At 44.1% G+C, this 61,516-nt stretch overlaps 1 protein-coding gene and 1 long non-coding RNA gene across 5 annotated transcripts; one reads left to right on the top strand and one right to left on the bottom strand.

Annotated features, from left to right (window-relative positions):
- The first annotated feature begins 26,641 nt into the window (after window positions 1–26,641).
- On the top strand, window positions 26,642–37,371 carry MYL12B (myosin light chain 12B). 2 transcript variants are annotated; one of them, XM_034762698.1, is made up of 5 exons: window positions 26,642–26,785; window positions 27,429–27,616; window positions 34,517–34,715; window positions 34,961–35,122; window positions 36,866–37,371. In XM_034762698.1, exons 3-5 carry the CDS (start codon window positions 34,532–34,534, stop codon window positions 37,036–37,038), a joined length of 519 nt encoding a protein of 172 aa, XP_034618589.1. In that variant the 5' UTR covers window positions 26,642–26,785; window positions 27,429–27,616; window positions 34,517–34,531; the 3' UTR covers window positions 37,039–37,371. The 2 variants fall into 2 exon arrangements, with proteins under 2 accessions (XP_034618589.1, XP_034618590.1); XM_034762699.1 differs by lacking the exon at window positions 27,429–27,616 and having other exon boundaries at window positions 26,668–26,785; window positions 36,866–37,038.
- Window positions 31,555–40,164, bottom strand: LOC117873377. 3 transcript variants are annotated; one of them, XR_004644706.1, is made up of 3 exons: window positions 40,076–40,164; window positions 39,311–39,432; window positions 31,555–34,334 (listed from the first exon to the last, which is right to left on the bottom strand). It is a non-coding gene; the product is annotated as an uncharacterized LOC117873377 (long non-coding RNA). The 3 variants fall into 3 exon arrangements; XR_004644704.1 differs by lacking the exon at window positions 31,555–34,334 and adding an exon at window positions 35,117–36,527; XR_004644705.1 differs by lacking the exon at window positions 31,555–34,334 and adding an exon at window positions 37,511–38,116.
- Window positions 40,165–61,516: the final 21,352 nt, after the last annotated feature.

Here is a 61,516-nt window from a genome sequence, read left to right as displayed (position 1 = left end):
GAAGTGAGGTTCTTACCCACGAAAGCTTATGCTCCCAGTACTTCTGTTAGTCTCAAAGGTGTCACAGGACCCTCTGTTGCTTTTTATCAAATGAAGTATACTTTGAAACAGGATTCCAGAATTTGCACCGAATAGGGAGCTAGCACACTTTAAGGGTTAGTGTCATGGGTACACAGGTTTTTTCAATCCTCACTAATTTGTTAGTACAGACTTAAGCCCTGACATAGACAAGCCCTAGGGGATGTTCCACCAGCAAGTGATGACTAGAGCAGAAAGCACTCTGGCCACTCCTCCTGCCACTAGCAAGGGGTAGTATGGTACAGCATGTCCAGAATATTGCTGCAATCCCCAGCTTGTATAATGGCTCCTAGTGGGTTCATATTAGCTACTGTAACTTGGAGCAGTCCTGCATCATTTCCCAACTCTGTTATAACCTTTTTCTGTTTGGCTTCACATCATATCCCTCCTCTTCTCCTTTCAAAATGCATCTGCTAAGTTTATTTTCCTTCTCTGTCATTCTGACCTCAACAACCCATTCTTTGAATACTTCCACTGGTTCCTCCCTTTCCACCCTATAATATAATGCAACTTTCTTGTTCCCACCTGAAGACCCTTCACAGCTCTGCCCCCTTTCTCCTGATCTGTTACCACAAGCCCCACCCACTCCTTCCATTAAGCCTGTTAGCCTTGTCTGCCAAATGTCTGACTCCTCCCACAAACATATCTGTGCTCGGGGTGCTGGAACAATTTGTATAGTGGGGGTGCTGAGAGCCACTGAACCAAACTGTAAACCCTGTATATAATAGAAACCACTTCAAAGCAGGGGGTGGAGCAGCACCCCTAGTACATATGTCTGTGCTTTCTTCCATGCTTCCCCTTATATGTGGAATGTCCTCCCCAAAGCACTACCTTTTCCTCCTTCACATCCCTTCTCAAGATCCAGTGAACTACTATTCTGTACATACTACCTTATCAGTAAAATCAAAATTGTAATTTAGTGTTCTGTTGCCAAAATTTTAACAAGGGGCTTGTAGCGGGGTGGTCACCCCGCTCCTGCCCTAAAGGGCTTAAAACAGCCCTGGGAGAGGGCTGTGGCAGGGGAAAAGCTGGGCTGATTGGGAAAGCAGCCACAGCTGCAGCCAGTGCAATCAGGGCCCAGCTGGCCCTGATAAGAGGGTGGTGGGCGAGAAGGATGAAAAGACTCTCTCTCTCACCTCTTGAGAGACAAGGACCTGGCTGCCTGGAAAGCTAAGGAGGGTACCGAGGGTGGAGCAGTGCTGGGGAAGGGTAGAGGAAGCTGGGGAGCTCCAGCCTAGCTAAGCCCCAGGCTGCAGGCTGAGTTAAGGGCCCACAAAAGGGTACTAGGGCTGCAGAGGGGCAGCCCAGGAATAGGCGGTGGCAGCTGGTCCAACCCCCCTTGCCGATGATGAGTGGTTTGCAGACTGCAATCCGCCCCGGTGACCGGGGGCTAAATGGAGACTGGCAGTAGCCACTGAGGCAAGGTGGGGATAGGGGGTTGGGAGTTCCCCTGAGGGGTGGGATCCAGATTGTGGATTGCTGCGGTGGGCAGAACCCCTGGGCAAAGGGCACTGGGGTCCAGGAGGGACATGGGGGCCAGCAGCAGGTGAGACCTCAACTGGCAGAGGGCACTCCGGAGCTGGAAAAGAGCTAATTCCCTGGACAACCAGCAGGAGGCGCCGCATCGGTGAGGCATCGCCCCGCCACAGGGCTCACTGAAAATATATTCCCCCTCAAAGAAAAATCCACCAATACCATACGCCTTCCCCCCCAGTTCAAAAAAAGTCAGTAATCCACTCTCTCCCACCTCCAAAACTTATCAGCCCCTTCAACCTCCACCCTTCAGCCCAGAACCTAGTTGCCAGGTGCCCAGTTTTTGACTGGAAAGCCTGGTCAAAAAGAGGACCTGACAATGTCCAGTCAGATCTACTGACTGGACACCCAAGGTCCAGTTACTGCAAGCAGGGGAGGTGCCGGGTCATTACCCACTCCAGTCCCTACTCAGTCAGGGCTGCCTCCTACCTTTGTCAGGCAGCTGCAGCTCCCAGCCCCAACTCCACAGGCAAGTCAGTCCTGATCTGGGCGGGGTCGCAGTGGGAGGGGAAAGGTAGCGAGTGATGGGGGAGCGGAGAAGAGGAGTGGACAGGGGTAGAGACTCAGGGGAAAAGGTGGGGCTTTGGGGGAAGAGGTGGGGCAGAGGTGGGGCCTCAGGGGTGGGGAGAGGCAGGGTAGGGGAGGTTCCGGCACTCCTGTTGAAGTTTCCAGTTTTTAAATATTACCAATTTGGAAACCCTACCAGAACCTCTCAAGCTGCCAAGCTTCCCCTCTCCAGCACCTAATGGATATTTGGCAGCTTTTGGCAAGCTGTGGAAGTGTCCAGCTGCCTCAAACAGCAGTGATGGCAGCAGGTAAATGGTCCTGCAATCTCTGGCTGTGAGGTGGCTGATTGGGACCAATTCCCCTATCATGGTGGGCTGGGTGGTTAGTTGGAAAATGGTTCCTGTTCTGTTCCTGAGGCAGAGGATGCCCTGACTGCTGAGAGGCAGAAAGGCAAATCCTCTCAGGCTGGTGGGTTGTATCAGATGGGAGAACAAGTCTCCTCAGGGCAAATAGAAGTCCATCATTCTTCCCACTACCAGCACTGCAGACTCCAGCTGGGACTGGGCAAGCAGGCTCTGATGGAGATAACCAGATGGCAATGGTTACAGGACTCCCATACAGTAAAGCTTGGCTCCATCTCTTATTCTCTCACTCAAGATAGCTTGTTTAGGTGGAAGGAGGATGGGGACTACATGGTGCATCATCCATGTGCACCTTGAGGCACTGGTGTGGGGACACAAGATTGGAGTTTCCCTTGCAGTAGCTACCCCCAATAGTAACTGCACTGAGAGAAGGCTAACATTTTAACTTTAGCATTTTGGGGTAGTTGCAAAAAAAAGTCCACTTTCCCCAACAATTTGTAATCGATTTCTGTCTATCATTGTCATCCCACTATGCACAGCATTCTGTAGAGGGTTGGGGTACTGGTTCCTTGGGATACATCTCCCCCCAGCCTCCTACTCCAGAAGCTGAGTCAAGTTGCACATGCTTTTCAATCTTATCAATCTGTTTGCATTGGTTTCTGTTCTCAAGGCTGCTTCTGCAAGGAAAAGGGCCAGAGATTTACTTGTTGTTGTTGTTGTTGTTTAATGGATGGTAAGATTTTCTTTTAAAAGGCACAAAAGCCAGCTCTCTTAATAAGGGCTCTTGAAAACCCTTCCCCTCTAGCTCATCAGTGGAAAAATCATACTCACTTCAATATTTGGCAATGGGAATCAAGTACTACATTGAAAGGAGCTCACATTCAGATAGTGTTCAATGGGTTAGGTTTACAAATAAGCAGGTTTTCAAAGCATCGGTATTAAAAGCATTTATGTCTACTGTCCATTCTTCACTTGCTACCAATTTAAATACACACTCTTCTGGGGATGCCTGCCATCAAGGCCAGGCCATAAAATGGACAGAAGGCTCTGATGGAGTTCATGGGGAACACATCACAGTGAAAAGTTATTTTCCCACCTCCTCTTGGCCAGGCCCTTTTAGCACAGTGTGTCTGCAAACATAATGGTTGTGGAAGGAAGAAGGGTGGCTTAGTCACTTCAGTGAGATGCTACTACTCATCTTTACTGCAAAGTCCCAAACACAATTTCCACAGGCTTACTGTGACTAGACTCCCCTGATGCTACACAAGGGAGGGAATCATCTGCCGCTTATCAAAGACATGCAAGAATTCATGAAATCAGTTGTGAGGTGTTGATGTTGGGTGCTCAATCAGACAGTTTAGCTGGGGTGCCTGGCTGAAAAGAGGGTTTTGTGTGAAATTGAATTATTGGAGTTTGCAGTGGCTCATATGCAGCTTTTTTCAGTCTTCGTTCACATGGTTTCAAAACCCGTGAATTTTGCTTTTCATTTCAGTTCTGAATTCACCTCACCTCAAACCTCCATTTTTTCTCTGGTGTTTGGATTTAGAGACCAGTTAGTTTCATATAATTTCCAAGCAAATCCATAAATAGATGCATGTTTAATTCAACCCAGGTTCACTCAAAAGTTTAGCCTAGGCTTGTTCAAAACTCAACCCAGATTCACAAGAAGATTTGCAAACTTGACTTGAGTTAAGGTTACCATATCTGAACATTCAAAAAAGAGGAAACTCAATGGGGGGCATTTGCACCAGTATCTACCAGCTCATGTTGTATTAATGTGTTTTTATACTGTTATATATGCTGTGCGCTATAGGTCGTCTATATTGAGTATATACACCACTACCCCGACGATATAACACGAATTCGGGTATAACACGGTAAAGCAGTGCTCCGGGAGGGGCAGGGCTGCACGCTCCAGTGGATCAAAGCAAGTTCGATATAACGCGATTTCACCTATAAAGCGGTAAGATTTTTTGGCACCGAAGGACAGCATTATATCGGGGTAGAGGTGTATAAGAAAAAGTTATATGGTCTCAAAAGTGAAGTTTAATTATTTAAAGTTTACTGTACTTCTTTATATGTAGTGAGTCCTTTCCTTTCACCAGTTCTTCAGTTTTCTTTCTCCTCATGTGCCCACACATACTTCTCTGTAGCTCGCATTTTTCTCAGCAGTGGTTGATTGCTCTTTAAGAAGACACGAAAGTCTTTACAAGAAGTTTGTCTGAACTTGTACTGTACAAGTAGAATTCCTTTCAGCAACTCAACATTCAAGTTGTTCCTTTCCTTTATCCACTGGCTTTGCATCAGTGAAAAAATTCACTCTACATTTGCATTGTGAGAAGAAATAGCAAAGAAGAACTGTGCAATCTTTAACAGTTCTGAACGACACTCAATGTTTTTGGATTTCTGAAAATATTTGGTCCACTTCTGGTGTGCTAGCAAATAATTACTGAACTCGTCATCACTGTTGCAACTTTCCGTAAACTTCTTCAGGTTGCTGACCTGATCAAAACACTTCACGTCATCAATTTGCACCCCCTTATCGATCAGATACTTGATACAAGGTTCCACATCACTCCAATTCAGTATCTCACTCAGGGTAATCCACCTGAAACAAGAGAAATCTTCCAGGGGTCTAAGCCACTTCTCCAAATATTCTAAGCATCTGCTGTACATATTATCTACTTCAGCACAGAATTTGTCATACTCTTCATCAATTCCTTCCATGCGTTTTTGTGCCAGTAGTCCCTTAACTTTCAGGGACATAAAGTTGTGAGTCTTGCGTTCAAGAAGGATAGTTCCACGACAGAATTGCTTTCCCTTTTGATTTCTTGGATGTAAGTTTGGAATACACTCATGAGTGAATGCATGTGCCAGAGGTAAATCTCACTTAATTCATACTAAAAAAATGTCTTAAGCACTGTGGGTGGTTTGTCCAGTGACAGAAAGAATGACTTCAAGGCCGGAAACATCTGTATCAGCCTTGTAATGCCTGGAAATAATGACAGGCATCGTGTCTTGCTATGAGAAAGCAGCTTTCTGTATTCAACATCTACAAACTCACAGTACTTCTTCAGCCACTCAGTTCGGACAGTGTAGATATGAAAGTACTGGTAAATTTTAAAAATAATGTTCTCAATGTCGATGTTCATTCTTTCTGCTGCATGGTGAACACAGTTGTTCAAAATGTGTGCTGGGCAACCCACACTAATTAATGTTCTCTTCTGCAACAACTTCTTTAAGTTGGCAAACACATTCTTTCCATCTTCATCACGCCGGAGTCCTCCAAACATTATACTGCAGTTGTCACCTGTAAATGCAATACACTTCTTGAACAAACCATTTTTTTCAAGCGTTTCTTTTACGTAATGAGCAATCGTTGTCAGCAGTCTCATTAGGTGGGTTCTGGACCTCAATCAATTTTGACTGCAAACCGCCATTCTCCCAGTCGAAATACTGAATAATTACTGGAAATATTTTCACTGAACCATGATTGCTTCCATCTGTAGCAACTCCACAGTAAGCTATGTCATTTTCTTCAAACATTTTCAGAACATCAACAGAATGTGGTGCAAGCACAGAGATAGCAATTGCTTCTGTCTTAGTTCTAGCACTTGAAAATTTCTGTGCTACTTCAGAATCAGGGAATGTCTTCTTCAACAAGACAGATGTGCAATCCATTGACTTAAAGCTATTATGATGCTTAACGGTGTGAAATGCAGAAGCATCCTTTGCTGCAGTAACAGCATCCTCTGATTTGCTGCCTGATTTTACAAAATAATCTGTCAATTTTGTTGATGAGCTCTCTCCTCGAACTGCTTTTTTGTGCTTATCTGAGTCCACATGAGTTTGTAAATTATTAACACCTTTATTTTTCACAGAGATGTAAGTACCAGGTCTACATACCAAGCACTCAGCTTCCCATTCTTCTCTACCACTTCAAAAACACGGGAATTTTTTCTTTAGTTCTGCAGTGAATTTACACTTTCATTTTGGCATTGTGTTTGGGGGTAGTAAAATAAAATATCAAATAAAGCGCTCTGGAGGAAACACTACCGTGCACGATATGAACTCAGAAAAGACACTGAAATTGTCAATGTTGCACTATCGCCACTATGGAAAAATGATCATACCTGTCTAGAACCATAGGGTTAGGTGCCAACTTTCCCTGGCGCCCCCCGCTCCCCAGTCCCGCCCAAACTCCACCCCTTCCTCGCCCCCATTCCAACTCCTTCCCCAAAGTCCCCACCCCAACTCTGCCCCCTCCCTGCCCCATTGGACCCCTTCCCCAAATCCCCGCCCCGGCCCCGCCTCCTCCCCTGAGCATGCTGCGTTCCCCCTCCTCCCAGCCGCGCGAAACAGCTGTTTCACAGCGCAAGCACTGGGAGCTGCGGGGGGAAGCGGGCACTCTCTCGAGTGATCAACATTCACTCTCTTTCTTGAATGATCAACTCTTCTTTGGTGAAAAATAATAATAGCAAAATCCCAGACATTTTTCGATATTTAAAAATTCCTCCTGGATGGCGATTTAAGAACCAAAAAGCCGGACATGTCCGGGAAAATACGGACGTATGGTAACCCTAACTTGAGTATGGGCAGTCTTCTGAGCACAACTGACCTGCAGCAGGCAACTGGCCTGACTGGCTGCTGAGGCCATCAGGCTGGCGCTTAAGCCAGCAGCAGCAGCAACAGCAGCTTGCTGTCTTCTTAATGCTCATGCCCACCACTGTGCCTGCTCCTGTGTTACCTTGTTCCTGCCACTCCTGCCTTGTGCCTCTGTCCTGCCCCTGCTTTGAACCCCTCCTTGCCTTATACCCTGCTTGCTCCAGTTCATGACCTCTGGTTTTGACCCTTGGCTCTTTCTCCTAACTATAGACTGCAGCTCGACTTGGGTGACCACCTTTTCAAAAGGCAAAAGCAGGACACATGCAGGAGCCACGCCCCACTCAATGGCCATGCCTCCTGCTTCTCTGCTTCCTGTTGTTGTTGTTACTTCTTGGTACTTCCTACAATGCACATATGTTCTCTGTAATTTTATTCTTTCAACGTGCTGTTATTTTAGTTTTTTGACTGGCCTATGCATTTCATAATTTTATTTCTCTCTTATGCTTAAATTAATTCTTTGAGTAGTGAGCTCTAAATTGCCTAATCTGTCCTGGCTGGAGTAATTATCCCTATGGTAACTTTTTAAAAATATATATTATATCTAGGTTTTTTTCCTACTGCTGGCGCACATCCACACATTATCTCGATATTGGTGCACATAACAAAATTAATGGATGGGAAAAATTAGAGGGAACATTGGTGGTCACCCTAAGCTCGACCCTTGGCTCTGGTACCCAGTTTCTGCCTTCCGGTTTGAGCCTTGACTTTAGCTCCCGATGACTGATCATGGCTCTGACCCCAGCCACTAGACCTGCTGCCCTCTCTGGCCACTAAGCTAGACCACCATCATCAGCTGACAAAATCATGATCTCTTTATTCACCCGAGTACTCCCATTGAAGTCAATGGGACTAATTGTATTAAGAGAACATAATTATAACTATTATTCATAATAATAATTTATTATTTAGATTGTGGTGACATGTAATGTGTGCTGAATGCTTCCATACAGAGATGAAGACTTGAGCCCTGCCCCAATGAGCATACATTGGCTCTAGGTTTGTAATGAAACCAACCAAGTTGTTTCAGGTTTCAAGCTTTGTTAAGTATCACACAGCTGTAGTGATAACTAAGGCTGCTAGTTTGTCATGGAGGTCATGGAAGTCACGGATTCCGTGACTTTCTGGGACATCTGCAACTTCTGCAGCAGATGGTGCAGCTGGCTCGGGGGCTGCTTGAGCAGTTCGGCAACCCTGGGCCAGCTGCACTGGCCACTGCTGGGGCGCTCTTGGGCCACCACACCCCCTGTGTGGGAGGGGACTCAGGGCTGGGGATTGGGGCATGGGAGCAAGTGAGGGCTCTGAGTGGCTCTTACCTCGGGGGGCTCCCTGGAAGCGGTGACATGTCCCTTCCTTGGCTACTAGGCAGAGGCACAGCCAGATGGCTCTGTGCACTGCTTCTGCCCATAGACACCACCCCCGCAGCTCCCAATGGCCGTGGCTCCTGGCCAATGGGAGCTGCAGAGCTGGCAGTTGGGGCGGAGGCAATGCTCAGAGCTGCCTGGCTGTGCCGTCACCTAGAAGCTGAGGGAGGGCCATGTTGCCGCTTCCAGGGAGCCTGCCAGCCCCACCACCCCCCGCAGCACTGGTGAGGGTCCCAGGCTGCATGCTGCCACCCGTCCTCCCTCCCCAGCACCAGCATGGATCCTGGGCTGCTCCCCACAGAGCAACCATGGCACTTCCCCGGGCCAACCCCCCCAAGCACCCGCAGCATCCCCGGGCCACCCAAAGATTTAGTCAGGGTTATATAGTACAAGTCATGGACAGGTCATGGGCCGTGAATTTTTGTTTACTTTTACTAAAAATACCCATGACTAAAATGTAGGCTTAGTGATAACCATTGAAACAGAATTCTCAGACAACTATCTGCCGCAATTAGAGATAGTAAAGCTGCATGTCTAAAATTTCTGGGACCAGACTGTAGGGAACTATCATCATTGAAGAAGAGTGAAGGCGGCTATTATAGTAAGATAGACATTACACTGTCTGAAAATTGTCCAACAGTTACTATTTGATAGACATATAAACATAATGACAAATAACTGTTTTTATAGCAATAATGTACTTAATCTCCTGAAGAGTCCAGGTTTGTTCTATATCCAGGAGCGCCACCAGCTTTTCTGTCGCCCTAGGCGACGGAAGGTCCCACCCTGAAATGCCGCCCCACACAGAGGCGGCAGAAGGTCCCGCCGCCGAAATACCGCCATGGTCACCGGCCCCCAAATTGTAGCACCCTGGCGACCGCCTAGGTCGCCTAATGGGTTGCGCTGGCCCTGTCTATATCCCATCCCTCAAACCCATCTTCACCTGTCAGACTTCTATAGGACATATCCTTGTTATCCTTTCCTTTACAGACCGGAGTAGGATTTAGCCCAATATCAGTTTAGGTTTAATCAAACAATGTCAGTTCTGCCAATTCCTATACCTAGATACATATTCGCTCTCGTCTTTTTTAAACCAAAGTGAAGAGCTCCTCCTGCTGGTTATAACTGATATAAATTACATAGAACTACTGGGTAACTATTTGCTGACTGTTAACAATGGTAGGATAAATTATGTGTAGGGCTCTGTGTCTATCAGGGAGATCGTGGAAGTCATGGATTCCAAGACTTTCCGTGACCTCCATGACTTCTTCTGGGGCTAGTATGGCTAACCACAGGGCTGCCCAAGCAGCTGGCTCTGGGGCCATCTGCACAGGTAGCCCCCCAGGATAGCCACACCAGCCACTGTTGGAGTGGCCCTGGGGACAGCCACACCAGCTGCTGCTCTGGTGGCTCCAGGCAGCGGTCGCAGGGCGGCCTGAGCAGCCGCGGTCCGCCAGCCCCGGAAGTGGTCCCCGGGCAGCCAGCCATGATCCACTGGCCCCGGCAGTGGTCCCTGGGCAGCTGGCCAGAGCAGTCACAATCCACTGGCCCTGGGAGCGGTTCCTGGGAGGCCGGCTGGAGCAGTCACAGTCTGCTGGCCCTAGCAGTGGTCCCCAGCTGGGAAGCTGGAGCAGCCGCAGTCTGTAACCTGGGCAGTGGTCTGGCCAGCGCAGCCACGGTCCCTGGCCAGCCAGCTGGCTGGCCGGAGCAGCTGGGTCCACTGGCCCCAGCAGCAGTCCCCAGCCAGAGCAGCCATGGTCTGCTAGCCCCAGGCAGCGGTCATCGGCCAGCTGGAGCAGCCATAGTCCATTGGCTGGGGCAGTGGTCTCCAGCCAAAGCAGCCATGGTCTGCTGGCCCCAGCAATGGGCTCCGGCCAGAGCAGCTGCAGTCTGCGGCCCCCAGCAGCTGGTGCCACTGGCCCCAGGTGTCACCCCCAAGCAGCGCCCCCCCCAGGTTCCCCCGGCAGCGCCCCCCTCCCCTCAAGATTTAGTCACAGGTATTTTTAGTAAAAGTCATGGACAGGTTAGGGGCCATGAATTTTTGTTTATTGCCCCTGACCTGTCCATGACTTTTTCTAAAAATACCCGTGTCTAATTCGTAGTCTTAACTATGTGTGCAGAGCTCATTTCCTTTAGAACTTTTCACATTTTCTGTGCCTCTTAGAATGATCTGCATGAACCTCAACCAGATGAAAAAACATGCCTAACAAGAATTTAGGTCAATACTCAAGGCCTGGAACATGCTAAAATTAAAATTCTGCCCCATCCCTTCTAGATCTTCCAGCAACCCTGACAGTAGTAGAACTGGTGGGCTAAGGGAATGGGGAGTAAAATGTTAGGACTCTGCACGAGGGTTCCATACACCATGTGCATTATAGAGCACAGAAGGAATCTCTGTGTCCCAGCATGCATGAAATATTTAAAGGATGGATAGCAAAGGTCCAGATACACTGTTAGTATGTTTGCTACTATGTGGAAACAACATTCGTTCCCCAGAGAGAAGAGATGCAGGAACCACAAAGGCTACAATGCATCTTCAGGGCTTCAGTAGTGGCCACAAGGCAGCAAGGATGGAGGGAATATTCCTTTTACTGGCTTGGTTATTTGGGTTGTATGCTAGGACCTGGTTTTGCCCTTAAATGAAGTTGAAAATCTAACTTCAGTGAACTGTAACTGTGTGAAGCAACAGAAAACATACACACTCACAAAGTTAAAAAGAAATGATACAGTACTGTCCATACTAAAAAATGTGAGTTGATCATAATTAGAAAAACTACAACATAGCGGCCTGTGTATATATCAGTTTGGAAGAAAAAAGGAAGGTAAATATAGGAACTGGAATAATGCAACATAACATCACCAAGGGAGACAATATATTAAAATAATTATTGTTTTCAAGTTATTTGCAGTTCTGCAATGTCAGTCTCAGCAGGGTACAACCCTAATGTACACATGGTTTTCCAGCCAACATGACCAACCCACAAAAGTTCTCTGTTTTCAAGTTTCAGACACTTTGGTTGTAGTTCCTTCTTGCATATGCCATATACCACTGTGTTGTCCATAAAACTGGTATTGAACTGTTTTTTTTAACAAATGTATTGAAGTTACCATGCATTTTCAATATGCTTTTTTAATTCATACATTATCATTCAGAAGAGAGAACTAACTTGGGGCTCCATATTCCCCTCAGCTAGGAAGTGTATAGGGAAGCAAAAAGAAGGAAAGAGGCACTCTGGGAAGATGGGGAGCAGCAACTCTATGGACCTTGTCAGATTTCCATTAATCTGTGTGGGTGGAGTGCCTGTATATTCAATTTACTACTGGAATACCTTAGCAATGACAGGGCCAGATTGTGCCCTCAGTTAAATGAGTGCCAATTATTGATTTCAGTTGCACCATGTGAGTGATAGTAGAATTTGGACCAGTTAGTGTAATTTAGAAGAGATAAGTATGTTTACCACTGGGGTTTGTAACAGCTCGGAGCAAAATCCACCCTTCCTGTCTGTAAGCAGTTTCTACAACATAGCCAAAAATGCCACATGATGGGTTATTTCTTTTCAGAATTTGATGACTAGTGTAGCAATATCCTGATTAATTGTACATACTATTTAAATAACTAAATACCCTACAGGACTGTGTGTACCCAACTTTTTATATGCTGCTGTATTTTGCTGCAAATGTAATTAAATTCTTATTTTTAAAAACAGTTAAATAGTCTGGTAATTGTTTTTCTGTTTACTTATGAACCAAAAGAAGAGATAAAACTTTGAATGTATGGGTAAATGTGACCACAGAGATGCCAAGGGTTGGCTGTCCTTAAGTGTAAGATTTAGAGCCCCAAAGAGTGAGATTCAAGACCAAAGAGTGAGACTTTCCAGGGAGTGTGTTAGATCATTGCTTAAGACAGGGATTCTCATCTTTGGCGACATCCAATAATCCAGGTTTTTAATCCAACCAGCACTTAATCATTTGTTTTAAAATGTACACTGCTTAATATTGTATATGCAAACATTTAAATGTCCTAATTCATACTAAACTCTAGGCCACGTGAAAATTCCATATGCAATGTAAACCAGTGGATTTTAATAAAAACAATTATTTGCTGGTTGAAACAAAAACCTGGATGGTAGGAGATCCCTGAGAATCAGAGTTAATAACCCGTGGTTTAGGCACACAGTCAGTTAGGGTGACCAGACAGCAAGTGTGAAAAATCGGGACGAGGGTAGGGGGTAATAGGAGCCTATATAAGAAAAAAGCCCCAAATATCAGGACTGTCCCTATAAAATCAGGACATCTGGTCACCCTACAGTCAGTGGACAGAACAAGAGAAATATTCAAAAATAAACTTTCATATAAACCTAACAAAAACTGTTTTAATCAATACAACAATATGTTTATTTTGCATATCATCTTGTCATAGTGATCATCAATTTGAAAAACACTTTACAGTACAAATATAATTGGTTTGTATATTATTGCTCATGTTACATTTTCAGCAAACTAAAATAAAGTAATCAGATTCCAAAATAAAAGTTAAATAATTAAAAACACATCCTAGCAATACATGGAATGAATGCAAAAATAAAGTAATTAAATTGAATTCAATTAATTTGAAGTTAACAAACCATAGATAAAGGATTCAGATTCCATGTTTCTTTTAATATCTAATTTGGTTTCACATTTCATTCATATGCTTTGTTATATTGCCATGTGGCCCCCTTGTTGGTTTTATAACTTTTTTTGGTAGTTCAGGATTTGCCAGCTTCACTGGGATAATAGAGGACAGTGTCTCACCTAGTCCAAGGTTTGGTCTGAATGGGGTCTTATTCTTTCAAACAAACTGAACACTTTCTTCTCCTGCATTTGAGTGGAGTAAAACTAAGACAAGCCAGGAAACCCTGGACAGCAATGAGAAATTGAGAAGACCACATTTTAAAAAAAAGAAGTCTTGACTGCAACCAGGACAGTGAAGGGCCATGAATTTGTCCAGTGTGCTTTAAATTTTGAACTGTATTTTGCAGAACCTGCAAACTTTCCATCAAGTCATGCTCGTTTTTTGGGCAAACTTGTATTTTTTGACTGTCAAGTATTCTCTCTCGCTCTCTCACACACACACACCCTCCTCTCTCCTCTCCCAGAGTATTGAACAGGGACCTGTAATCTTCATGGTTACCACAGTATACAAGCTGGGAAAGTGACTTTCCAAGCTCTATGCCCCAGTTCTGAGGCCCCGGTTGTATTGTTGTCTCTTTCAGTGCCTGACTAAAAATATTTTAAATCTTTATATATTTACGCAAAATGAGTGAGATAAGTTTAGGAATGTGTGTGAGAGTGACATAGCATGCTAGTGAGTGAGTGTCACACCCAATAAATGAGACTTGACATGTATGGACCTATAGTAGCAGTTATAAGCTACAATCCTCTTAGAGAGGACATGTTCATGATAGGATGTGAAATGCTGGCCATTGTCTTGAATAGGGCCAGGATTTCACCCCAAAGACATATGCCAGCAACAGATTTTCTCTGTAAATTTGGATGATTAACTTAATGCTATTGTTGGGCCATACTGTAATAGCTTTGCTCATGCTGAGTAGCATCTTACTCTACATCAGTGGTTCTCAACATCAGCACACGGCTGCAGCCCATGTGAGATCCTCAGGCCATACAGGTAGTGAATATATTGTGTGGATGCAGCCTACATAACACAATGGTAAATAGGTTGAGAACCACTGCTCTACATAATGTGCCATTTACTTCAATGGAACTACTGATGAAGTAAGATAACACTCAATTTGAGAAAAGGTATTGCAGTGTGGCCCAAGACCATAAGGAAAGTAATGGTAACCTGGTGAAGATAACTTTATAATGGAGGATGCAGAAACCTGTTGAGAATATATTGCACAATAAGTACTCTTGATTGTGTAAGGCCAGGAAGCCAGATTGTTTCCCCGAACAGACCAATGCATAAGGGACTTCCATTCAAATTGCCCCCATCCTACACAAAGTGGTTGAGTCAGCTGCTTCAGCAATACTGTCTCTGCATCAATGGGGCTACTCAGATGTGTAAAGCTAAACACATGCAGAATTCTTTGCAGGATCAGGGTCTGCTGCAGGCTGTTATGTATTCAACAATGGTTTATAACGTCTTGAACAAACTTTTTCAGGTATCATGCTACTGTGGTCTACTTGATAGAAAATTAGCTCTCAAGACACCTGGCTCTGCCACTAGCCTGTTGGGTAGGGTGACCAGATGTTCTGTTTTTAAAGGGACAGTCACATTTTTGAGGACTTTTTCTTATATAGGCACCTATTACCCCCATCCCCGTCCCATTTTTTCCACGGTTGCTATCTGGTCACTCTACTGCTGGGTGATTTTGGCAAGTAATTTTGGGTTAGATTTTCAAAGGTGTTTAGGTGCAGATAGGTGCCAAATGGAATTTTCAAAAATGCCTAAGCAGGTTAAGCACATTAACTCCTATTGCTTTCAATGGGAGTTAGGCACCTAATTTGCTTATGTGCTTTTGCCTCAGTTTCCCCATCTGTAAAATGGGAACAATGATTCTTACCTACTTCGTAAAGTACCTGGAAATCTACTGATGAAAAATGGTATATAAGAACTAGGTATTATTATTTATTATGGAACAAAAGGGTAGGATTTGTGCATCTATCCTACTGCCTTCTGCATTTCCTAAGGAAACCTGGGATCAAATGGGTTTGTAGACTTCCTCCCCCCTTCTCAATATGTAAGGTTGCACACCTCTTCCTTTGAGGAATTTGATGCAAAAAAACCCAAACACAAACAACAACAACAACAAAACTGCAGGGAGAGACTCTTTTGTACCTTTTCTCTCCTTGGGAGATATATCTCTTTTTTTCCCCTTTCATGCATAAAGCCTTAATGTCCTTTTAAATGACACTATATAAAATAAATTTCCTTTTCTCCCCACAAAATATTTTTTAATGTCTGAAATCACATAGTTAATATGAATAATTTTTACCAAAAGGTAATTGGTAATGAGGCAAACTTCTCTGCACTAAAGTCAAGTATAGTTCAAGGAATGTAAGATGGGAAACTGAGTTGCGAGTCTACCCAATTTAGGCTCAATCACTTTTCACCTTTATTTAGAAATTTTCAAACAGAATTATTGTCACTTATGGTTTCTGAATATACACTTATGCCAGATAATAAACAAACAGGTAAGGGCTCAAATTACCGAGTTCTGGGGCACTCGGAAGCCCTCCTGCACTTCATGGTGTCAGTCTCTAGCCTTTCAGTCTCATTCCTTTAGTTTCAGGTTCAGTATTTATCTGACTTGAGCGCCTTTATCCACTAGATTTTATACCTTTCCATATTACACATTCATTAGCTTTCCACCAATCAACATTATTTAACATTGCAGATACCCAGTTATCCATGTACCAAACTTTCATAATTTTTTTCATTCTCCATTTGTTTTTATAAATCATTAACATAAATCAGCATTAAACTAACAATACTTATTCCTTATTTTCTACTACTCAGCAATTTCCCTCATATTTTAGTATATATGTACATTCAGATAATCCCAGATTAAACATTTATATAACCTTTACATTTTATTTAATAGGAACATTATGGGGGTTACCATGCCCTTAATCTTAGCATGTTATTATCCTTTTCAAACATAGTTTTTCAGGATAATTTTTTTCAAAGCTTACCATCACCCCATCAGGTTTGTAAATTATTAAAAGGCCTACTCCGTAATTTTACCCGTGGCATTTTTGATGGGTCCTTTTTATGCTAGAGCCTTAATAATAAATTGTTCCCTAACAGTAGCTAACATCCTCTGTAGTTGATTTAACTAGAATTACACATCATGTTAAAATAAAGGTGGACGTTTTGTACACATATTACAGCCTTACATGTCTTATATGTCTTTCCATATACACATTGTTACCATTTTATCTTTAAAGTGTTCCTCCTAATTATAAAATGTTAAAAAATATAATTTTGGAGATGCTAACAAATTAAAGATTTTAGAAATGGTCATAGAACTAGGGACATACTTAAAACACCACTGAATTCAGTTTGACAGAATATTTTTGTGAGGATAGCACTTAGAATATAGTTATTTATTTTTAATTATTTATTATTTTATTGATCGATAAAAGATACTGTGTTCCTCTAAATATTTAATTTCCAACATTCAATTTTTGTATGACACATAACCATTTCTCTCATGTAGTACAAAGAGAAAAGTGTCAATCCTGCTTCCAATAAAGTTAATAGTACTTTTGCAAGTGACTTTAATAGAAGTATTGGGCTCAAGAAATGAAAATGAAGAAAGACGTCTAAAACAAGCACAAATGTGTTGGATGGTGTCACTGTGCCTCAGTGGGTCATGGTTGAGGATGCTAGATTCAGGACAAACTGCTGAGAAATAGGGCAGACTCACCCCAAACTGGTGGTTATTCTATTGTTAGATATACCAAGCCAGAAACAAAAGTAAGCTTCTGTGTCATCACACTGGTTAACAAGAAGTCCAAAATACAGGCATCGCAGCCCTTGTCTCAACCACCCAGACACTAAACTATTATGATGAATGGCTATTGAAAACCAATTTAATCAAACAAAGGGTTCTTCTGATCTCAAAAGATCAGCCACATACCCAGGTCAATATATAATTCAGATCTTACCCAGTAATCATGCCGTTGCCAATCCTTTAGTATCTAATATCTAAAGGTTTATTTATAAGAGAAAAAAGAGTTAAAATGGTTAAGGAAATTATATGCACACACAGTCATTGCAAAGTTCTTGTATCAGGTTTGAAGCAATGATGAAATAAACTGCCAGTTTGAAAAAGTCTTCTCTGGAAATTACCCAAAGCGGCACCAGGGTTTTTGGTGCCATAGGCAGGGGTCCTTCCACGCTCCTGGTTGTTGGCGGCAATTCGCGGGGGGGAGGTCCTTCCGTGCTCCCGGTCTTCGGGGCACTTCGGCGGCGGGTCCCGAAGCGAGTGAAGGACCCGCCGCAGAATTGCCGCTGAAGACCCGGAGCGCAGAAGGACCCCCTGCCGCCAAATTGCTGCCAAGGGCGGCAAAATGCCGCCCCCAAAATCCTGGCGCCCTAGGTCACCGCCTAGGTCGCCTAAATGGAAGCGCCGGCCCTGGGGGTCATCAGTCCTTGTTTAGAGCTTCCTTCCTCATTAGAAGTCCAGTGAAATGAAGCAGGAAATGAAGATGTTTCCAGGGTCTTTTATACCCTCTTCCATGTGGATAGAATTTTACTGTCCCAAACAAAGCCCTCAGAAAAGTTTGTGGAAAAATACAGGCACAAGAGGCTAAGGCGTCTGCAGGAAGAGCCATTTGGCCAGAATGAGTTTTTTCTGTTGCCCATTGTGAGAGTTAATTGCCTTAGATAGGTTATCAACACAAAGCTGTCTGGCTTCTATGTAGATTTGACCAGGTGGGTGTTACCCCTGGATCAAACACATTTGAAATACTGGTTCATAGTCAGTATTCATAACTTTAGATACAAAAATGATACATGCATACAAATAGGATTATCATATTTGATAGATTGTAACTTTTTCATTGATACTTTACATGACATACATTGTATAAGATTTGTTGCAATTGTATAAGTGGTATATTTCAACCATACAACATCACAGACGGCATGGGGAAGGGGTGGGTTTCTAGGTTCACAACAAGGTGGGTGGTTACAAACTATGACAATTGGAATAGAGATTTCAAAATCAGAGAGAAATACCTTTCTCAAGTCTTATTGAAACATACAACAAAATGCTTCTTCATAGGACAGCTCCCTTTAAAAGTCTCCTTATAATTACTCCAGAATGGAGTATTTTTCCAATGTGTGAGACATGGCAAGTCTATAGAAATCCTCAAACACTCCCTCTGGTATACACAAAAAGGACTTGTGAGAGTTATTATCAGGTTTCACCACCAATACAATAAATAATCTTGTCAACAGCACTGGTAGTGACATGGTGTATGTAAGTTTTTATGTATAAATACAATCAGGTATTTAAAAACTATGGGGTCAGAACATTTAACAAACATTGAATAATTAAGCTTCTGAACAGTCCTTTGAGGTATAAAAATGTATTAGATAGATATGGGTCTGCTTCACTCACAACTGCAACCCAGCAGCTGTTTAATAATAAAATAGTTCAGGACAGAAAATGAAGAATATTGTATTAAAATCTAATTGTAAAGGTAAATGGACTTTTACATTGGACTGGAGGTTTCATGATAGCTGAGAAGGTATTTGTTGTTCCTTGACAGTTGGGAATGACAGTTGACATTCCGTGACACTTGCAAGACAGTTGCAGCTCTGTAACAGATGAAGATGATGTTTGGAAATAACAATTGTGGCTCTGTTGGCAGTTGGGAATAAGAGTTTCATGACAACTGTGGTTTTATGGGAGATGGAAAAGATAGTTGTGCTCTGTTGCAGCGGGGAATGACATTTAGGTGCTCATGAAATTTCACAAGCATGACAAATGTGAATTGTTAAGTAAACAGGAATCAACAAACCAAACTCAACAGCCAATGAATTCAGTCTCTTTCTGCAAGTGGAATATCTGTGAATCGATCAGACTTTCCTTGACTGTGTTTATGATTTTTTGGGTACAATTCCCAGCTCTACCACAAAGATTCTGCATGACCATGGGCAGGTCATATCCTCCGGCCGCAGTTCTCTGTTGCTAAAATGCAAATAATACTTCCTTCTTTCATCCTTTGTCTCAGGGCTTAAATTCCCAATATTTATTTCCCGGGACCTCCCCACCCCATTTGGAGTTTGGGGCTTTAGCCCACAAGGAGGGGAGGTGCCAGGGCTTGGGGCTTCAGTCCCCACGGTGCACACTGGGGCTGTAGCTCTAAGCCCTGATGCCTCCCTCAGGGCTGAAGCCACAGGGCCCAGGCACACGCCACAGTGCTGAAGCCCTGAGCCCTAGCTTCCTTCCATGGGCTTGAAAATATTTACTCTGTCTCTGGTTGAATTTAAACCCTGCTTTGTCTGTGTTGTCGGTTTAGACTGTAAGCTCTCCAAGGAAGGCACTAATAGGACTTGTCTAAATGAGAAGTTATACCAGTATATTTATATCTGTTTAGTTAAACTGCTATAGGTATAACCCTCCATATGGACACTCTTAGGGTATGTCTACACTATGAAATTAGGTTGAATTTATAGAAGCTGGTTTTATAGAAATCGGTTTTATACAGTTGATTGTGTGTGTTCCCACATAAAATGCTCTAAGTGCATTTGTCGGTCAAGTGCGTCCACAGTACCATGGCTAGCATCGACTTTCGGAGCGTTGCATTGTGGGTAGCTATCCCACAGTTCCCGCAGTCTCCGCCGCCCATTGGAATTCTGGGTTGAGATCCCAATGCCTGATGATGCAAAAACAGTGTCGCGGGGGGTTCTGGGTACATGTCGTCAGGCCCCTCCCCCTCCGTCAGAGCAACGGCAGACAATTGATTCATGCCTTTTTACCTGGGTTACCTGTGCAGACAACATACCACAGCAAGCATGGAGCTCACTCAGCTCAGCTCAGCTCACCATCACCATATGTCCTCTGGGTGCCGGCAGACGTGGTACTGCATTGCTACACAGCAGCAGCTAATTGCCTTTTGGCAGTAGATGGTGCAGTATGACTGGTAGCCGTCATCGGCTATCTGGGTACTGGCAGACGTGGGTCTGCATTGCTATACAGCAGCAGCTCCTTGCCTTTTGGCAGTAGATGGTATATTACGACTGGTATCCATTGTCATCATATTCCTCAGTGAGTTCGGTCAGAGGCACCTGGGCAGACATGTTTTGTCTCCTGGAGACTCAGTCCTGCCGGCAGTCCTATTGAACCGTCTTGATGATGATGGCTAGCAGTCGTAATATAGCATCTTCTGCCAAGCACCCAGAAGATGCCGATGGCTATCAGTCATGCTGCACCGTCTGCTGCCAGCCTAAGATGTAAAAGATAGATGGACCAGATTTGTTCTGTATTCATTTGCTTCCCCCTCCCTCTGTGAAATCAATGGCCTGCTAAACCCAGGGTTTTGAGTTCAATCTTTGGGGGGGCCATTCTGTGTGACAGTTGTTTGTGTTTCTCCCTGATGCACAGCCACCTTTGTTGATTTTAATTCCCTGTAAGCCATGTTGTTACTCGCCCCACCCTCCCTCCATCAGACAATAGTTTTGCGTCTTTTTTCAGCCCAGATGCCATAGCACTGGGATCATGGAACCCGCTCAGATCACCGCGGCAATTATGAGCACTATGAACACCACGCGCATTGTCCTGGAGTATATGCAGAGCCAGAACATGCCAAAGCAAAACCAGGCGAGGAGGCGATTGCAGCGATTGCAGAGTGGCGACGAGAGTGATGAGGAAATTGACATGAACATAGACCTCTCACAAAGTACAGGCCCAGCAATGTGCAAATCATGGTGTTACTGGGGGAGGTTCATGGCGTGGAACGCTGATTCTGGGCCCGGGAAACAAGCACAGACTGGTGGGACCACATTGTGTTGCAGGTGTGGGACGATTCCCAGTGGCTGCGAAACTTTCGCATGCTTAAGGGCACTTTCATGGAACTTTTGTGACTTGCTTTCCCCTGCCCTGAAACGCCAGAATACCAGGATGAGAGCAGCCCTCACAGTTGAGAAGCGAGTGGCGATAGCCCTGTGAAATCTTGCAATGCCAGACAGCTACCGGTCAGTCGGGAATCAATTTGGAGTGGGCAAATCTACTGTGGGGGCTGCTGTGATCCAAGAAGCCAATGCAATCAAAGACCTGCTGATATCAAGGGTAGTGACTCTGGGAAACGTGCAGGTCATAGTGGATGGCTTTCCTGCAATGGGATTCCCAAACTGTGGTGGGGCGATAGACGGAACCCATATCCCTATCTTGTCACCGAAGCACCAAGCCACCAAGTACATAAACCGCAAGGGGTACTTTTCAATGCTGCTGCAAGCCCTGGTGGGATTGCAGCCCAAGGGATGTTTCACTAACATCAACGTGGGATGGCCGGGAAAGGTACATGATGCTCGCGTCTTAGGAACTCTGGTCTGTTTCAAAAGCTGGAGGAAGGGACTTTCTTCCTGGACCAGAAAATAACCGTTGGGGATGTTGAAATGCCTATCGTGATCTTTGGGGACCCAACCTACCCCTTAATGCCATGGCTCATGAAGCCGTACACAGGCAGCCTGGACAGTAGTCAGGACTTGTACAACTATAGGCTGAGCAAGTGCCGAATGGCAGCAGAATGTGCATTTGGACGTTTAAAAGCGCGCTGGCGCAGTTTACTGACTCAGATTGACCTCAGCGAAACCAATATTCCAATTGTTATTGCTGTTTGCTGTGCGCTCCACAATATCTGTAAGAGTAAGGGGGAGACATTTATGGCGGGGTGGAAGGTTGAGGCAAATCGCCTGGCCGCTGATTACGCGCAGCCAGACACCAGGGCGGTTAGAAGAGTACAGCAGGGCATGGTGCGCATCAGAGAAGCTTTGAAAACCAGTTTTGTGATTGGCCAGGCTACAGTGTGAACCTTCTGTTTGTTTCTCCTTGATTAACGCCCCCCCCCCCCCAGTTCACTCTACTTCCCTGTAAACTAACCACCCTCCCCTCCCCCCTTTGAGCACTGCCTGCAGAGGCAATAAAGTCATTGTTACTTCACATTCATGCATTCTTTATTAATTCATCACACAACTAGGGGGATAACTGCCAAGGTAGCCCGGGAAGGGTGGGGGAGGAGGGAAGGAAAAGGACACACTGCAGTTTAAAACTTTAAAACTTTAACACTTAATGAAGGCCAGCCTTCTGATGCTTGGGCAATCATCTGGGGTGGAGTGGCTGGGTGGCCGGAGGCCCCCCCACCGCATTCTTGGGCATCTGGGTGAGGAGGCTATGGAACTTGGGGAGGAGGGCTGTTGGTTACACAGGGGCTGTAGCGGCGGTCTCTGCGCCTGCTTCCTTTCCTGCAGCTCAACCATATGCTGGAGCATATCAGTTTGATGCTCCAGCAGCTGGAGCATTGATTCTTGCCTTCTGTCAGCAAGCTGACACCACCTATCCTCTTCAGCCCGCCACTTGCTCTCTTCAGCCCACGATTCGGCCCACCACCTCTCCTCTCATTCATATTGTGCTTTTTTGCACTCTGACATTGATTGCCTCCACGCATTCTGCTGTGCTCTGTCAGCATGGGAGGACATCTGGAGCTCCGAGAACATATCATCCTGAGTCCGCCGTTTTCTCCTTCTAATCTTCACTAGCCTCTGCGAAGGAGAAACATTTGCAGCTGGTGGAGGAGAAGGGAGAAGTGGTTAAAAAAGACACATTTTAGAGAACAATGAGTACACTCTTTCACATTTAATTTTGCTGTTCACATTACACAACACATGTGCTTTCTTTACAAGGTCGCATTTTTCCTCTTATATTGAGGGCCTGCCGGTTTGGTGTGAGAAATCACTCACGCAGTGCCAGGCAACAGAATTTGGCCTGCAGGCAGCCATGGTAAGCCACAAAAGTCTTTTGGCTTTTTTAACCTTCATAACATGTGGGAATGGTTTCAAACAGCAACGCCCTTATTTCCCATACCAAGCACCTATTGGGTTGGCCATTTAAAATGGGATTGCAATGTAAAAGGAGGGGCTGCAGTTTCCGGGTTAACATGCAGCACAAACCCAACCGCCCCCCCCCCCCCCCAATTCTCTGGGATGATCCCCTCCCCCGCACCGCGTGGCTAACAGCGGGGAACATTTATGTTCAGTTGAGCAGGAACGGGCACCTCTGAATGGCCCCTTAATAAAATCACCCCATTTCAACCAGGTGACCATGAATATCAGTTTCCTGAGGATAACAAAGAGAGATAAGGAATGGACGTTGTCTGCATGCCAGCAAACACCGGGAACATACGCTGCCATGCTTTGTTATGCAATGATTCCAGACTACGTGCTACTGGCCTGTCGTGGTAAAGTGTCCTACCATGGCAGACGGGATAAGGCAGCCCTCCCCAGAAACCTTTTGCAAAGGCTTTGGGAGTACATGAAGGAGAGCTTTCTGGAGATGTCCCTGGAGGATTTCCGCTCCATCGCCATACACGTTAACAGACTTTTCCAGTAGCTGTACTGGCCACGATTGCCAGGGCAAATTAATCATTAATCATTAAACACGCTTGCTTTTAAACCATGTGTAATATTTACAAAGGTACACTCACCAGAGGTCCCTTGTGTGCCCTCAGGATCTGGGAGCACGCCTTGGGTGAGTTCGGGAGTTACTGGTTCCAGGTCCAGGGTGATAAACATATCCTGGCTGTTGGGGAAACCGGTTTCTCCGCTTCCTTGCTGTGAGCTATCTTCATTGTCTTCATCATCATCTTCCTCGTACCCCGAACCCGCTTCCCTGTTGCATGATTCTCCATTGATGGAATCAAACCACAAGGTTGGGGTAGTGGTGGCTGCACCCCCTAGCATGGCATGCAGCTCCGCGTAGAAGCGGCATGTTTGCGGCTCTGCCCCGGACCTTCCGTTTGCCTCTCTGGCTTTGTGGTAGGCTTGCCTTAGCTCCTTAATTTTCACGCGGCACTGCTGTGCGTCCCTGTTATGGCCTCTGTCCTTCATGGCCTTTGATCCTTTTTCTAATATTTTGCCATTTCGTTTACTGCTACGGAGTTCAGCTAGCACTGATTCGTCTCCCCATATGGCGAGCAGATCCCGTACCTTCCTTTCGGTCCATGCTGGAGCTCTTTTGCGATTCTGGGACTTCATCATGGTTACCTGTGCTGATGAGCTCTGCACGGTCACCTGTGCTCTCCACACTGGGCAAACAGGAAATGAAATTCAAAAGTTCGCGGGGCTTTTCCTGTCTACCTGGTCAGTGCATCTGAATTGAGAGTGCTGTCCAGAGTGGTCACAATGAAGCACTGTGGGATAGTTCCCAGAGGCCAATAACATTGAATTCCGTCCACACTACCCCAAATCCAATCCTCAAAGGCCGATTTCAGCGCTAATCCCCTCGTCAGAGGTGGAGTAAAGAAACCGGTTTAAAGGGCCCTTTAAGTCAAAAAAAAGGGCTTCGTCGTGTGGACGTGTCCAGGCTTAATTCGATTTAATGCTGCTAAATTTGACCTAAACTCTTAGTGTAGACCAGGCCTTAGTCTAGAACAGGGGTCGGCAACCTTTCAGAAGTGATGTACCAAGTCTTCATTTATTCACTCTAATTTAAGGTTTTGTGTGTCAGTAATACATTTTAACATTTTTAGGTCTCTTTCTATAAGTCTATAATATATAACTAAACTATTGTTGTATGTAAAGTAAATAAGGTTTTTAAAATGTTTAAGAAGCTTCATTTAAAATTAAATTAAAATGCAGAGCCCCCAGGACCAGTGGCCAGGACCCGGGCAGTGTGACTGCCACTGAAAATCAGCCCGTGTGCCGCCTTTGGCACCCGTGCCATAGGTTGCCTACCCCTGGTCTAGAATAAGTGGCTTTTTCTGATTTATCTTAACTTGTTTTCAAAGCCACCTAACCTAAATCAGTAAAAGGCACTCATATCAGAATAACATGCTCACACAGCTACACTAGCATAACTATTGGTTTAAATTCACACTTTACTGTCTGTATACTCCTATAACTTCCCATGTAGACAAGCCCTTTACTGCGTGCATGAACAATGCCTAATCCAATGGGGCCCCAAGCTGGTCTGGCGCATCCGGGCATTACTGTAATATAAGTAATCAGAAATGAAAAATTTCAACTTGGTGAAATGTTTTTCACTCTATGGATTGACACTCAATCACTATTGATTAGTTTGAGTGATCAGGCAAGTCATGTGGTGTTGGGTCTGCTCCACGCACTTCTGGCATGAATACTTTGTGCATGAAAATGTTAAATTGCATGGACACACACTTTGAAATTAATTTCTACCAGCGTATATGCCGTTAAAATTGCCTTGGTGACACATTCGCAGAAACAACCCCAGAATAAGGGGGAGAAGCAGCGTGAGTGAAACAAATTAATGAAACTATGAGCGAGGCTCCAAGAAAATACTGAGCTGTGCATGACAGTTGTGTCCCTCAGCCAGTTACCAACAGCAGATGGGAATCGGTGCAGTTTGGGGGTCTCAGGCAGCTGGGATCCTGGGACACTCTGCAGTTGGGTGACAGCTAAGGGAGTCCCTGGCACCTGGGATCCTGGGACACTCTGTGGTTGGGTGACAGGTATGTGGGGGAGGGGTTCCATGGTAGCTGGAATCCTGGGACACTCTGTGGTTGGGTTACAGGTGTGGGGGGGTTCCATGGTAGCTGGAATCCTGGGACACTCTGTGGTTGGGTGACAGGTGTGGGGGGGTTCCATGGTAACTGGGATTCTGGGACACTGTGGTTGGGTGACAGGTGTGTGTGCAGGTTCCATGCTAGCTGGAATCCTGGGACACTGTGGCTGGGTGACAGGTGGGGGGAGGGTCCATGGTAGCTTGAATCCTGGGACACTCTGTGGTTGGGTGACAGGTGCGGGGGGGGGTCCATGGTAGCTTGAATCCTGGGACACTCTGTGGTTGGTGATAGTAGGGGGAATGGTCCCTGGTAGCTAGGATCCGGGGACACTGCGGTTCGGTGCCAGTTGCGCCTCGGGCCCCTTAGAAATGGGAGTTGGGGGGTTCGGGCATTGCGTGGCCATGAGAATTGCTCCAGGAGTCCGCAAGAGGAGCCGCCTCCCTGGTGGGCCGCATATTGCGCAAGCGCCCCGGACTGTTGCTTGTTTCCCTAGCCGGCGGGACGGGTCTATGCCGCGGCCTGGGAGCCCTCAGCTCCTCCCTCCAGCTCGGGGTGCGGACGTTTCCGCTTCACCCGGGACTCGTACGAAGCCTGTGTCGTAACAGCGACAAACAGGAAACGCCCTGCGATTCCCTTACAAGGGCATCAGCATCTCCCTCTCCCCTGCCCCGCCCCACACGGTGGAATGCAGTGAGCGCACGGGACTGCACCATCACATCACCGGGGGGTGCTGTCCGAACCAACTCTCTCGGGCGGGGGGTCGTGAGCAGCAGGCTCACTGCGGAGCAATCGCACTCTCTTCCCTGGTGTATGCACTGCGGCGGCGCCCTGGGCCTGACTGATGCGTTCTCCCCGCCAATGGTGTAGCCCGGGTCCCCTCCCCCCCCCCGCTGGCCGGGTGGTGGTTCGGTCTGGATCGCGCTCTCCGGAAGTGTCGAGGCAGCTGGAGCAGCCGCCGCTTTCTGCCAGTCCCGTTCGGACCTGAGTCTGTGCTGCAGCCGCCAGGTGAGGCCGCGTCTCGCGGGCCGGGGGGCTGGGTTCGGGGTCTCCTGGGTCCTGCGTCCAAGTGCTCGCGCTGGGCGGGAGGCCGGCCCGTGTCCGGCTGCCCCTGTGGGCACTGGCCGGTAGCGGGCTGTTAGCGAGGGGCAGGGCTGGGTCCCGCTGCACCAGGGTGGAGGGGAGGGGGCAGAGTTGCTGCCCCTAGGCGGGTGGGGCTGATGGGTGAGTCGCCGCCGAGCTCAGCGGCCCCTCTTGGGTGGGGAGGCGGCTGCCGGGGCTGCCCCGCCCGGTGGGTGGGGATGGAAAGGGCCGCCCCGCTGACGGGCCGGTGCGGGCTGTCTCAGGCGGTTCTGAGGCTGGGGCCGGTTTCCCTAGAGCCTTTACAGCGGCACCTTGCGCTGGGACTGCGCCTGGGGGCTCTCGGCGCGGCTCAGGGTCGCGGCCGGTGCGCTGGGAGGAAGCAGATCCCCGGTAGGTTCCGTAGCTCTAAGGAGTCTGGCGAGAAGCGGGTCCGAGCTGGACAGTGCCCGGGGAAAGGGACTGGCAGGAAACGGCTGCAGGGAGCCATCCCCGGCTGGTGTAATGCTGAACTCTCCAATCGCTCGCACTGTGTTTGGTGACTGAGAAATTATGAACTTGTGCTCCGCAGCTTCTGCAAACAGGATAGATTTTACCCTGTCCCTGGTTTCACGTGACCCGGCTACCTTTGGACTTCTCACTATAAGAAACTTACACAGTTTGGAAACTCACGGAATAGCTCGGGTGGAAAGAGGTGCAGACACCTAACCTTACTACATAAGCTGCCTTAATACATCAACCTTGCAAAACTTGCTTGGGGTGAGTCTTCTTTTTTTTTTTTTCCAACAGTTTAATAACGTAGCTTTTCTCATCTCCGTTATCCTGGCACTTAGTGAGTGAGTAGACTTTGTGCCTGGATGATGATTCTCCTATGATATTGCAAGGCTGAAATACTGTTTTTTTCATAAATGGAAAATGTATAAAGATAGCCAGAGTAGTTGACAAAATAGCTAATGGTGAAAATGAGGGATGTGTGCTCAGATTAAGAGCACATACGTTAATTTATTATTCTGTAGGTCATATTTTAGCAATGCAGCCTTGATCGTGATTCATGTTAAAGAAAAGCTCCAGTATAATGATATAATTGTGACTTCCATTTTCTAGCATGTGGACAGCCACATTGTCAAACAATCAGAAGAGCTAAATAAGTTTAGAAGAGATGTGATGTTATGTTTCTGAATAGTTAACACATGAAGTGTCCAGGTATTACCTTGAGCTAAGGCACTTATGTGGCCCCCATCACTGTATTGTCTCTGTGCTTCACAATCTTTAATGTATTTATCCTCACAACACTGCTGTGAGGCAGAAAGTTACTGTTATCTATTTACTATTACCATCCAAACCGGGCACTGAGTCACAGAGAGGCTAAATCACTTGCTCTAATCACTTGCTTCTGCTCTAAAATATTTTAACTGGTTTCTTAATTTTTAGACCAATATATGCTCAGATAATCAATCTGTAACCTTCTATGTTGACCTAGGAAATTGAGTCAGATCCTGTTCCCATTAACTCCACACTTTTTAATGAGCCATTCTTAAACATACTGAAGGCTGTACAAAATAAATAAAATGTGACAAACATCCTCTTTAAATTTTTGGAATAAAATAACCTGAGATCAGTGTGAATACCCACATGAGTAAGAGTTCAGCGAACAACAGGGCTGTTTTGGAAGTTGATCACTGAGAAAGTAATAGAAGAGGATATCTTAATTTAGTAGTGTTCCCAAATACTAGGGTGATGAGCATATTAAAATATAGCATTCAGCCCTGGACCTTTATGTGGAGACTGCTATCCATGTTTCCAGTTATGATTGGTGAGTTTCCTTGTGATGGGAATGCATATCACCAGAATGTTTTTCAACCCATGTCACGTGTTGTCAGATAGCTAACAGAAGGCAGTAACTTTTGGCCACTATCTAATCATTGGTTACTCCTTGATTCATACCAGTGCTATAGAAATGAAAAGCTTATTACCAATCTCCTAAACTATCTAGTCACTAGGTTTTACCTTCTTTTTTCCCCCCTCCGATGTGGAGGAGTAAGAAGCTTTACTGTCCTCCTCTAATTATTTATATTCTAGTAGTTGAAAGCCTATGTTGTTTCACAGGTCTGGCAGCTGGGCCAAGTAAATCCCATCTGTGTAGTCTTCCTCATACAACTAATTAAGTTGTTGAATGCAAATTAGCTGCAAAGTAATGGTGATGATTGGCTGAGTTACCTCTGATATCACAATCTGGAGTGACGGACACCTGCCCTACTGCAGCTGTACACAGTCAAAATGGCAGAGAACTTAAAAATTGGATGGTAACAGACCATGAATCCCAGTGATGATTGAACCTGGTGAGCTCTCAACCATGCTTGTAGCTGTTTCCATCCCTTCACACTGACTCAGGAGACATTGTAGACTTCAGAGTGACATACAGACAGACAAGTGATAACCCTGGAATATCACTATATAGATGGTACCCATTTCTATAGCTTATTTTTATATCTTTCAAGTAAGAATACTAACCACATAGTATGGTTAAATGATCACCACAGTTTTAGTACAATGGCTGCACTTGCTATCTTTTAGATTTATCTGCACCAGCTTTCAGAATTTTTTGCAAAAGTCTGCCTAAATAAATGCCTTCTTGTGTGAAGGCCAACAAACTCTCAAAGAAATGACTACCACAGGTACTACTAAAAAGTTCCTGAATGGTTCCCAAAATAAACAAGGTCTAGACCATTCAGAGCTTCATGTTTAGGAACAAAGACTAAATCCAGTTTAGTTTTATGCCAATACTGAATTCATTTTTGCGCTGACATATGTTCCTTCACTTTGGAAATAGTAAAATCAAAACCAGGATATAGTTATGAATCTAAGGAGGGTGGCTTTTGTAAGATCCAATGAAAATATTGGATTGTGAGATCTTCAGGGCTGGGACAGTTGTCTTGTTCTATTTCTATAGTTCCCAGCATAATGGGGCTTAGGCCTTTAGGAGCTACTGCAATACAGAAATTAATTAATGATATTGTACAGCAACTGGAATTCTTCTGATACTCTTAAAGCATCATTTCTTGGTCACAGCTCTTGTATAATCTCACTCCAAGTAATAAAATCTTTTGGGATTTCTCTGTTTTAAACAATAGATAATCACAAATGACCAGTCTAGGAATTTAGTAGATCAGCATTTAGGTTGGTATTTACAATCTACCACCGATCAAGAATATTAGAATATTCTTGCCCTACAATGACATTGCAAGTGAGGGCTTGAGAGGCAATGGACAAAGTAAGTGTACATTAGAGCAAGAGTATCAACAGTTGCCTTCACCGTTCAGTTTAGAAACTTACCTAGGTGAAAAATGTACTAAATGTTTCTAATCTATGTTCTGCCAGAGATTCCTTTGTTTTATTTTGTTCTGTTCAGCGTCAGATATTCCAACTTGTCTGTAGAAGCCCTCCCTCATTTTCAGCCTAAACTTAACCTATGTTAGTTACTCCTAAGTGTACTTCCCTCTATTAAACTAATCTGAAGACCTGACCCCATTGAAGTCAGTGGGTGTCTTGCCATTGAGTTCAGTGGGACTGGGATTTCACCCATCCTGTGTCCTCTCTTTGCTGACACTGAGCCACTCTGAAACCTGAGCTATACTTGTCTAACACTTCAGAGACTCATCATAAATTAATCCCTCTAGCCTCCTAAAGCATTTTTGTTACTTTTCTTTGAATATCCTCCAATGTGTTGATATCTTTCTAGTAAAGCGGTGCCTAGAACTGAACACTATATTCTAGACATGGCTACACCAGGATTGTATAGATGGGCTATTAGCTTGTGAAACGTAATGTTTCTCTTTATGCAGTCCAAAATTGCTCCTGCCTTTTTAATGCCATATGTCAGAGGTTCTCAAACTGTGGTCTGTGAGCTCCATTCAGGTGGTCTGCGGATAGTTCCCTGTAAGGCGCACACCTGGGCGGCTGCACACAAGAGAATGAAGGGCCACCCACCTAATTAGCGGAGCCACATTTGCGTGGCTCCACTAGTTATGTGCCTGGACCCTGGAGAAGATGCGCGTAAGCTGAGGTGGTGGCCTTGGGGAGAATAGGGGTTGGTGAGAGGAGGCAGTGGGCTGAGAAGAGGGGTTGGGGAGGGGGGGGAATTTGGGATGTGCAGGGCTGCGGCGGACAGAGAAAGAGGTGACTTTCCCCAGCTCCAGGGCTACGGCTGCTGGGGAGAGACCCCCCCCTCTCCTTCCCAGCCCCAGCTCGGAGGCTGCTGCAGCACGGGAGAAAGGGGACATCCATCACATTAGAAAGGTGATACTGATATTAAAATATGAATTGTGTGCTTTTATTTGTAGAACAAAAAATTGTTTTTTATATAGCATTTTTATCCAAAGCACTTTTCAGTAGTTAGCTAACAGTATAAACAACATTTAGAAAGATCTTTAAGTGGTCTGCCGAGACACTCAGCAATTTTCAAGTGGTCTGTGGGGGGGGGGGGGGGCGGGACGAGTTTTGAGAACTACTGCCATATGTGATTGCAAATTCATGTTGAATGCACTGTCCACCATCACCTCTAAATCTCCCGTAGCAAATTTCCTGGTTCCTCATGCTCACTGAATCTGCTCCTCTCCCTCTACCCCTTAAGATATAGAAGATTGCGAAGTAAAATTTTTCCAAATTGAACTGTATTTGTGGGTGGTTGTGTTTTTTTGTTTCCTCCATGGATTTACCTCTAATCTCTGCAGTAGTCTGTTTTTTCTACATGCACAAAATAATAGAATTGTAGAAGAGAGATTGGCAAGGAGTCACTTCTTCTGTATGTTTGATTTGCATGGCCCTTTTCCTTACAGTATAGTCTCAATTATCAGAGCACATTGAAGAACTTCAGATAATTAAGGGGATTGTCATTCTAACAAGTTTTGAGGGCATAACCCTGTTCTGAGTAGCAGTGAATCTGAGTAGAGGTTCAGATTATAAGGATGAGTTGTTATTGGCTTGCTACCTGAAGTGTGTCCAATTTAAAATGTTTGTCTTTCTCTTGTTTCAAAAGCAGATTTGTTAGCTTATTAGCTTAATGGTTTATGGTGAGCTATGTTACTGCAGGAAATCCATTTTATTTCTGACATTAAATCTGAAATTTTGTTTTCATTGTACTCTGAACACTTGTTTTAGGGAGATTGTTTTGTGAAAGTGTAATGAAGAGCGTTGCTGGGTGACTTGCAGTTGAGCTTTGTTGGTTATTTTTAGTTCAGGGCATAGCAGTTTGTTTTTCATGTGTCAGAAGAATGTCGTATATGGAACGTAAGTTTTAAAAGTGGAGAATTAATCAGTGGATAAAATCAGTAATGCTATTTGTAGATATACTGGGAAGACTATAACCTGTGCAGTGGCCTCTCTTTACCATCTGGAGGCTTGGTAAAGCACTCACTTGCTCTCTTGGATATAAAGCAAGGTAAAATACTTCTTACTTGACAAAGAGTTGTGATCTTTTAGCTTTAACTTGGTTGTTAATTATGTACTTTAATTCTAATTGCTTGCCAATGGTAGTTACTTAGCTGTATTTAGTTAACTTCAGTTCACTTCTAAAATGAACTAAAATTGTACCCTTCCTTTAATTGCCTTTTATTTTATTGTGGATAGACTGACTTCTCCAAGGTCACTTTACAAGCGATCTATTTAAGGAGTCATTGAGAGACTATTTTCTGTGACTCATTGATTTAGCTCTTTTCAGAGGTGCAATTAACTTTTAGAAGTAGCTTGTTTTAAAAATCAACATTTGATAATATTGTAAATTAGTCAAACCGGGATGTTGCAAGTAAACATAGGCTGGTGGTAATGGCTTCTTGGACACTTAATTGCAGGTGTTTAGGCTGAAGCTCATAATCAAGGAGCAAAGAAATTTATGGCATATAACAAAACCGAGTCTGGATATGATGCAGAATTCTGTGGCACACTAAGTTAGCACCTTGTAGTTCACTTTTAAGCTAGCTTCAGTTTTTGTGAGATAATTATTAAATCCAAATCTGGGTTGATATGGACAGTAATATAGGTTAATGGGACACTGTCAGCTTGAAATTATTTTTTTAAATGAGCTGAGTTAAAAAATAGTTTTAGGGTACATCTACTCAAGAGTAGAGCTGCCAGTTTTTGTGGCTTTACAATCATTTTGTTAGTAGCCAAAATGTTTCTCTACCCTATTGCTGTGTGAAGGATGAAACTAACTACATCAGGGCAAATAGGGAAATCGCTAGCACTCTGTATAGTCAATCTGATGCCCAAAGTAAATAATTTGGAAAAGGGTTGTTACTCTGTTATAATAGTTAGGTGTTATAACTAAGTGTAACTTTTTTAAATTTGACAAAGGTTTCTTTAAATATTTAATCTTCTCTGCCAACAATTCTTATATTTTAACTAAACAGTAAGGCCCTGATTCTTCAGACAGAGGTGCATGGGCAGGCCAGAAATCAACAGGATATACCCTATGGGCACAAAGGTCCATCCATGCAGATCCAGTTGTAGAACTGAGGCCTTAGTATTTAAATATCAAGCTAGTGGATCAGTTCCAGTGTTATTGTTAAGCTGGCTTAAAAGGTAAATATTTAAATAATCACAACTGAATGGGTACCATAAACTTGAACGCTTCACTTCTGTCTGAATTATTTTACTTACTAAGTGTTAGTTTACTTGCACATTTGAAAATACTTTGTGTAGTCAATTTCACTGTTCCCCCAATTTTATCAGTTTCCCATTTCACACTTGCAATATTGTTGACTTCCTTTATTAAAAAAAAAAAAACGTGTATTGTAAAACCACATAGACTTGTGTAGTACATGAAACTACCTTACTTCATTAAAGGGACACAATCTGGTGCATATTGAAAAGCAATTTCATAGTTTAGAATGCACCTATTGATATGCTATATTAGTTCAGGCTTCTTGGTTACCTAACAAAACTGCAGTACATAGTTTGTTTTGTAACTAAACCCTGACTCTCCCTCCACACAACATACACCAGACCCTCTGCCTAATGATGCTGAAAAAACTTTCACACACACACAACTTTCCTAGGATGCTGTGGTTTTTGTTCTCAACCGCCTAAACCAAACAAAAACATAAGAGCCAAGAACCACTCTCTCTCTGATCTCAGATTGCTTAGGAGTCTTTTATGCTCTTCAACTAATATAACAAAGTAAATAAACTTCACAAAAAGGAGAATCACCTTTTCTAGATATCTGGGCTTACTTGTGAGCTCCTTGGCCCCACTCAGGCAAGGTAAGCAGACTATAATTCTAACTGCCAGGTTAGCAAGGCCCTTCACCTGCCAAATATACCAATCTGTTTAACCCCTCAAGGCTTGAATAATATGCTGATGTACAGGGACATGGGTATTGGGGGCTTCTTTTCAAGGACCAGCTTGATGCAGTCTGCTGTCAGCCCAGGAAGGTTTTCCTCTGAACCCCAAAGGGCCAGTACACATCATCGCAGTCAAGCTTCTAATAAAAGAAAATATAACAAAAGGTGGATGGTAAATTTGTGGATCTATGTACCACGTTATTCAGAATTCAAACTTTTTTTTCAAGGAATTGTGATGTAGTTTAATACACAACTCTAATTCTTAAACATCTGTTGTTTAAATTCAATTTCCTCCACTTTAGTCACTGTTTTTCTCCCCTAGAATCCAACAGCCATCATGTCTAGCAAAAGAGCAAAAACAAAGACCACTAAGAAGCGCCCTCAGCGCGCAACCTCCAATGTGTTTGCAATGTTCGATCAGTCACAGATTCAAGAATTCAAAGAGGCCTTCAACATGATTGATCAGAATAGAGATGGTTTCATTGACAAAGAAGATCTGCATGATATGCTCGCTTCCCTTGGTAATGTTTATTTCTCCAGCTGTCTATTTATCTGATACTTGTGGCCCCCATCATTATATTAACTGAGCATTATAAAATGTCTATGTGCTTATTGCAATCATCACAATAGCATAGCTGTTAACTTTTTATACATTTTTGAGCTGCTTTATGAAAGGTGTTAGTCTGTTTAAAACTGACAAATATAATTGGGTGGATGAATAAACACATTATAATGACTATCGAAAATATGAATACTTTAATTGTAGGAAAGAATCCAACTGACGAATACCTAGATGCTATGATGAATGAAGCTCCAGGCCCCATAAACTTCACTATGTTCCTTACAATGTTTGGAGAAAAACTAAATGGCACAGATCCAGAAGATGTAATCAGAAATGCTTTTGCTTGCTTTGACGAAGAAGCAACAGGTAAGTAGGTGAAATATCAATGCTGGGTTATCTGCTTTTGAATCTTTAAAGGATTTCTTTTATTCAACTATGACTGTAAATATATAATGAATTTAAGTAGATCATTTGAGGTTATTATGGGCTTCTAAAAACTTGTCTACATGGTGCCTTAGTGCATGTCTTCAGGGATGTAAATCCCAATGCACATCCCTTTTTGTTGTGCATTAACTGTCTCGTGAACTCTGCTGGTGTGCAGTAAAGCTCCATTTGTGCGCATTTAATGTAGTACTGCTGGACTACATTGACATGCACTAGGGAACTTTTAGTACACATCAGCCGATCCATATGAGCCAGTTTGTGCATCAGTGTATTGTGCACTCTAGAACTTATACCCTTGCTGGTGTAGACAAGCCGTGTATATCCCCAGTATACAATTTACTGATAATCATTACTTTTTTTTATTTTGCAAGCTTAAAAAACATTGAATGTAATTTTATCATCTCTGCATCAGAAATGGTGAAATATTGGGCTTAAAGACTGTTAAACCTATACAGTTGCTTAAAATCCATCTATCAGAACCCAAAATATTGAAAGAGCCATTTAAAACCAAATATGTGGCGATTGGGAGCGGTCTTAAATTTCCTATAATTTTAAAAGCTTAGAACAGTAGTTTTTAATTGGTTAATGGAATACCAGTTGCCCACAAAAGACTTGCTGGTGGTCTACAGAGTTGACTTCCAACACTTGCTGGCACCTCATTTCCTCCTGATAAACTGTATTTAAAAGAAAACTAAAATGTATAAAATATCTAAATTTTTTTATGTAAGAGAAAGTTGCCATAGCAATGTTTGATCACCAATAGGAGTGGGAGAGATAGCTCACATATGTTATGGGAGGCTGCCCAAACACAAGCTCTATGATGCTGTATTCCATGCTGTGTGGGAACCTCTGGCTTAGAATTTGGCATTAAATTGATACTAACATACAAATATATCTGAAATATTCATATTTCTTCACATTGTTGGCCTTGACATTTAAATTAGGCTAGATTCAGCTCCCATTCAATATGAGCTGGATTGTATGCTCAGCAGTTTTAAGTAGAAAATGTTTAAGACAAGTGAATACAATCAGTTAAAACAAACTTCCATGTAAAAATGTTTTTTCTTAATACTGTCTTAAATCTGTTTGTTTCAACCAAAATATAAACTTGCATCATTCCAGACTGTTTTGATACAACTTGAGGTCACTTCTTGCCATTGAAGTTCTGGGAGTATTATGTGTGGGGGAAAAGCTGAGAGGTTGTCACGCAGAATGTACCAAATCAGGCCATGCATCCAAGTCTTACGGTGGCCATTACCTTAAGTGTCAGAGGGAGTTGGAAGGTGTAGAGGCTGTCATAATCCTGTTGTAGTGCTCCAGCTTGACTCTAAAGCATGAGACTTGGATATAATCTTAGCTTGCATAATTAAACACATTATTTTTTGCAATTAAAATAATCCAGCCCTGTTATTAAATGCAGCTACAGTATTTAACTTTGGCCTCCTGCAGTCTTAAATTGACAGCTTTGTGTCTTCCTTCTCCCTGGAGTTAATGCTTAAATGGGCTTGTAAATATTTATTCTGTCTCTCTTAAGCAATACATGTGTGGTGCTTATTTATATAATGTTGATTGCTTAACTCCAAACTAGAAATTCTTTCTATTTGAAGATTCAGTAAGAAAACTTTTTTTTGTTTATCCTAATGCACTGTACACATTATATTCCAGGGTTCATTCAAGAAGATTATCTGAGAGAGCTGCTGACGACAATGGGAGACAGATTTACAGATGAAGAAGTAGATGAGCTGTACAGAGAGGCACCAATTGACAAAAAGGGCAATTTCAATTACATTGAATTCACACGCATCCTTAAACACGGAGCAAAAGACAAGGATGATTGAACAAAATTTCAGACACCTGCAGCTAGCTCTAGTTTTCACTTGCGTTTATTTTTGAGGGTTTTTTCCTGGTAGAACCTGTTGCATGCATCTAGCTTTTACAGCTTTTGCCTTTCTCAGTATATTTATCTATTCCAGGCCATTCTGGCACATTTGCACCTGTGTAATCAAGCTGGATGTGGGGGATGATATTGTGGTGAAAAGAATCTGGGGACAAAGATCAATGAATTTGAAGGCCCAGGAAAAAAGTCTCAATGTTTCTGGTTTAGCTGGATTTTTACATTTTTTGTAATAAAAATGTCCTTTTGAAATAAAGATTGCTATATAAATAAAATACCTCAAACTGTTTTGTGAAGTGACATTGTCTTGTTACTAAATGTCTTCATTTTTAAAAGCATATGTACCTACACTTGATATCTGGGTAATACTCAAGATATTACAGTAAGTTTACAGTTTATAAAATGTTTGCATCAAGTACTGTTTCTTTATAGTTAAGTGAGGCAGTGATACTCAATTTTATAATATTAACACTCACAACTAATGGCTTTAGTCTTTGAAGGGAAGTCTGGCTAGTATTTAATGTAGGCATAAACAGAATGGGTGGGGAAGACTTTCAGTTGGACTGCAACCAATTCTTTCTTCCCTGAATTGTGCTACTGAGGTAAACAGCTTTCATGATTTTTTTGTGTGTGCATGCTGATTAGCCCTTATTTATTTTACTTTACTTGAAGAGTGAGAGCATTTGGAAAATTGTAACTTGGAGAACAGGAATACAGAAGATAAAGACCAGCATGATGCTGATGATTCAAGTAGGAGGGGACATGTTTATATTTCCATTGTGCCTACTTCTGCCTGCCTCCCCCCACTCTAACTTGTTCTAGACTGATATGTCTACACTATCACTACTGAATGATTGCGTTTTAAAAATGATATATTGTTGCTATACAGGCCCCTTGATTTCATGTGCAGCTGCAGCACGATGAGAACTTTCTTCATCTACACATTCTTAAACAATCGTGCTGATAAGGGTCTTCCTCGTTTGATGAATTTTTCAATTAAGTACATGCAGTGCTGTCATGTTCTAAAAAGTAGGATGCAAATAGTTAACTATCTATTTCATTCCTTGCACGTGCACAGCCCCTCCACCTCCTTGCAGTTCATCTTTCCTTAGCCATCAGTTGGAATTGATTACAATCTGCTGTCAGTCCCCTATATTGACCTGGTCCCAGAACTGTTTGTAGAACCCCATTGCACTCCCCTTGTATGAGGGTTAGGGGAGGAGGGGGCTGTCCCCTTGATGTCAGACGTTAGGAACCCCAACACCCTTCTTCAGTTCCTGTAGGAAATGTCTTCATTCTCCTAATCCAATTCTGATTTATCTGGGAACCAGACTCCCTAGTGAATGATTACATGCAGTGGTCACCTGCCAAGTTGCAATAAAATATTTTTACAACCTAATCTATCCACTGACTCATGGGGCAGCTCAAGGGATAAAGCCCACCTACCCAGCCCAACCTGGCACAGAGGGAAAAATTCCTTCCCATTCCCCAAAAAGGGACATGCATGATGCTCACAGCAAGGCCCAAAAAATCTGCTTCTACTCTTAATTCCCAGAAGCAAGAAGATTTTTCTTTCCAGTGCAGATTAGTGTCTCTTCTCTTTCCCACCCCACTCCTTGTATGCATAGGAGCCAGTATGGCTTCTGCACCTTTCTGCCTACCTCCTCAAGCCTGTGACGGGTGAAATCCTTAAAGCGTCAATAGGTTTTCTTTCCACTGCTGGCCCCCTAAGTCTGAGGTAGGGTGGAGCACTTGTGGAGTGTCGAAGTATAGTACTGCCCTCTTACTACTTGTAGGAGCTCTGGACAGAAGTACTTACTTCTTCCACTTCCTTTAAAGCCTTATTCTTGCTAAGGGTTCTTAAGTGGGGAAGGGGGAATGTTTTAAGATGAGTATGGCGCTGTGAAATAACGTATGTCCACAGCTGCTGTTTCATATAATGTAGAGATTCCTTTCTCTAATATTGCTGGTGTTTCTAGCATGGTAATTCTTGGAGATGATCTGTTTCTTCTTTGTAAAATATGTAGTTTAAAATAACATTCAATAGTTTTGCCTCAAATTTTTCTTGGGTGGTCTCTTCCCCCCTCTATGTTTTAATTAAAACCAGTTATTTCTACATTTCCTAATGTGTTTTTATCCAAGTTGTAACTGGCAGTTTGCCCGTAGTCATTGCTTTTCTTGATCATTTTGGGGTTGGTTTGGTTTTTCCTACCTACCTGGATAGTCTTTCTTCTTTAACAACAATGTTGCCATTACAGACCACCCAGCCAGTTCTTCCTCCCCAGTAGCTGTTTTCCAATTGTCACAGCGCTCTTCAGCGTGGTTCCTATGGCACACCCTGTGGGAATATCAGTAAGACCTCAGTAGCAGTACATTTTTGAAAAGCCATTTCCTACAACACCCTGACAGGGATGGTGCAGTTAGGAAAAGCAATCACTCAGACCTTTAAGAAAGAACAGCAGAAAACACATTTAAAAATCGTTTTGTAACATTAAAACTAAAGAATAATAAAAAACCAACCTTGGCTAGGGCATCGTACTTTCACATTTAAACAACTCTCAATGTGTAAATAAATTTATAGTGCATATAACTTCACAAAATGTAGACTTCATTATGCTTTCTGTTGTTTGTGGATGTGGAGGCTTACCCTAAGTGAGTTGAGATCCAGATCTGTTTTCTTCTACATGACTTTTCTCTGCCACATATAATAATGGGTGTCTTTCTTAACAGTGGGTCTCAAAACTTGTCATATGATGGACCTCCCACCATCCAAATCCCTCACACCTTATGTTTGAATTAATATTAGAAATTAATAATATGGGAGACCACCACATACTAATTTAACCATGAATTCCTTGAAGTCCAAAGGCTAAATAGTATTTTATACAATTAAGCTAAAAATGCTCACAGCATAAAAACAAGCAGTCACTATACGCAATACAGTAACAAAATATTCATAAGCATGTGATCAGTATACTTACAAATTGGACAGACCTAGGGGAAACCATCTCATTTTGGTGTGCTCCAGCATGATCAGGTCAGGTCTCACAAAGAACATTCAGAGTCATGAAAAAAGAAGAACAGGAGTACTTGTGGCACCTTAGAGACTAACAAATTTATTAGAGCATAAGCTTTCGTGGACTACAGCCCACTTTTTGCGGATACAGACTAACACGGCTGTTACTCTGAAACCATTCAGAGTCATGACTCTATACCCTTTGCTAACTTGCAAGCTTTAGCAGAAACCCAGTCCAAAGCAACTTGTCCTTGTTACTTTCCCTTCTCCAAGGCCTTCCTTTCTTATCTCTTTTCCTTCTTGCTGACCAACAGCTTTTTCATTGCATTTGCATTCAAGTGGGCTTTACTTTTAAGATAACCTGGGTGTGAAAAGGGTGGGAAGATCCATGGTGGCTCCTTTTAAGACAGATTTTCTTTTTCCTATTTAAAACCAGCTGCCGTCACTGCTAGCAGTCAGAGACCTTTTTAAAATTTTCCTTATCTCATTATTCTTTGAACCAGATGTCCTCCCTACTCCATTCCTTCTGGCCTAATAACATTATTTTCAAGGCCTTTCTTTACAACACATATATTTCCTTAACCAAACTTCAGCTAACTCTAATTCTTTATCAGAGGGGTAGCCGTGTTAGTCTGGATCTGTAAAAGCAGCCAAGAGTCCTGTGGCACCTTATAGACAAACAGATGTATTTGAGCATGAGCTTTCGTGGGTGAATGCCCACTTCGTCGGATGCACTTCATCATTCACCCACGAAAGCTCATGCTCCAATACATCTGTTAGTCTATAAGGTGCCACAGGACTCTTTGCCTCTAATTCTTTAGTTTTGTATTTATTCTACACCTTAGCTCCTGATATGTTACATTTGGCATCAAGTAGGTAAGAAGCCTGTGGATTTCTCTCATTCAATCAACCAAGATTTTGAAAACCACTGCCTTAAAATTAATATCTGTCAAGGTTCTTTATATCAAACTGAAAAGCACATCATCAACTACCACCCAGTATGTTTGCCCACTTCATAAGGAGCACAACTTGTGCTGTAAGTTCTCTTGTGCTGTGATGAATATTCCTGTGATGCCATTCCCTATCAAGGGTCTTCTTAATATAAAGGCCTGGTAGCCAATATTCTCATACAACCTGCATTTTGACAAACTGCTGCTCTGAATTTTCTGGATCCCATTGCAAAACAATGGTTTTGTTGCTTATGCCTTTTATGCCTCCCTTTCTTACAGTGTGCATAAAATTTTTATGTACAAACTATAAGCATCTCATCAGGAAGACATTTGTCACTAAGGAGGAACTTCCAAAGATGTTGCTGTACTACTCATGCTGCCCTTCTGAGTTAAAGTTTGCCTGGTACCCATGCTGTAATGAAAGAGACTGACCAGCTTGCAAGAGGTCACAATACCATCCCAAGGCAAGGTTATCAACATAGGCAGTGAAGAGACCATATAAGACTGTCAGATGCTTTTGTAACAAGCTAGCCAGGAATGTCTAAACAGCTGAAGTTGGATGCCTGGGGTCATGAGGATGTCATTACTAATCCACTTCCAAAAATAAAAAATAACTTGTTCAGTCACTGAAGCAGAGTCTGAAACACTGACAATTTCGGTTTAGCATTATGTAAGGAGTTAAAAAACTTGGAAGACGTAACACCAGCTTAACCTACTCTGAATTCTTCCATAGTGCTCCTATATAATGGTCTACCTATTCCGCACCAAACTACGTTTCTGGTGAATTGTTTGGGTCTTTTGCAAGCTAACACACACATTTTATTTAGTAGAGGCTTAAATCTGCACTGACATATTAGTGCTCCATGAAGTCCCATTGAAAAGTGCAATGATTTATTTTTTATGACAGATTTACCCTGAGTCTTTACATCTATGAAGGTCAATCTATTCAAAGAGCCAGTGAAGCTTCATGGAAAAATCTGAAAAGCATTCCATTTAGAGATAATGCTGCTGATAAATATTTCCTTTCTCCCTGATTATTACTGGGACTATGTCATGAACAAAAGATCTTTGTTCCTTAAGGCTACATCTGCTGCTGCTGCTGCTAATTCTGAACTTGACTTAATAAAATATTCATACATATAGTGGTTACAACATTAAAATATTTGACAAACATTAAATCCATCATAATACACTATAACAAGTTACCGATGTCATAGAAGTGATAGCATTATTTTGAGGTAGTTATGTTTTGTATATACAGTGAAGGAGGAGGAAATCTATTTTACTGCAGATCTAAGGACTAGTTCTAGGTTGCTTTCAGATGGCTGGGTTCAGTACCATAAATTAAAAGGAGAAAATGTGACTAACAGGCCAGATTCTCAACATGGAAATCAATGGTGCTATTCCTGTTTACACCTGACTCAGTGTGCCGTTTTGGGAGGCTGAAAATGGCCAGCAGCATTCTCTTTTAGTGTTGCCAGAAACCTATGATGAGGTAAAACACTTAATCAGACACGACACCATTTTCCATTTTTAATCTTACAACTTTTGCTGTCTCTAATGGTAAAAATGGAGCAGTTAAGTGGGAAAGAAAGACAAATGCACTACGTAAAAATACAAAAGCAAATTAACGGTTATGTAAAGAAACAGCAAGTGTAAGAAATGTCTTCCAGCCTGTGAGCTGATCATTTATGAAGTATATGTTTTGTAATGTCAACACTATATCACCCCACAAGTGGTGTGATGATTTTGAAATGGCCCCACCAACCAACAAATTTTGAACAAAATAGTCTAATTTTTATCCTGAAAATCTAATTGAATACACTACAGTATTTTTTAGTTTTTATTGTTTAAACAAAAACAAAAAAAAACACCATTTCAGTCCTATTGGCTCCAACCAAATTTTTTTTCTTACCTATTGTTTGGATATATACTATCAAATATGTATGAACACTTATTCAAGACACAAGGATAGGCCATGATCTGCAAACATTTGTGCATGTGGTTACCTTTTACTTCATAGTAGAAAAGTTAACCATGTGCATAAGTATTTGCAGGATTAGGGCCTAAATCTTTTCTTTTAAGCTACACCTGTCCTTATCAATATACACTTGTTTACTTCTATAAGATTTTTAAGACCACGGATTTTATCCATAGTTCCCTTTAAATACTGGTATGAAAAAAGTGTAACAGGCAAAAGATTTGATTGCAAAAAACTGAGGCAGAAAAACTATAAATGGAGTCACTGCTCAACTGGCAGTATAATAAATTATACAAAATAGAAACATCAAAGGATAGAAATTATGGGGAAACCAACTTAAAAGTCACATTTCAATCTGATGCTTTTTAACTTACTATTCCTATACATAACACTGAAGATTAATATAACTGAAAAGCAGTAGAAAAAAATAATTAATTGTTCTATATTTTTTCAGTTTTTTTATTTAATGTATTTGACAGTATTTAGAGTCATTTTCATTGTTTTGTTGATGGTCAGTTGCACTTTCCTGTTCCAAGCACTAGCATATTCCTGTCATTCCCATTTGCTGCTCTGGTTGAGCTCATGTTCCCATTTTTCTGCAAGCCTTGCAAGCTGGTGTCTGCTAGCAACACAATAGGCAGAGCTACTTTGTTTGGGACCAGAATAGTGTCTCTCTTTCTCTTTGGACCCAGGGCTGGCCTTACCATGATGCGAACTGAGGCGGCCGCTTCAGGTGCCAGACTTTGGGGGAGGGGTGGGGCACGCCACTAGGACCCAGAGTGTAGAAAATCGTGTCTGCTGCTGGTGCATATGTATTTTCTCTGCTGGTGCATATGTATTTTCTCTGCTCTAGATGCACAGAGATGGTGGAGTGCTGTGCTGGAGGAAGGAGGGCACAAGAGACATTAACAGGCAGGCAGGAGAAAAGATGAGAGGGAATAATAGAAAGCAGCAGGAGCTGCAGGGAGAGAGAGGAGGAGGAACCTCTTATGTACCGCTCTAGCACCCCCAGAAGCCTGGACTGATTCACACCAGCTTCTCAGGGAGCTTCCTGTTTCCTGCTGCTTCCCTGAACCCACTTGAGGAGAACAGGCAGTCAACTGAAGTAGTAGGAGCCAATTAGGCCCTTAAGATGCTGATTTCTTCCCTCACTCAAGCCCTGCTACCAGCCTGCTTATTTGTCCCCTTCAATTGAGTGTTGAAGGGTTAAAATCCATGTGCATTTTATATAACAACCTGGTATATGGATTGTGCCAGCTCTTTTTCAGACCTGAAGTCCAGAGTTTGGTTAAGAGACCAGAGGCCTAGCTAATAGTGATTAGCTAAAAGAAAGCAGAATAAGCAAGATAATATTGCCTTTGCTAAGATATGCTTGGTCAGTAGAAATGCCAGATGTTGAAGCAGTAACTGAATAATTATGTTTCATCCAATCTTTCAAATTGAACAAAGGATCCCTGTTCCTATTGTAAAAAGCAACAGAGGGTCCTGTAAAAAGAACAGGAGTACTTGCACCTTAGAGACTAACAAATTTATTAGAGCATAAGCTTTCGTGGACTACAGCCCACTTCTTCGGGTCCTGTGGCACCTTTAAGACTAACAAAAGTTAGTCTTAAAGGTGCCACAGGACCCTTTGTTGCTTTTTACAGATTCAGACTAACACGGCTACCCCTCTGATACTTGTTCCTATTGTGTTTCTCCTGAAGGGAAAACAGTCCTCCCACAGATCCGACCTTGAGTTTCTGAAAATTGGCACATGTCAGTATAATGATATGGCATCCTTCCACCTCTCTTCCAAGGGACCAATGCCCTGCCTTAAGACATAAAGGAGACAATCTGTATTACCATATCCTTTCACTGTTTCTTTGCTTTAACCCCAAGGAATGTACCTGTTGGACAATCAAAGGAGTTGCTCCATTCCTATGGACCCCAAATCAGAAGTCAACATATATATTTTATACTAATAACATTTTATCAAAGTATTAATTAAATGTTAACTTGCTAACTTGTGAGACCATGGGCGGAGACATTATGTAACCTTTTAACCATTGGCTACTGTGCTATCTTGTCTTGCTGCAAAACCTATCCCGGGGTGTGGAACTGCCTACCCCGTCACTTTCCCCCGCCTATGGAAAATCTATATATTTCATTGTAATCAATTGATTGACAGTATCTCTGAGCCTAATAAGCAAGTTGACACTCCGCCAGCGCTGTGTGTAATAAACTCCTATGCTTTGACCTCTACACAGTGTGGATTTATGTCCTTCAAGTGTTGAGAGCCACTATAGCTGGCACAGAACAGCATTCAGAAAAAGAAAGAAAGCAAAGGAAGCTTTTCTATCTAATCAGGAAGGAGCTCTCCTGAGATACATAGACACAAATGTTCATGGTGAGCCTTCCAGCCTCAGTGAGGATGTGAGTGGTGAGGAGATGCCTGATCTTCCAGTTAGTCAGAGTGCAGGTAACCTGGCAGCTAGTGTAGCATCCATATCTCCATCTCAAATGGATGTAACCGTGCACATTCCTGAAGAAAAGTGTAGATCAGAGAAGAGTGAGGTGGAGGCGCAAGAAACAGCTGCTGCTGAGTTTAGTTCCTTAAGTCTAGATGATCCAGGACTGTGGACCCACTTGAGCAGTAGCCTGAGGGACTTCCTTGTACTGCATGGGCCACAGCAAGTGAAAAACTTCATGTTCCCCAAAGACAATGAAAATAGAAGTTTGCATCCAACACATTACTGGCGTGAAACCCACAGTGGTGGCAAAGTGGAGAGCCCATGGCTTATGTCCTCAAAAACCTAGAATGCTGCATACTGTTTTTGTTGCAAACTCTTCCAGTCTAATGTTCCAGCCACATTGGGTTTTACAGGAACAAAGGACTGGAAAAATCTGGCTAGAAATCTGGCATGCCATGAGAAGGCAGCAAGTCACCAAAGAGCATTCCAGAGGTGGAAAGAGCTTGAGATGAGACTAAGGTTAAAGGCCACCATAGATGATCAGCATCAAGAGAAGATTGCAACAGAGTCTCTTTACTGGCAAAATGTTCTGAAAAGGCTCATTGCCATTGTGAGAATGCTTGCTACCCAAAACCTAGCACTGCGTGACACTTCAGATCAGCTGTATGTGCCAAACAATGGAAACTTCCTTAAAATTGTGGAGCTGATGGCTGAGTTTGATGCTGTAATCCAGAAGCATCTAAGAAGAGTCATCACCCAAGAAATGTACACACACCACTACCTTGGAAAAACAATTCAAAATGAGATCATACAGTTACTGGCAACAAAAGTCAAACAGAAGATTGTGGCAGATCTGAAGTCAGCAAGATATTACTCTGTTATTCTGGACTGCATGCCTGACATCATCCATACGGAACAAATGACTTTAATGGTGCGTTTTGTAACAATAACAGAACCCAGTGAAAATGTCCCTGCAGTGGTGACTGTCAGAGAGCATTTTCTAGAATTTATTGACATTGATGATCCTACAGGAGCTGGTATGACAAATGTGCTTCTTAAAAAGCCGGAAGATACGGGAATTGCGATAGATGACATGAGAGGTCAGGGCTACGATAATGGTGCCAACAGGAGAGGAAAGAACAGAGGAGTGCAGACACAGATCCGAGAGTTCAACCCTCAAGCTTTTTTTGTCCCATGCAGTTCTCATTCATTGAACCTGGTGGTCAGTGATGCAGCATCAGCTTCTAGTGAGGCTGCTGAATTTTTTAATGTAATTCAAAGCATCTATGTATTTTTCTCTGCATCAACTCATCAATGGCAAATTTTGAAGCAACATCTGGGAACATCCTCTCTGACACTGAAACCACTGACTGCCACACGATGGTAAAGTCAAGTGGAGGCGATAAAGCCTATCAAACACCAAATTGGGAAGATAGATGATGCCATAGTTGCCATTATGGAGGATAATGCTATGACAGGAACAGTGGCAGAGGTAAATGGAATCACCAGAAACATACATAACTTCAAATTTCTGTGTGGCTTAGTGTTGTGGCATGACATACTGTGCGAAATAAATGTTGTAAGCAAGAGACTCCAAGGTGTTGACCTTGATATATCTGGAGCAATGGAACAACTGGACAAAGCAAAGTCATACCTACAGTCTTACCGGTCAGATGAGGGATTTTAAAACGTTCTGAAGAGTGCACAGAAGTTGGCAGAGAAACTTCACACTGAAGCTATTTTCTCACCCAGTCAAGAATACAAGAGTCAACAAAGAAGAGGACATTTTGATTACAAAGCATGGGATAATCCCATAAGATAGGGTTACCATATTTAAAAAATAAAAAAAGAGGACACTCCACGGGGCCCTGGCCCCGCCCTGCCCCTTCCCCAAAGTCCCTGCCCTAACTCCGCCCCCTCCCATGAGCACCCCACATTCCCCCTCCTCCCTCCCAGCCACGCAAAAAGGGCTGCCCGAGCACTACCAGCTTCATGGTTTGCCGGGCAGCCTCCAGACCCTGCACCCCCAGCCGGCACTTCTCCAGCACAGCTGGAGCCTGGGAGGGGAAGCGCCCAGCCGGGGCGCAGGGTCTGGAGGCTTCCTGGCAAACTGTGAAGCCAGTAGCACTCGGGCTTCGGGCAGCCCCCATGCCTCCGGACCCTGCGCCCCCGGCCGGGCACTTCCCCTCCCAGGCTCCAGCGGCTGCTGTGCTCCCTGAACTCCTGGGCTCTGTAAGTGCCGAGCTGCCCGAGCACTACCGGCTTCGGGCAGCCCCCATGCCTCTGGACCCTGCGCCCCTGGAGCCCGGGAGGGGAAGTGCCTGGCCGGGGGCACGGGGTCCAGAGGCATGGGGGCTGCCCAAAGCAGGGCCCCTCTGTGGTGTCCCACAGAAGATATCCATTAGAATCACTCTCCTCACTCATAACTTTCAATTTTTTTCTTTTGGACTGAAATATTTCACACTGCAGCACTACTGGACATAAACACTCTGACACATAACCCCTACACCCCTATTTAATATCATGGGTACAAGACATCTGTGATGTTGTACAATAATGCACTCTGGGATATCTTTATTGAACCAAAAGATGCCTGATAAATTTCATAAATAGGGTATGTTGGAGGGTTAAAATATAGCTAGAACATTTTTTGTTCAATGTCCATCCAGATGGTATTCTAATAAAAAATATGGGATCAGCTAAATTTTCATTGTATTATCGTTACTGTAAATATCTGATTATCATTTATTATTATTTAGTAAGCATTGACAAAGCACTCAGCACAGTTAAGTAAAATCCTATATATTTGATATATTCTTCAGTGCAACTCGAACTGTCACTACTTTTTTAATCACTGATTTCATGTGAAAAGTTTTTAAATATTCTCTCTCTATCAACTAACCCTGCATTTCTTTTGATAATTTTGCTTTTGTTTCTTATGTGTATCATCGCCATTATTATTTCCATTATGCAGATTTACAGCAAGTATAGAAATTAATAGTCTATCCCTGCTTCAAATCTAAATTCAGAACGCCTAAGTGGTCATTGTAGGTGGAATATTTTCATAAACAAGTGAGTTTTCAGTGTTAGGAAATGAGGGAAGAGGTTTCCTGTACTGTACATGAATTGGGAGGCTGTTTTAAGCTTAAGGCAAAATATGCTTTCAGAGCTATAAGTAAGGACCATTTAGGAGAAGAATGGAGACACAAATTTCAATTCTATTAAAATAGATGAACTTGGAGCTTTTCAGATGGACAGAGTGGAAAAATTAAATATTGTGCTAAAATAGCAGGGACTTTCCTCCTCACCCCCCCTTTACCCCCCCCAAAATAGGGTTGACATGCATGAGAAAGAAGGTACAAAGTAGAAAGTGATTGAAGGAGACAAAGAGACCAGTCAAGAGAAAATCTTGAGGAGAGTGGGAGGAGCAGAAGGAAATATAGGTCTGGTCTATACTACCCGCCTGAATCGGCGGGTAGAAATCGACCTCTCGGGGATCGATTTATCGCGTCCCAAAACAATCGATCCCCGAATCGGCGCTCTAACTCCACCAGCGGAGGTGGTAGTAAGCGCCGCCGACAAAAAGCTGCAGAAGTTGATTTTGCCGCCGTCCTCACAACGGGGTAAGTCGGCTGTGATACGTTGAATTCAGCTACGCTATTCACGTAGCTGAATTTGCGTATCTTAAATCGACTCCCCCCTGTAGTGTAGATGTACCCATAGGAAGAAATGGGAGCAGAAATGTAGCATTTTGAAGTGCTTAGTGTGAAAGAATTTTTTTCTGTTAGTGTTTTGGAGCACTTAATGTGAAATGATTTCTATTCTGTGCATTTGTCTGGGGAAAATATTACTGAGTGCCTTGTATTAGGATGTAAATACTATTTAAATGCATATTTATAGCCTTTTTGTATTACAATTGATTTTTACCAATCCACAGGTGTGTGTGTGTGTGTGTGTGTGTGTGTGCGCGCATTTTCAGTTTTACAAGCAAAATGAAAATCATCAGTAGGTGGCAGTACTTTTCTTAGTACTAACAGCTGTTACTAAGGCTAAGACTAAGGCTATGTATACACAGGCGTGCATACTCATTATTACACTGTGTACATGCGTGTGCATATTCCGTATACCTATGCCGAGCATCCACATGTGCTGTGCTGGACATGGGTATAATGCTGAATACATGCGTATACCTGCAAGAGTGGCCACTCACACATTCCTGGAATACCGGACATTCCGGTGCTTCTGGAAATGGCATAGGCCTGCCCCTGCTAGTGTGACCCTGCCCCCACCAGCATGACCTCAGACATAGTTCATACAAGGTCACGCCGCATGGGGAGTGCCATTTTGAACAGTGCACCACCCCACCCCAGCTGATATGACTTTGAATGCAAGGTCCTGCTGGTGGGTGTGGAGCGCTGTTCTCTTCAAAATGGCATTCTCTCATCTGATACCAAACAAAACCATGCCCGGTTTTGTCTGAGTACTGGATGGGGGACAAACCCTAGAAAAGCAGGACTGTCTTGTTTAATACTGGATGAGTGGCCTGCCTAATACCTACATCCACACTGCTACTGTTGTTACTCAATATTAGCACTACCATTTCAGGGACATCAGGAGACACTCTAGGAACCCCTTTGCTATGTGCTGTTGGTATGGTCCCCTACCTTCACACATTTGCCCATGGCAGTTCCTGCTCACCTCTCCCTCTTGCTAAACTGGGTGGAAGACATGGAGCAACTGACTGATGATCTGGCTATGCTCATGTGACTTATTTCAAGACATATGTTTATGTACTGGAGCAGATGATAGGCGCGATGCAGGGTAGAATTTGCGCAGAACTTTCTGACATGCCAAAGATGGCTGACCTTAAGGGGGAATGACAAATCCATTCAGCTTCCATGGAACAAATATGATGAATGCTGGTATTGCCAGTATGGCCACGGATGGACTGTCACTTCTGGCGCAGGAGAACCAGCACAGTGTAGTAAAATTGTTACCTGAAATTGGGCCAGCTAGTAAGCTTAGGGAGGACTAATGACCCACCAGAGTTTGGCAGAAAGCAGCACTTTTATTATACTGATAGCTAAGCTGAAAAGAAACGGGGGGAGGTCACACTCGCACTTGCATACTCACGTTCCCAGGACAGGCGCGGCACTGGAGATGTCAGGATTCTTCAAGATAAGTGTCCCACAACGCAGCGATGGACGGTGCGATGAAGGTAAGTCTTCTGAGGCACGATGGAATGCAACGCGGTGAAACACTGGCCAGTTGGTCGGGGCAAAGGGCCTTCACCAGAGGAACAATCTTGTGACTGCACTCCTGAGCACATGGCCCCTTCCCCTTTTAAGGACCTGCTCCTTGTGGCCTGCGACTAGAGATGACTTGGCCGCGTCTGGTTGGTCACGCTCCACCTCGGGCAGTGTCCAGGCATTGGGCATGTGATTGCTGCTTAATTAGAGTTCCAGACACCTTGTCTACCTGGGAGCTCTTCTGATCTTCCAGCTGTTCAAGCAGCCCATTCATCCCACAAGCATTCCAGGAGGGAGGGGGAGAGGGAAATCCACTTCACAGGTATTCAAAGAGGGAGAGGAGACAAAAGGGAGGGCGGGGAAGTATAATAGACCTTTTGAGCACACAGATTATACAGCGCAGCATACAAATCACTGCTGCTCCTACAACAAAAATCACATCATTTTGGAAACCTGGGATAACCAGCAGTGGCTTCAGAACTTCTGAATGAGGAAACAGACCTTCATGGAGCTGTGATGAGCTTGCACCAAACCTGCAGCTTCAGAACATTCGATTCAGCAAAACCATACTAGGGCAGAAGCAGACAGCTATAGCCCCATGAAAACTGGCAACACCAGACAGCTATCAGTCAGATGCAAACCACTTCAAGGTTGGAAATTCCTATATCGGGACCTTGGTTGTGCAGGTTTGCAAGGCAATTAACATTGTGATCTACCCAGAGGTGGTTTCCATAAGCAAAGTTCCAGAAATAATAGCTAGATTTCAGAAGATGGGTTTTCCGAACTGCACAAGGGCCATCAATGGTACCCACATCCCTATACTTTGCTGACAAAAAGGGGTGAGTGACTATGTGAATCAAAAAGATGACTTGTTCTGCAAAGATTAATGGACCACAGAGTAGGTATTCATGAATACCAACATGGGAAACAATGGAAAAGTTTATGATGCTGGGGTGCTGAGATTAAGATTGTACTTGAAGGGGAAAAAAGGGACCTTATTCCCCAGAAACTATATGGTGCTCTACAGTGTATGAGTGCCAATATTTTCAGTATGTAGACTTGCTACAACTTAAATCATTTTTACCTAATCAGCTATGTAAATGGACATTTCAGCAATAATCCATTCAGTTTACATTTTTTTTTCTTTTATCTAAAAGAGAAGTACTGTATTGTATATCAAGACACTGATTAATGAAAAGAATCTTTATCAATCACTCATGGATCATCTTCTCCTGTTTATTCATACAATTAAGTCTGGCTTCCTTTTCTGCCATTACAGGTATCACTTTAATAGGCTGTCATATATAGTCATGAGAAAAGTTTAATGATGAAAATGAAAGAAGATGCAGGAACTGAGATATGATAACAAGGTAAGGTACTGGCAATGTATTTTTCTAAAATAACAGTGATTCAGAATTCATGTTTTTATTATTCCTATTTTCAACATTGTAAACCATTTACAACTTCCTTACACCCAGACTCCTCACACTCTGTGACTTGAATATGTAACATGTAAATTAATCCAGCCCTCGAGCACATTAGAAAAATTCCAAAAATGCAGAAGCATTTGGGTCCCAGACTAACAACTTCCCCTGAACACATTTCAGTCCTCAGCCTCAGGAGAGTACTTACATATGAACCAATCCTACCACTTCTTCAAGGGGCTGCATTAATGGGATCAGGGAGTCCTTAAAGGCCATTGCGGGGGGGGGGGGGGGGGGGGGGGGGAGAGTTTGTGCCTTTTTTGTTAGTTACTTTTATGATGTATGAAGATAGTCTAAAAAGGGGGTTTCTGCTTATTTACTTTAGAAATATTAGGAACATCATCTTGTTTATGCTGGGGATCACTGTTGGGAGACCCAGAGATGTGAACTGGGATCTTCATCAGCACTTAAATTGAAAGGAGGGAGGAAGGGTTGACTCTTTATCAAAGACTTTAACAATGAGGTCTTATCCTACTAACAAAACAAAAAAACAAACAACCCCCCCCCCAAATAACAATAAAAACCACTTGTCCTCTCAGCTAATCAGGTTTCATTATCCTAGTATCTGTGATGTCATAAACCTGCTAGTTCTCTAATCATCCATAAAGACTTCCAGGAAAAACATGGTAGATAAGACCTGAATTTTTAACATAAAACAAAAAAGCAGAAAAACATAAATTTTTTGAGGAAACCTTCATTCAAACAACATATAAAACCAAAAAAAAAGTTACAGCCCCACTTTTTTTCTTCTGCAGGTCAATTTTAAACTGTGCTGAACTTCAGTTTTGGCTTCCAACCACTAAAATCTGACTCCCTTAGTTTTCTATAAGGTTTTCATTTGGCGTCAATGAAATGACGTGGTGGTCATTTGGCCGTGCGTGTCACAGCTCGTGCCCTTGTGAATCATGTGGCTCAAGCTGCTGTGCGGAGGGTGCGAGGCTGAGAGCGGGCCTAGGTAGGGTTTCCAGACATCCGGTTTCCGACCAAAACACACAGTCAAAAAGGGACCCTGGTGATTCCATTAAAAGTCTGGGCCGTTAAAAGTCTGGTCAACTGCCTGCAGCGGGGCTATGGCAAGCTCCCTGTCTGCCCTACTTCCATGCGACTCCTGGGAAGCTGCCAGCATCTCCCTCCAGCTCCTAGGCATGGGGGTGGCCACGAGGGCTCTGCACGTTGCCCCTGCCCAGACTGCTGACTCCACAGCTCCCATTGGCTGGGAACTGTGGCCAATGGGTGCTGCGGAGGTGGCACCTGTGGCTGGGGACAGCGGGGAGAGCCACCTGGCCACGCCTCCGCCTAGAAGCCGGAGGGAGATACTGGCAGCTTCCTGGGAACCGCCTGAGGTCAGCGCTGGTTGGAACCTGAATACCGCACTGCCTCCCATGCCCCAACCCTCTGCACCAGCCCTGAGCCGCCTCCCACACCCAAACTCCCTCCTGGAGCCTGCACCCCTCCCACATCCCAACCCTCTGCCCCAGCCCTGAGCCCCCTCCTGCATCCCAAAACCTCATCCCCGGCCTCACCACAGAGCCCGTGGCCCCAGCTGGAGCCCTCACCCCCTCCCATACCCCAGCCCGGAGCCCCCTCCACACCCTGAACCCCTCATTTCTGGATCCTGCACCCCCAGCCCGGAGCCCGGACCCCCTCCCACACCCTAACCCTCTGCCCCAGACTGGAGCTCCCTCCCACACTCCAAACCCCTTGGCCCCAACCTCCAGCCTGGAACTGCCTCCTGCACCCCAACTCCCCTCATCTCCAACCCCACTCCAGAGCCCTTACCCCCTCTCGTACCCCAACCCCTTGTTCCAACCCGGTGAAAATGAATGAGTGAGCGAGGGTGGGGGAGAGCAAGCAATGGAGGAATGGAGTGAGTGGGGGTGGGGCCTCGGGGAAGGGGTGGGGCAGGAGGAAAGGCAAGGGTGTTCAGTTTTCTGCAAATAGAAAGCTGGCACTCCTAGGAAGGGCACTGGTGCAAGCCCCTAGCATAGCAAGGCAGCTGGGGCATGCAGCACCCCAGGGTGGCTGAAGAGCGGCAGGGTTCTGTGGTCAGCTCTCAGTATAGCCTGTGGGGCCTGGCTGTGTTCAGGGTGTTCCCTGGCATCACTGCACCCACCAGGGCCCCCAGGGCAAATGGGGGCAGCTACAGGGTCGGAAACTACCCCATGTGGGAGCCAACCCAGCCCTTGCGTGGCCAACTCTGGTGGGTGTGTTCCTGGGAGTGCGTGGGTAGCCAAACAGCTCCGCTACTTTACTTACAGAATCAGTTGCTGCCCTCACAGTTACAGAGCTGAGCTTGAAAATGTGACCTGAGTGCAGCTCATGGGCTCCAAATGGGCAAATAAGAGACCCCCACCATTCCCTTTATAAATAAATAAAAAAAACCCTCATGATTTTAAGGCAGCTCCTGATTTGGCAGGGAAGGCTGACTCTTGACATAACAGCCTTCATGCATATAAAAGGTTGCTATAAAAAGGAGTGTGATAAATTGTTCTTCTTAAGCACTGAGAACAAGACAAGAATGTATGGGCTTAAATTGCAGCAAGGGAGATTTACATTAGACATTAGGAAAAACTTCCTAACTGGAACAAATTACCTAGGGGCAAGTTGTGGAATCTCTGTCACTGGAGGTTTTTAAGAACAGGTTAGACAAACACCTCTCAGGGGTAATCTTAATATTTAGTCCTGCCCCAGTGCAGGGGATGGACTAGATTCAGAAGTGGTGTGCCGAGTCTTCATTTATTCACTGTAATTTATGGTTTCGCGTGCCAGTAATATATTTTAACATTTTTAGGTCTCTTTCTGTAAGTCTATAATATATAACTAAATGATTGTTGTATGTAAAGTAAATAAGGTTTTTAAAATGTTTAAGAAGCTTCATTTAAAATTAAATTAAAATGCAGATCTTATCAGTTTAGTGTGATCCTTGCCCTTACTTTTCCTTACTGAGTTTTCCAATGTCTGGCAAGTATTTGGATACTTTAAGCTGCACACAGGCTTCTGAGTGATCAGTTGTTAACCAGCTCCGAGAAGGACAGAGGACTTGTGTGAAAATACCTGTTCACACAGGTATGTGGATCCAAATGCTGAAAGCATTGCAAATGCAATTTTCTTCAAACAGTTAAATTTCACGGGCAGGGACATCCAGCAGGTCAGAACAGAGGCCCCATGATCTCTCTCAGTAGCTTCAAGTGCATTCCGCAAATCTCCAAATTTTGATGCCCACAATTCTGAGATTTTTAACTGAATGTGTTGTATTTCGAAATCTTCAACACCCATCCACTGAAATACAGACAAATCCAAGTCACTTTAGTTGAACTTTTCAGGTTTAATTAGAAAGAAAGCATTAGGCCAAATCGCTGGAAATCTTGAAATCTGTCAGAAAATTCTGATTCCAGTTCTTGCATGTACATTCCAATCTCATCGACACTAACACTGCAACGTGTTGATAGCTCTTTTATGTGTTGGAGGTAGCAGAAAGTCGAAGTTTGAATATCCTGAGAAAAAATGCTAGTTTTACAACAAATGCCTTTCAGGCTTCATAAAGATCCAGAACCATTTGCCCTGCACCCTGGAGACAGAGATTGAGTTTGTTTAGGTGAGTGGTGATGTCAGTTAGAAACATGAGCTTACACAGACATTTGGCATCATCCAGTTCGGAGTAGTTTTGTCCTTTTTCCGACAAAAAGGCCTTGATTACATCAAAACAGTTTACAAAGCGCACCAAAACCTTGCCACAACTTAGCCACCGAATGTTGCTGTGAAGTGGAATGTCGTTATAAGCACTGTCCATCTCTTCTAGCGGTGCTTGAAACTGTCTGTGAGTCAAAGCAGATCGAGCAACAAGGAAATTCACAATTCGCACCACTGTATTCATCACATTATTAAGCTCTGAATTAGAAATTTTAGCACACAGGTTTTCTTGATGGATGATACAGTGAAATTTGACTGTCGGGTGGCCAATTTGATCTTCAAGTAATTTTACAAATCCCTTCTGTTTTCCGACCATGGCAGGAGCACCATCTGTTGTGACACAAAATAATTATCTGATGCCAACTCCTCGTTCTTCAAAATGGTTTACAAAACTTTCCACTATATCTTCCCCCTTTGTTGTGCCATGCAGGGGTTTTAGGCAACAAAGTTCCTCTTGGATTTCATCGGAAGCACAATATCTTGCAACAACTGCCAGACGTGGAATGTTGTTTATATCCATGCTCTCATCAGTTGTACTGCTGTGTCTTTTAATGCAGTCGACTACTTCTTGTTAATGTTTTCTGCCATTTCACTTACGTGTCTCTCAACTGTTCTGGCAGAGACAGGCAGTTCTTTTATTCTAGATAAAGATTTTAGATATTTGGCAAGTCATTGAACAAAACCTCTGAACTGCTGAGAAAAACTTCTTTTATATATTCCCCATCTGTAAACAGCTTTCCGTTTTTTGCAATGCACTGTGCAATCTTGTAACTTCCTTCTGTGGCTTGATTTTTACTTACACTTTAGCATTTAAAAACACTGCTTTCCTTCTCATATCATGCTACTGCCTTTTTGATCTTGTCTTGTTTGCTTCGTCAAGAAAGGTTTTCTCGTGCTTCATTTGAAAATGTCCTCGAACACTTGATGTGCGACAAACAACACTTTTACAACAGAAAACACAAACAGCACGGTCCTTCTTTTGAATAAATCCAAATGTGTCTGTCCAAGAAGGCTGAAACGAATGGACATCTAATTTTCACAAAATGTGAGCTCCTAAGAAAGCAAACATACCCCTCAACTTACAGTGGGAAAAAAAATAGCAACAGATGGCACACACAATGTCAAACGCAGTGCGCTGTACCATGTGATGTGATAGTGATGTAAGCAGCAAATCAGGACTTAAAAATATCCCAGTGCAGTGGCGCTGGAACAATTTTTAAGGTGGGGGTGCTGAGCTGCGCCCCCTCGTGCCCCTGTCTGCACCCCTCACTGCCCCAGGCTGGGGCCAGAGGGCCACAGCTAGGGGCGGCTGCAGAGCTCCGGGCCCAGGCCAGGAGCAAAGCCCCGGGCTGGCGGCTGGGACCCCAGGCTGGCAGCAAAGCCCACCAGACCAGTGGCTAGGACCCCAGGCCGGCAGTGGAACTCCAGGCCAGCAGCGGAGCCCGCCAGACTAGTGGCAGTGACCTGGGGCTGTCAGCGGGCTGAGTGGGGCCGGCGGACGGGACCCGGACTGGAAGGGGGCTGGCAGACGGTACCCCAGGCTGGCAGCGGAGCCCACAGGATCGGTGGCCAGGACCCGGGCTGTGAGAGTGCCACTGAAAATCAGCTTGCGTGCCGCCTTTGGCACACATGCCATAGGTTGCCTACCCCTGGACTAGATGATTTATAGAGTCCCCTTCTAGGGCTACATTTCTATGATCCTGAGTTTTAAACAGGCGAGGTTGGCAACAACACCCGCTCCCCAACTGCAGGGGGCGCCTGAGCAAGCGGGCAACCCTCGATCGCCCCCGTGAGGCCGCTACCGTACCCGTCAGGAGAGGGCAGCACAGCCCCCGCCCTCTTCCTGCGCTAACTATACGGGTTGTGCGCACGCGCGCTATAGGGCGGGGTTACCTGTGTACGAGTCCTCGCTAGCCCCGCCCCGTGGAACGCAGTGAGCGCACCGGACTGCACCATCACATCAGCGAGGGAGGGGGGGTTACGGTCCGAACCATCTCTGCCGGGCGCGGGTCGTGAGCAGCAGAGTTACTGCGGAGCAGCCGCGCTCCCCTCCCAACAATGTGCGGCGCGGTTGTGCCCCGGGCCCGACTGACGCCCTCTCCGCGTTGATGGTTTAGCCCCTGTGTCCCCCGTCCCTCCTCCCTGGCCGGGCGGTGGTTCGCTCCGGGACCGCGCTCTCCGGAAGTGTTGGGGCAGCTAGAAGCACCGCTGGTTTCTGCCAGTTCCGATTGGACCCGAGTCTCTACTGCAGCCGCCAGGTGAGGCCGCGTCGCCGAGCCCAGCCCAGTCCGGTGACAGCGCAGGGCCCGAGCGGAGCGGAGCGGGGCGCCCCTTCCCAAGGCTCTGGCGGGCCCCGCCCGGGAGCGGAGGGCAGCTCAGGCCGGTCTCCGAGCCGCACGCCCGGGCAGGCACCAGGGTCCCTCCTCCCGGGGAACAGGCCCTGGCACGCGCCGCTGCGCCGACTGACGCTGGGACCCGCGGGGCGGGGGTTACCCGGGGCCCTGCGCGAACATCCCAGGCGGACCCGTTCTGAGCGCCCACGCCCTTGGGGCCCGGACAAGCCGGAGGTGGGGCCGATTCCATCCCGGCCACTTGCCCCTTCAGCCGTGACACCGCCGCGTGGGGGCGGAGGGAAACTGCTTGCAGCCCCGTTCGTGTCTGTGTGCGGAGAGGCGGGCAGCGCCCGGGGACTGGGAGCTCCGGTCTGTGCGTGCGGGGAAAGGGACTGGCAGGAAACGGCTGCAGAAAGCCATGACAGGGAGCCACCCCACCCAGGGGTGATGCTAAGCTCTGCAATCGCTCGCATTGCACCTCGGTTATGTAGCATTTTTTTTAGTCCGGAAGGATCTGAAAACGCTGTATAAACTGTATCTACATACCCAGGAATTTGCTATACCCATTCGTTCAGTGCAGCTGTAGGGGAATGTGGTCTGACAAGAGAGAGAGCAGTGATGGAAGGGAAATAATGGAATAAAAGAGAGCAGAAAATAGGAGAGGTAAGATAAGGAAAGGAAAAACAAGTATCCCATTCAAAGTGGTGGGTCTAGTCATTGAACTGAAGCATTGAGTCCAGAAGAAGATAATTCAAGCATTAGGAATTTGTACCACAGGGTGAGATTACCTTAAAGGTAAGGGACAGAATATGGGGCATTTAGGTGACTCTTATGTTCTTTCCAATTAGTGGGACACTGGCATACTTTGACCTGCTTCTGAAATGGAATTGTCCTTTGTATTATAGGGTTGAGGGTGCCACTTTATTGATGTAAATACAGCGACCAAATTGAGTGTTGTTTTTTTTAGGCTCTGACGGTTTTTAAACTTGAGTAAAGTATTTATATAGCACTATTACTATATTGCTATGGAACTGTGGAGTTCAGCTGCTGTACTGATCAGTGCTCTGTTTGCTACACCTAGTCTCAGATAGTGAGTAAAACGCAGACCACAGACCCATTCAGACTGTGCAAACACATGGGCCTAGCTATCTTGAGAGCCACTGGGTTTTATAGAGCCATGTGACAATCTAAGCCAACCTTATATGACGGGAAGAAGAAACGGGTGCACTCTCCGATATTTACTATTTTTAACTGCTTCCCCTTGTGCCTTTTTGTGCTATCTTTCATGTTAGGAATAGCCCCTAATTAGACAGTAGGAAATTGTCGAACTATGAGGAAAGCTCATCAGTTTGCCACACAAGTGGGAAAACTTGTAAACTTTAAATCCATGATGTAGCAACTTCCTTGCTAACCTTGGCTTTCATTTTTTCCATTTACAGTTTGTCTTAGAATGTAGTGAGGTGTTGCAGTTATATCAAAGAACCAGGTTGCAGATATAGCTGTAGTTTTGAGAAATTAGGGCAAAACACTTCTCATGCCCAATGTTCTACTACTGCCTAAAAAGGGCTAGACCCTCCAATGAATCCATCTGGGCACATCTCTGAGTCAACTCTGTTGTGAAGACATACAAGAGTATAGTTTTGAACATTTGGTTTTGGGAGATTAGTAAAAGTGCTCTAAAGAGGACTTTTCTCCTAGTTCATAGATGAGTGAGCAGTTAATATATTATTTAAATGTTCACTTTTAATGAAGGGCACATCAGTTCTTGTGTATTGTAATGATCACAAGTTTTAAAAGAATAAATTTTAAACAATAACTGATATCAGTCATGCTATTCAAAGGTACATTAGCAAGAATATAATTTGTGGAGCCTTGCCAGCTGGAGGTCTGGTAAAATAATAGGGGAGAGGAAAAGGAGGCGACTCCTATCCAAGTCAAACACTTAACAGATGCTTCTACGTATAAAACTTAGGCCTGGTCCACACTAACCCCCCACTTCGGACTAAGGTACGCAAATTCAGCTACGTTAATAATGTAGCTGAATTCGAAGTACTTTAGTCCGAACTTACCGCGGATCCAGACGCGGCAGGCAGGCTCTCCCGTCGATGCCGCGTACTCTTCTCGCTGAGCTGGAGTACTGGCGTCGACGGCAAGCACTTCCGGGATCGATCTATCGCGTCTAGACAAGACGCGATAAATCGATCCCAGAAGATCGATCGCTTACATCCGGACCAGGAAGTAAGTATAGACGTACCATTAGGTCCTTTAAAGTTTTCATGTGGATGAGTTTTCTCTCCACTAACTATCTACATTTCCAATGCAGATATAATCTTCCTTTCCACACAAGCAGTCCTCCTGTGGACTTGGTAAAGTCTTTAGGAGCAGAGCCCGGGGGCTAGTCTACACTGGCAAGCCACGGCAGGGCTTTAATGTGGCTTGTGAAGTCAGGGCAGAGCTCTCCCAGTGCTCTAAAAAAACCATCTCCACGAGAGGCGTAGCTACCAGTGCTGGGAACACAGCTCACACTGGTGCTTTACAGAGCTGGAACTTGCTGTGCTCAGGAGGGTGTTTTTTTACATCCCTGAGCGAGACAGTTGCAGCGCTGTAAAGTACCAATGTAGACAAGCCCTCACTTTGATTGGCCTCAAGGTCTATAGGAGCAGAGCTTCCTTTCTGCAGATCCATGTAGCACCCCAATTAAACTTTGGAACACATCTTAAGGCCATGCATGGAAGAGAAAATTCTAAACAAAAACTGTGCTAAACAAAAACTAAAGGTGCCACAGGACCCTCTGTTGCTTTAAACAAAAACAGTTACCCTTAAGCTTGAAAGTGTTTCAGTGGAATTCAGTTTACACTTACCCCTCCCTCCCAAAAATGCACTTTTCAATAATGATGCAGCTTTAAAAAAACTTCCAAATGTTAGCTATGGAACCTATCAGTTAATGGATCCAGCCAATTCCTTTTTTATCCTTAATCTCACCCCACCTTTATTTACCATGCTCATCCAACTTTAACTTTGCCCTTAAAGTTTCAAGTATCAGAGGGGTAGCCGTGTTAGTCTGAATCTGTAAAAAGCAACAGAGGGTCCTGTGGCACCTTTGAGACTAACAAGTATTGGGAGCATAAGCTTTCGTGGGTAAGAACCTCACTTCTTCAGATGCAAGTCATCTTGTCTTGCATCTGAAGAAGTGAGGTTCTTACCCACGAAAGCTTATGCTCCCAATACTTGTGTTAGTCTTAAAGGTGCCACAGGACCCTCTGTTGCTT

Source organism: Trachemys scripta, chromosome 2, assembly GCF_013100865.1.
Source record: "Trachemys scripta elegans isolate TJP31775 chromosome 2, CAS_Tse_1.0, whole genome shotgun sequence".
NCBI classification, from domain to species: domain Eukaryota; kingdom Metazoa; phylum Chordata; order Testudines; family Emydidae; genus Trachemys; species Trachemys scripta.
The sequence above is the reverse complement of the archived record's forward strand: the minus strand, read 5'-3'. Positions and strand labels throughout refer to the sequence as shown.

What these genes read in the sequence shown, in the direction of transcription:
- MYL12B (XM_034762698.1), top strand. Translation starts at nt 34,532, where the DNA reads ATGTCTAGCAAAAGAGCAAAAACAAAGACCACTAAGAAGCGCCCTCAG. An exon ending in TGATATGCTCGCTTCCCTTG is followed by an intron (nt 34,716 to 34,960) that starts GTAATGTTTATT and finishes CTTTAATTGTAG; the next exon opens with GAAAGAATCCAACTGACGAA. An exon ending in CTTTGACGAAGAAGCAACAG is followed by an intron (nt 35,123 to 36,865) that starts GTAAGTAGGTGA and finishes ATTATATTCCAG; the next exon opens with GGTTCATTCAAGAAGATTAT.